The 72089-nt window shown below is 38.9% G+C and overlaps 4 protein-coding genes and 1 long non-coding RNA gene across 8 annotated transcripts; 2 read left to right on the top strand and 3 right to left on the bottom strand.

Moving 5' to 3' along the window:
* Window positions 1–1017: 1017 nt before the first annotated feature.
* On the bottom strand, window positions 1018–4104 carry LOC120110504. Its single transcript, XR_005511542.1, has 2 exons — window positions 3997–4104; window positions 1018–1183 (listed from the first exon to the last, which is right to left on the bottom strand). It is a non-coding gene; the product is annotated as an uncharacterized LOC120110504 (long non-coding RNA).
* On the top strand, window positions 3283–4743 carry LOC120110503. Of its 2 annotated transcripts, none has more exons than XR_005511541.1 (2): window positions 3283–3898; window positions 3975–4743. XR_005511541.1 is itself a non-coding variant. In XM_039125626.1 (2 exons), the coding sequence occupies exons 1-2, from the start codon at window positions 3842–3844 to the stop codon at window positions 4341–4343; spliced, it is 417 nt and encodes a 138-aa protein (XP_038981554.1). In that variant the 5' UTR covers window positions 3283–3841; the 3' UTR covers window positions 4344–4743. The 2 variants fall into 2 exon arrangements, 1 of the variants encoding a protein (XP_038981554.1); XM_039125626.1 differs by having other exon boundaries at window positions 3984–4743.
* A 21556-nt stretch (window positions 4744–26299) lies between these two features.
* LOC103715283 (putative UDP-rhamnose:rhamnosyltransferase 1) lies at window positions 26300–28180 on the bottom strand. Its single transcript, XM_039125625.1, has one exon. It carries the CDS (start codon window positions 27881–27883, stop codon window positions 26498–26500), a length of 1386 nt encoding a protein of 461 aa, XP_038981553.1. The 5' UTR covers window positions 27884–28180; the 3' UTR covers window positions 26300–26497.
* Window positions 28181–33129: 4949 nt separating this feature from the next.
* On the top strand, window positions 33130–52791 carry LOC103715282 (protein farnesyltransferase subunit beta). The gene is made up of 14 exons (XM_008802862.4): window positions 33130–33402; window positions 34144–34230; window positions 34361–34466; window positions 39624–39659; window positions 40991–41073; window positions 41162–41215; window positions 43055–43106; window positions 44668–44732; window positions 46484–46540; window positions 46665–46737; window positions 48301–48387; window positions 48460–48595; window positions 50864–50967; window positions 52147–52791. Exons 1-14 carry the CDS (start codon window positions 33215–33217, stop codon window positions 52381–52383), a joined length of 1365 nt encoding a protein of 454 aa, XP_008801084.1. The 5' UTR covers window positions 33130–33214; the 3' UTR covers window positions 52384–52791.
* A 1170-nt stretch (window positions 52792–53961) lies between these two features.
* On the bottom strand, window positions 53962–66930 carry LOC103715281 (T-complex protein 1 subunit gamma). Of its 3 annotated transcripts, none has more exons than XR_605363.4 (15): window positions 66733–66930; window positions 65566–65627; window positions 61969–62041; window positions 61622–61689; window positions 60379–60448; window positions 59929–59997; window positions 59776–59847; window positions 59493–59566; window positions 57857–58134; window positions 55862–56246; window positions 55662–55787; window positions 55428–55532; window positions 54754–54828; window positions 54338–54673; window positions 53962–54244 (listed from the first exon to the last, which is right to left on the bottom strand). XR_605363.4 is itself a non-coding variant. In XM_008802859.4 (14 exons), the coding sequence occupies exons 1-14, from the start codon at window positions 66755–66757 to the stop codon at window positions 54482–54484; spliced, it is 1674 nt and encodes a 557-aa protein (XP_008801081.1). In that variant the 5' UTR covers window positions 66758–66930; the 3' UTR covers window positions 53962–54481. The 3 variants fall into 3 exon arrangements, 1 of the variants encoding a protein (XP_008801081.1); XR_605364.4 differs by having other exon boundaries at window positions 54370–54673; XM_008802859.4 differs by having other exon boundaries at window positions 53962–54673.
* Window positions 66931–72089: the final 5159 nt, after the last annotated feature.

Genomic DNA, 72089 nt, shown 5'->3' with positions numbered 1-72089 from the left:
CTGTTTTGTTTTCCTCCCAAAACGTGTCTGCAGGATTTGGCGACACCCGCCTCATATGTCCAGGCTCTGAAACGAGTCTTTCCGATGTGAGATTATTGGACCTCAGAGCTAGCGAGCGTAAAATGTTTCTCCAACAATTTTTGACATCGTCTTTGGACTAAGATCCCCATCCAGCTTATCAGTGTAATAATTGGTGTAGCTGAATTGTAAATGCAAGCTGGACTCTGTTTATTGAGAGTACATCCAGAATAACAATTACAACAACATTCGAGCGAGGAAAATCCTTTGGATGAGTTCATTTAGATGCAGGGAGTGCAGTTCTTTGAACCTCACATGCTCAAGGAAGAGCTAGAACTATCGAAAAATCTGGGATCAGAAAGTCGGATCAAGAAGCCTCCTTTTCATGCCCTTTAACTTTCGTCATGTGATTGTATCTTGATTTAAATGAATGAGAGCTAGACTACCAGTAGTCTTCCTCTAGTCATTTAAATTAATGATGGTATATCAGCTGAATGTCATAATCCAGAAAGCCACTTGACGTGTCACCACTATAGCTTCATAAACATCATTTACAGTATAAGAACGATAAATATTTGCATCACATAAATGTCCACAATGACTTATGCCCATCAACAATTTTCAATTTCTTTAAATTATTCTCATCTCTTTCCACCAGACCACCACTTCTATTAAATTTCAAAATTTTTGTGGATGAAATCACCAACAAGAGTTATTCTCTTGCAAAAGAAGGCTGTTGTTGTCACCTTTTCATTTCCTTTCAAAATTAACTAAATTTTTTGACCATCTGTTTGTCGCTCAAATTCAAGGGTCCTCCTGCGTTCCCCACCCAAATATTTAGTACAGTCAGAACCTCATCGCAAACTCTCTCAAAAGTAGGGTGCATAATGAGGAGGTCCTCGTCAAAAAAGGTTTGGAGGATGGTAATTGTCACGCCCCGAATTCGGATCATGACACGGCCGTGCTATTGCCAAGTTAAGCATACAATAACACGCAGCCTCTTTAAAACTTCAATTACTAAACAACTATATTCATGAAAGTCATTAAATGTTCAGGTATTAAAATCCATACATAGCTTCTAAAAACAATATCATCATTTAATATTTTATTATTCCCATAACCCTGAGGCTTGTCACGCTCCTTGTTCCTAGCATCTCCTATTCATCTGTAAGAACATAAATACATGGGTGTGAGCTATAAAGCTCAGTAAGTAACAATGCATAATCTTATCAGATCAAGCATAATATTTTTATATGCTAATGCACTATTTGAAGAACAAACAGTTGTAATAAAGAAAGCATTTTCCAAATCAAACCAGACGTAAACCTTTTGTCTTTATTCCCTGCTTTAAAATCCGTACTCATCATTATTCTTGCTTTGAAATCCATACTTATCATTAATGTCATGCTTTGAAATATGTACTATTATTATTCATGCTTTGAAATCTGTACTTATAATAAAGTAAACATTTCATATAATCAAATCTTTGCCATAATCAAACTAGTTATAAAACTATGTCTGTCCATTCATGCAACTTCATAAATATGATTATGCATCATAAAACTTTTGCCATTTATGCAACATAAAACTTTTGCCATTTATGCAACATAAAACTTTTGCCATTTATGCATCATAAAACTTTTGCCATTTATGCATCATAAAACTTTTGCCATTTATGCATCATAAAACTTTTGCCATTTATGCATCATAAAACTTTTGCCATTTATTCCATACTTTGAAATTCATACTCTTAGATGGTAGTGTAGCTATGGCCGCTCTTATTCCCAAGGCAAGGCCTTTACCACTGCAAGGTCATCTTCCAGTTACTATTACCCACTGGCGGGGGTCGTAAAGCCAAGTTACTTTTACCCACTGGCGGGGGTCATATGCCTAGTTACTGTTACCCACTGGCGGGGGTCATATGCCTAGTTACTGTTACCCACTGGCGGGGGTCATACATAGCGATCTGAGAGTTCTTAAAACATATCATGCTTTTCATAAATCTTTTCTCATAGATACCTTAGAAAGTGAATAATGGCATCAGAGTTCTTAAAACATATCATGCTTTTCATAAATCTTTTCTCATAGATACCTTAGAAAGTGAATAATGGCATCATGCTAAATCAAACTCATGATCATGCTGAAAACTTTATTTTTTTCCATGCATCTTTCTACATCATCATAATCATGTGTACATAATATAATAATAATAATAATGATGGAATGCTATGTATCCAAAATCATGTAATCATTTGCTAACACATGCTTGATCTTAATTTTGTGAAAACATAACTAATCATATATAATTTCATAATCAAGTAATCACAAGTATTTGATAAAACATAAGATTATATCAGGTACTTTTTCCACAATTCTTATACATAATTCCAATTGCATAAATAATACTTTTTCATCTTATAAAACGTGATACATGATCCATAATAAGATTAAGACAGGTTACTTACCTTAATTTGCTCGCCAAATGCTAATTCTCCAATACCTAACAAGATTATTAAATTACATGTCACTGGCACATTTAATTTCTATTTATTTATAATCTTAAAGTCATTTACAGCCCATCCATAGGACTCAATTTCATTTTCGGGTCCATAGCCTAGTTCAATTTCTGGTTCAGGCCCATGGCCCAATTCAATTTCTGGTTCTGGTCTAATTTACTTCCTAGTTCGGATTTGATTTAATTTCTGGCTCAGGTCTGATTCAGCTTCTGGTTCAGATCTGATTCAACCTCTGATTCAGGTCTGAGCCAATTCCACTTCAGGTTTAGACCAAATTGCCCTCTGGTTCAGGTCTGGGCCCATTTGCATTCAGGCCTGATGTTTAATTGGGTTCTAAATAAGGCCCTTGGCCTGATTTAATTACTGGGCCCACTTGTATTCAGGCCCAAAAATACTATTGATTAATTTATAATTATATATTATCAGTTCTAATTAATTTAAAGAGAACCTAGCCTCAAACTATATTCAATATAGTCCCTATATTAAAATTTGGGCTCTTCAGGCCCAGTTAGTTTTGGTTTTAAGAACACTGGGCTCGGACCAGGGCCCAGCCCGGCTTCAGGCTTCTAAATCCAAATCTACTTGAAGCCCACCCCGGAATTAGGCCCATTGCGGCCCACAACATTTATTTTATTTTATTTTATTTTATTTTTTCTTCTTTTCTTTTCCTTCTTTTCTTCTTCTTTTTTTTTTCTTTTTTTTCTTTTCTTTCCTCTTCTTCCTTCCCGAACCTTCCTTTCCCTGCTTTTCTTTCTTCCTTTTCTTTTCTTTCTTCTCCTCCCTTCTTCTTTCTTTCCCGACCTCCTCCGCCTCCTCTTCTCCCATAAACTAAGAGGCGAGCTCGGAAGGGGCGCTCGGGAGGAGCCGGGTCCGAGGTCGACGGTGCCGGCGGCCGGCCAACGCTGCTCGCGACTCAGCCTGCAGCGGCCGACCTCCCTTCCTCTTCGTCTTCCATTTCTTATCCCTCTCTAGTGAAGGGGGGGTTTCCCTTCCCCATGGACAAGGAGAAGCCGGTGGTGCACGCCGGTCTGCGGCCAAGCTAGCGGCGCCCGCATGGCGCACGGCTGGCCTCGCGGCCGATGCCTGTGGTCGACCCGACGACGCTCGCAGTGCCCCGAACCGGCGACGTCCACGGCCGGAGGATAGAGATCCTCTCCGATCTCCTCCGGCTGAGATCAAGCCGGTTCCCACGGATGGGAACTGGGTTTCACTCGAGCTGAGGACCCTTCCATGAATAGGATTTTTAGATCTAAGGTTTTGATGGAAGGGAAAGCCAAAATCGAGTTGAAGAGAAAGGGCTCTTCGGCATGGCCGACCATGGCCTTCGATCGACCGAGCCAATGTGGGATCACGGCCGCTCACAGGTGAGATCTTTCCCCTCCCTCCACTACATCTTTGTCCTACCCTTCTTCCCTTATTTCCATTTTGATTATTTCATAGCTGCACTAGTTTATGGGCTTACCTAGCTCCGAGGCTGTGCGGCCTTTCCGGCAAATACTGTATCTCCTCCGGCGGCTCAATTGCGGTGACGAGCTGGGTTGTCTCCTCCTCCGTCGCTCCCGATCCAGCTCCTTTGGACAAAAGGAGAAGGCAATGAGAGGTAGTGAGAGGGTGAGGGATGAAGCATCTCTAAGAAGACTCCTAGGTTCTTATAGCCCTGGTGTGGGGGAGAAGAATGGTGGTGATCATGGCTGTCAGGCGGTTGTAACCGCCTCAGCTGGCGATCACCACCTCTGGGTCTCCAGATGGGCCGGCCATGTTGGGCTTGGCCCATTAGCTCACTATCTTATGGGCTGGTTTTCACAGTAATTAGTTCTGTTTGTTTGGAGCTCGTTTAGAACCGGCTTCTCATCTTTTCATCTCATGTCCTTTTCACTAGAGGTATCTGGTTCTGCTTTCATGTCGTTTCTTAATTTGGAAGGCTGACCCTCAAACTTCCATAAAACTTTGGACCTCATGGAGACGAAGAAAGATTCAGACTTCGATGAGAAAAGCTTGGAATCAGCTCCTTCAATGGCTTCATGTCGGCACATTTGGTACGAGCAGAAAGCGAGAATCTTCCTTAGGAGAAACTCTATGTCACCACTGATGACAGTTGGGTCTGAATGATTTGTTTTTGCTCCCTTGTGGCCTCCATCTTCTCGTATTTGTAAATTCTTCAAAACTTCTGTAAATATTGTTCTATGCATGCATCTTCCTTGTTGATTAATAACGGGGGGAATTGTTGAATTAAATTAAATATTTTAAAATTTTGAAAACTAAATTAGTCAACGGCCAAGTGGCAAACATCCGTGCACAAGTAAGGGAGCAAACATGAAAAAATTCCCAAAGAAAGCAAACCATAACAAGTGCCATGCATCCGACGCAAGAGCAAGAATAAAAAGGCCCCTCGAAGAAGGAAGAAAGCATGAACGGCCAAGATGCAATAAGCCGAAGAATCAAAGAAGCACAAGAAGACACGTCATCAATCCGCGGAAGGAGAATTTTCTTCTTTTGACATGCCTGAGCCTATATAAAGGGCTCTAGGGATCATTTCAAAGACAATCAAAAATTTTCTCTTCTTCCTATTCGAAGAATCTAGATAAAAAGGGCTCTAGGGATAATTGGGGAGAAAAGAAATAAAAAAATTTTTTCTTCTCCTCATAATTTTTCTAAATTTCTTTTGAGGTATCTGCAAGCGTGAACGTGCTCTTCTTTCTTCCCTGGAGGCGCACTGACGGGGAAGACGTGGTTTTGTATTGGATCGTCGTATCTCTAGGAGATCTGTGCCAGCAGACCCGTGCGTGGGGGGCATAAACTTTCCTGGGACAACGCATCAGCGTGCTTCGATCCACAGGCCATCTTCTCTATCTTTCTTCATTTTATTATTATATTATCAAGTTAATTTTTTGCTAGTTTATTTTTTTTATTTACTGTTTTTGAATATTAGAAATATTTCATTTATCAATTATATTTGAGCATCTAGGCTAACAATCCAGGAAAGTTTATGTACTGTTAGCACTAGATTTTAAATTGCTACATTTATTATATATTTTGCTGCATAATTTTAAATTGTTATATTTTAGCTGCTACACATTTATGCTAGCTTTACTTTAATACTTAATTTTTTAAGCAAAATATTAGATTGCCTAACCTCCAAGAGGTTTATTAATACCTCCATTTGGACTCCTTACGGAGTAATTTCCAGATTCCATTCAAACGGAAATTCGGAAATTGGTTAATTCATAGGAGCTAGTTTAATATTGTACTTAGGATAAAATTGAACGATATCTAGTAAAATTATCTATTGAATAATGGTGCCTAAGAAAAACTTGTCAAAAAGGCATACGTGCCTAAGAAAGGCTGATACTTAAGTGAACCAAGTGCTTCACCACCGATCTAGAGCTGATCTAGCTGTTATTCTTTGGATTTTTCAACTAGACATCTAAAGTTTAAATTAAATATCAGTGCAATAATTTGACATAAACCTTCTCATTTCCACAGATGTCAAAACTGTGTTAAGCTACAAATTAATGGCTTCCTACACATCTGAAAATTTTAGTATTAAACCTGAAAAGTTTAATGGTCAAAACTTTAGAAGGTGGCAGAATCAAATGCGGTTCTGGCTCACCATCCTAGGCTTGATCTCCGCCATTGGTGGGTCTAACCCATCTACTTCACAACCTTCCACTCGCAACAACCCAAACCTTGCTCCTTTTGATGCTGCCTGCTCCAGTAAGACTTCAGAAAAAACCAACTACCACTGTCTTCATAGAATCCTAGGAGCTCTTTCTGATAGGCTTTATGATATTTATTATATAGCTAAGAGTGCCAAGGATCTCTGGGATACCCTTAAAAAAAAATATAGACTTGATGATGCCGGGGTAAAGAGATTCAAAGCTTCTGACTTTAGCAAGTTTAAATTTGTTGCTTTCAAACCTATGAATGATCAAATTCATAAATATGAAACATTGATTCTTCTACTCCAGACAAATGGAACCCACTTAGATAAGTCTTTCCAAATTGCCTGTATTGTAGACAAACTTCCCTCTATCTGGTCAGACTTTGCCAAGACTTTGAGCCACATCCAAGGTGATCTATCTCTAACCCAAGTCCTAAATTCTATTAGGATTGAAGAACAACATCGCCTTAGAGAAAAATTCCACTCCTTCAATCATTTGCCCAAAGTCAACAATGTTGAATCCAAGCCCAAATCCAAAAATCAAAATCGTTCGTTCCGACCCCACCACAACAAGTCCTTCAAGAAGAAATCATTCAACCATAGGAACTCCTTTCAGCCCAACAACAGAAAACCCAACTTCTCTCAGAACCAGAAGAAAGAGAAAGAAGGAGAATCTGTTCGTTGCTGTTTTGTCTGTGGTTGAACCAACCATATGGCCCACCAATGCTTCTACAAGATCACTACTCCTCGTCAACCTAGAAGTAAGGGTCCTGCCACTTCTGGCGCCCAGGCCAACATGGTGACCTGTGGGGCTGACTCCTCTAAGACTGCTATCAGGTCTGTTTCCTTCATACCTGAAGTTAACATGACACAATTAGCACTTGACTGGTGGATTGATACCGGAGCTAGTATACATGTTTGTTCTGATCGCTCGTGGTTTTCATCTTATCAGATCTCATGTAGAGGAACTGTGACCATGGGTAATAATGTTTTAGCGCGTGTGCTTAGAGTGGGACGAGTGGATCTGACACTTACCTCTGGAAAGATCCTTACTTTGCAAGGCGTGCACCACGTTCCAGACATCCGTAGAAATCTAGTTAGTGGATCCTTGCTTGTCCAGCAAGGATACCGAATTGTTTTTGAATCAAATAAAGTTGTAGTAACCCATGGTGTCTCTTTCATCAGAAAAGGTTTTCTTTGTGATGGATTGTTTAAACTCAATGTAATTATTTCATCTATGAATGAAAATTCTATTATTCTTCATATTGACTCTTCTATTGTCTAGCATAGTAGGCTGAGACATGTAAACTATAGTTCAATTAAAAAATTAATGCACTTGAATTTAATCCCAAAATCAGAACTCAAGAATAATGATAAATGTGAGATATGTGTAGAGGCCAAATTACCTAAAAGACCCTTTCACGCTGTAAGTAGAGATTCTGATCTCCTTGAACTCATATATAGTGATGTATGCGACTCAGGGAGAACCTCACAGGGTGGAAACAAATAATTTGTAACTTTCATAGATGTCCTTTCTAGATATTGTCACCTCTATCTTATCAAAGCTAAAAATGAGGTCTTAAATAAATTCAAAGTCTATAAAGCAGAGGCTGAAAACCAACTAGATAAAAAGATTAAAATCTTAAGGTCTGATAGAGGAGGTGAATATACCTCATTTGAGCTGACCCAGTTCTGTGAAGAACATGGGATAATTCATGAATTGACAACTCCTTATTCACCCCAATCTTATGGAGTAGCTGAGAGAAAGAATAAAACCTTAATGGATATGGTTAACTTTATGTTAATTAGTTCAGGAGCACCAAAAAATCTTTGGAAGGAAGCACTAGTAACTATATCTTATATCTTGAATAGAATTTCATTCAAACATAATGATAAAACTCCATATAAAATCATGAAACATAGAAAACCTAACTTAAAATACTTAAAAGCGTGGGGGTGCTTAGCTAAAGTAAAAATTCTAGAAAATAAAAGAAACAAAATTAGACCCAAAACAGTAGATGCAATATTTATAAGAAATGCAATTGAGAGTAATGCTAATAGATTTTTAGTGTTTAACTCTCAAATAAATGAAATTAATAACAACACCATAATGGAAGCATGAGATGCAATCTACTTTGAAAGTATATTTCCTTTTAAAACAAGGATAAATGATCAAATAAATACCAATAATAATTTATGGACTAGCTCTAGCAGAACCAGATTTAGAGAAGAAGAAGAAGAAACTGAACCTAGAAGAAGTAAAAGAACTAGAGTTGAAAAGAACTTTGGAGAAGACTACTACACATTCCTAATAGAAGACTCTCCTACTTCTTTAGAGGATGCCTTGAAATCTCTATATGCCTCCTTCTGGAAAGAAGCAATAGATAATGAAATGCAATCCATAATCCAAAACCACACTTGAGAATTGGCGGACCTACCCCCAGGAAGTAAACCTATAGGGTGTAAATGGATCTTTAAGAAGAAACTTAGGCCAGATAGAACTGTAGACAAATATCAGGCTAGGTTAGTAGCCAAAAGTTTTACTCAAAAATCTGGGATTGACTTCTTTGATGTTTATGCCCCTGTAGCTAGAATCACTACCATTAGGATTCTTGTTGCATTGGCTTCCATTCATAAGCTGGTTATACATCAAATGGATGTTAAACCCGCTTTCTTGAATGGGGACCTAGATGAAGAGATCTACATGAACCAACCGGAAGGTTTTATTGTCCCAGGTCAAGAGAAAAAGGTATGTATGTTGATTAGATCTATTTATGTAGGTTTTATTGTCCCAAATAATGGCACGTTAAATTTGATGAAATAATTCTAACAAATGGATTTAAAATTAATAACACAGATGAATATGTATATTATAAAAAGAAGAATAACAAAATTATAATCTTATGTCTATATGTAGATGATATCCTAATTTTTGGAACAGACTTAGAAATTATTAATGAAGTAAAATAATTTTTATCTCTAAAATTTGACATGAAAGATTTAGGAGAAGCAGACATAATCCTTAATACTAAAATCATGAGGAATGAAGATGGAATAACTTTGTCCCAAAGCCACTATGTGGAGAAGATTCTTAAAAAGTTTCACTACTCTGATTGTCATTCTGTATCTACTCCCTATAATCCATCTCTTCATCTAAATAAGAACTTAGGTGATCCAGTCAATCAAAGCTTGTATGCCCAGATCATAGGTTCTTTAGGATTTTTTGCAAATTATACCAGACCTAATATAGCATACTCTGTGAACCGACTGAGTAGATATACTCACAATCCTAATAATGATCATTGGACTGCTCTAGAAAGAATTCTTAGATACCTTAAGGGTACCATACCTCTGGGATTACACTATTATGGTTATCCTGCTGTTTACAAGGCTATAGTGATGCCAACTGGATCAGTGATACAGTTGACACCAAATCCACCACTGGTTTTGTCTTCATTTTAGGAGGTGCAACTGTATCATGGAAGTCTACCAAACAAACTATAGTGGCTAGAAGTACCATGAAATCTGAAATGATTGCTTTATATACCACTAGCATTGAGGCCGAGTGGCTTAGAGATCTACTGATAGATTTGCCTCTTGAGACTTCACCATTACCTTCTATATCTATTCATTGTGACTGCAGATCTGCTATAGATAAATGCAATCAAGAAAATGCAAATGTGAAAATGAATAGGCACTTGAAAGCGCGTCACAAATCATTGAGATACAAATTAAAGAATAACTTGATTGCACTAAATTTTGTAAGATCCGAAAGGAATCTAGCTAATCAGCTTACCAAAGGATTGTCTAGAACAGTGGTTCTAGAGTTGTCGAGGGGGATGGGGCTAAGCCCATAAGTAAAGTTACCACGGTGATAACCCAACCTGAAAAGGTTCAATGGGTACAAACAAGCTAGATAGGTGACTAATGAGAAGCACTATTTGTTTTTCCCATCCCTAGGGCAACAGTGCTCGTAAAAAGCTAGGGTTAGGTTGAGTTTTTACTCTTAATGAATCCGAGACTCATGAGGCAGGGTACCTACTTGCTCGTACCCTTTTTTAGGATTCACATATATGCGTGTAGTCGTGAGGCCGCGACTGTGGAAAGTGGGTTGAATTCGCTTCGAGCATGTTCGCGCTATATTATATGTGCTCTTGATGAAATCTGAGCCATGAACCAAGATTCAAGGCATAGTCCACCTTAGCTCCACAGAGGTAATCAATTGTCACTAAGTGAAGGTTCAAACCGAAAGGTACCTACACCTATTACATAATATAAGATACTCAGCACTTTATTTTGATTTTTTTAATTTTATTTTGATTTTAAATTTTTTAAATATTTAATTTATGTGGAGGATTGTTGAATTAAATTAAATATTTTAAAATTTTGAAAATTAAATTAGTCAACGGCCAAGTGGCAAGCATCCGTGCACAAGCAAGGGAGCAAACATGAAAAAATTTCCAAAGAAAACAAACCATGACAAGTGTCATGCATCCAGCGCAAGAGCAAGAATGGAAAGGCCCCTCGAAGAAGGAAGGAAGCATGAACGGCCAAGATGCAATAAGCCGAAGAATCAAAGAAACACAAGAAGACATGTCATCAATCCACAGGAGGGGAATCTTCTTCTTTTGACATGCCTGAGCCTATATAAAGGGCTCTAGGGATCATTTCAAAGACAATCAAAAATTTTCTCTTCTTCATATTCAAAGAGTCTAGATAAAAAGGACTCTAGGGATCATTGGGAAGAAAAAAAATAAAGAAAATTTTTTTTCTCCTTATAATTTTTCTAAGTTTCTTTTGAGGTATCTGCAAGCGTTAACGTGTTATTCTTTCTTTCCTAGAGGCGCACTGACGGGGAAGACGTGGTTCTGTATTGGGTCGTCGTATCTCTAAGAAATCTGTGCCAGCAGACCCGTGCGTGGGGGCATAAACTTTTCTGGGACAACGCATCAGCGTGCTTCGATCCACAGGCCATCTTCTCTCTCTTTCTTCATTTTATTATTATATTGTCAAGTTAATTATTTGCTAGTTTATTCTTTTTATTTACTATTTTTAAATATTAGAAATATTTCATTTATCAATTATATTTGTGCATCTAGGCTAACAGGAACTGCCTTATTTCCTCCACCATTACTCAAAAAAAAAAAGGAAGAGATGTGCCATCTCCGTTGTTCTTTCACCACATATTAGTTTAAGAAACATTCCAAATCATTGTAGTGCATGTTCTCATCTCCCTTGCACTTATCTAACATGCTTTCATCCACTTTCTATAGCCTACTGTTCAAATTTAAACAACGTTCGCTGAATGGTTCTCCTATAAAATCCCCTTAGATCATATGCACTTGCTGCTGCCGCTTGCTACATTTGTGAAGCACATATTGTCATGACCCGAGTCCGGACATAATTTGTCGCACCACAAATCCAGCCCATGACACAACCGTGCTACTTTAAGGTGTTGCCCACAATAACACGAAGTCCGTGATAACAACAATTCTTATAAGTAGTAAGATAAAATTTCATCAATTTTATTTCAATATGATGTTGGGAACCCGCCCATGCCGCTGATATTTCAAAAAAAATCAGATGGCAGCGGAATCGGCATGTGCGGGATCGACGTTCATCTCATGAACGTTGTTTCACGAACCGTTCGTAGATGGGTAAGGATTAAATACTTTTAATCTAATTAGAAGATCAGATCTTCACCTTGTGCGGGTAGATGATCACCGCAAACTGATGATCGTGGTTTTTGGATGAAGGTTCGCTTGAAGCCGTTCAAATGCCCGGCCTCTACGGGTATCCACACGAAGCAGGATCCGATCCAAGCTCTCTATCTCACCGGGGTGCTAGCTCCCTTGCAGAGATAACTTTTGATGGCTGATCTCCTCTCTTTCTTTCAACTCTTGAATGTGCTTGAGAGGAGGAAGAAGAAGGATGAAGAAGAGGAAGAGGAACGAAGCCCCTGCAGCCTTTCTTTTCTTCCCTGCGTTGGAAGAAGGAAGGGAAGAGGATGAGGCCGCCAACACCTTGGACTCCCTCTCCCTTGCTTGCGGTTGAAGACCAAGAGGAGGAAGGGGCCACGGCACAAGGAGGAGGAAAAGAGGAATCCCACCTAGGGTTTGGCCTTTTGGTCCTTATAAAGTCATATGAAGCTCCTACCTTTTAGGAGCTTCATTATATTCCCTTTTAAGAACCAAGAGGAGGGGCGCACGCCCCTCTTCTTTTCTCTTGGATTTCGGCCAAGCCCTCTTCCTAACCCCTCATCACGCACGCCCCCACTTGATCTAATCAAGTGGGGCATGGGTCCTAACTCAAGGTGATTCAATCCTCTTCCAAAGAGGATTGGGTGCACTTGTTTTCCTTCAAATCCTAATCCAATTAGGATTCGTTTGAATCATGACTTAATTGAACCATTCAATCCCAATCAAATTAGGAGTCATCATTATTCATTAGATTAATAATTAATTAGGACTTAAGAAGTCCTAATCCAATTAGGACTTATTTAATTTTAGTCCTAATCCAATTAGGACTCTAATTTGAATCCAAAGTCCTAATCTGATTAGGACTCTAGGAATCCTACTCCAAGTAGGAATCCAATTTTAATTCAAAAATCCTAATCTCATTAGGATTGTAGGAATCCCAGTCCTACTCCAACTAGGATTCCCAGTCCTAATCCAATTAGGACTCTAGGAATCCTACTCGAAGTAGGACTCTTGTTTCAAGTCCAATTATTTAATTCCCTTTGTTCCTTCTTCAACTGAATATCAATCGAATTGATTACTTGTGATTCCTAATCACGATTCAACCATCGGATCGGTCAATACTTCTAGTGTGTGTGACCCCATAGGTTCTACTCTGACTGGTAGTGAGATATATTATGATCTCTATCATAATATCATTGAAAACTCCTTTCAATGGATTGGAACGATTCCAACTCTACTCATTAGGGTTTATCGATCATCGAGATAATCCCTGTGAGTCCCACCATCCACCAGTGACACCTAGCAGCATGTAGTGGCTATCCATCAGAATGGAATGATGAACCTCTAGGTGCAGTTATCATGTGATACAGTCCTATTATCGTAGATCCCTACAGGACGGAGGTCATGGACAACTTGTCAAACCCCATCATCTGTCATATGTGAAGATTTATTCGACTTAAGTTCGAGAGTGGAAAACTCTTTCTCCACTGTGCATACTGCCCCGGCCGAGGTCTTACGAACTCAGTCTTATAAATCACATAGGATCTCTCCTTATCTATCAAGGTCGATAGATTCCTTATAGGTGCATACCCTACTCCCACAGTGAACTTACTGCAGCCAATCTACACTGCATGGACCCATATGGCTAGAGACCATGTATGTGTGCAGTCAAACTACAATAACCTCACTGTGAGTAGCCGAAGCACCGCAGGTCAAAGGACCAGTCACACTACTGCAACATCAAGCAAGTCACTGACGAGTGGATAGACATCCAAGTGACTTCTTGTATTGGTCACGCTCAGTACCCTTGTTCTCTAACAAGCACCTGCACTATCACTTCAGTGTCCCTACACTGTGGACTCAAGTCTCGTCCATCCAGAAGGAAAGTGATCTGTGCACTGATCGGATCGATCACCGTCCTCGTGATGATTCATTGATCAGGAGCATTTAGAAATTAATCACCAATGATACATGGCTCAAATTCTCAACTCTTGAGAATATGCATCATCATCTTATTAATTTCTTGGACGATTCATAGACACATAAATAATATGAATGAAAAGATGCCTTTTATTTATTCAATAATAAATAGTTAAGTACAAAATTATGTCCCTAGAATTAATAATGTGTCAGCCAGATTGGCTTCTAGGGCATACATCTAACAATCTCCCACTTGCACTAAAGCCAATCAGTCATATATCTAAGCCCCATCTTCTCAAGGTGGGCTTCAGTCTTTTGCTGACTTAGCTGCTTAGTGAACGGGTCTGCCACGTTATCCGCGGAGTCTACTCTCTGCACCTCTACATATTTCTTCTCAACATAGTCGCGTATGAGATGGAAGCGCCGCTCTATATGCTTGGACTTCTGATGAGACCTTGGCTCCTTAGCAAGAGCTATGGCGCCATTATTATCGCAGTAGAGTGTTATGGCATCTGATGTCATCACGTCCAACTCTGCAATGAATTTCTTGAACCAGAAGCCTTCCTTAGAAGCTTCAGAGGCGGCGATGTATTCAGCTTCCATAATAGAATCAGCAATGATCGGTTGTTTAGAACTCTTCCAATTCACCGTACTATCATTGCACAAGAACACATATCCAGATGTTGACTTCCTATCATCGACATCAGTCATGAAGTCTGAATCTGTGTACCCTTCTACCTTTAACTCTGATGATCCTCCAAAAACCAAGAATAAATCTTTAGTTCTTCTCAAGTACTTAAGAATATTCTTCACAGCTGTCCAGTGTTCTTCACTTGGATTCGACTGATATCTGCTTGTGACACTCACAGCAAGAGCTATATCAGGTCGTGTACATAGCATGGCATACATGAGGCTTCCTATTGCTGATGCATAGGGAATCTTGCTCATGCGTTGAATCTCTTCAGATGTGTTGGGGCACATCTTCTTGGAGAGATGAATTCCATGTCTTAGGGGTAAGAGACCCCTCTTGGAGTTTTCCATGCTGAACCTCTTCAGCACCTCCTCTATGTACATCTTCTGTGATAGGCCAAGCATCCTTTTAGATCTATCTCTATAGACCTTTATTCCCAAAATATAGGATGCTTCCCCAAGGTCTTTCATGGAGAATTCTTTTGACAACCAGACCTTGACCGAGGTTAGCATGGGAATATCATTCCCAATCAGGAGAATGTCATCTACGTACAGTGAGAAAAACGACAGCACTCCCACTAACCTTTTTGTAAACACACGGTTCCTCTTCGTTTTTGATGAAATCAAACGTTTTGATTGCGTCATCGAAACGAGTGTTCCAACTCTGAGATGCTTGCTTTAGTCCATAGATGGACCTTTGCAGCTTGCAGACCTTGTGATCTCCATCATTGGAAGTGAAACCCAAAGGCTGCTCCATATAGATATCTTCATCAAGATATCCATTCAGGAAAGCAGTTTTCACATCCATCTGCCAGATTTCATAATCATGAAATGCTGCAATGGCAAGCAATATTCGGATGAATTTTAGCATGGCTACAGGTGAAAAGGTCTCCTGATAGTCAATGCCTTCGCGCTGACTATACCCTTTCGCCACAAGCCTTGCCTTATAGGTCTCTACCTCTCCATCCGAACCTATTTTTCTTTTGTAGATCCATTTGCATCCAATAGGTACAATACCTTCTGGTGGATCTACTAAGGTCCAGACTTGGTTGGAATGCATGGAATCTAACTCTGACTTCATGGCTTCCAGCCATTTCTCGGAATCGATATCAGATATCGCCTCGTTGTAGGTTTTGGGATCCTGTATGTGATCCCTATCTCCCACTAGGAACATTTCCTCGGTATCCTCTTCTAGTATACCTAAGTATCTATCGGGAGGATGGGAGACCCTACTAGATCTACGAGTTGGTCGAGGGATATCGTGTAATGGCTCTGTACGAATGGGTTCAATAGGATCCATGACTCGTCGCTTTTTAGAGACTTTCTCTTCAAGCTCAATTTTCCTCCCACTGCCTTTATCAAGGATAAACTGTTTTTCCAAGAAGATGGCGTGACGGCTCACAAACACATTGTGATCCTCTGAGATGTAAAAATTGTATCCTAATGACTCTTTAGGATATCCTATAAAACGAGCACTTATGGTCCTAGCCTCTAACTTGTCCGCCTGTAGTCTTTTGACGTGGGCCGGACATCCCAAATCTTGAGATGACCAAGACTTGGTTTCTTACCATGCCATATCTCATACGGTGTGGTAGGAACTGATTTAGAGGGAACTCTATTCAATAAATAAATCGCTGTGAGTAAGGCATCTCCCCAAAGGAACATAGGTAAATCAGTGAAGCTCATCATGGACCTGACCATATCCAATAGGGTCCGATTCCTCCTCTCTGACACCCCATTGAGTTGAGGTGTACCCGGAGGTGTCCACTGTGAGACTATGCCATTTTTCTTGAGATAGTCCCGGAATTCTCCACTAAGGTATTCTCCTCCTCGATCTGATCGAAGAGCCTTAAGGGGTTTTCCAGTTTGTTTCTCTACTTCATTTCTGAACTCTTTGAACTTTTCAAAAGATTCAGACTTGTGTCTCATAAGATACACATACCCATACCATGAATAATCATCGATAAAGGTAATGAAGTATGAATAACGTTCCCTGGCTAGCACATCGAATGGGCCACATACATCTGTATGTACTAGGGTAAGTATTTCAGTGGTCCTCTCCCCATGTCCTACAAAGGGCAATCTAGCCATTTTTTCTTGAAGACAGGACTCGCAAACTGGATATGACTCGGAAGTCAATGAGCCTAAAAGCCCATCTTTATCCATTTTGTTCATTCTGTCCTCTCCAATATGGCCAAGCCTGAGGTGCCACAAATATCTTTGGTTTATCTCATCCCTGGATCTCTTGGATCCTTTGGCATTCACTTTCTGCTCGGTAACATTCACAGATACATCCATATGTAAATGATAGAGACTGTCGATCATAAAACCACGTGCAACTATTTTATTTTTGAAATAAATAGAACAGCAGTCTTTGTCAAAAGTAAAAACATGACCTTCTTGTGCTAGACATGAAACAGAAATCAAATTTCTGCTAGCAACAGGTACATAATAGCAGTCTCTAAGTAATAAACTAAAACCAGACGGTAGTCGCAGATGGTAGGTGCCCACAGCCACAGCAGCAACTTTTGCCCCGTTGCCAACCTGAAGGGTTACTGCACCTTCCGCCAGCCTTCTACTTTTCTTTAGACCCTACATGGTAGTGCATAGATGAGCACTAGAACCAAAATCTATAACCCAACTAGAAGTAGAAGAAACCGTTAGATTAGTTTCAATTCTGAGCAAGTCTATACCTTCTGAAGGTGTGTCACCTTTCTTGTTCTTCAGGCTCTCGAGGTATGAAGGACAGTTTCTCTTCCAGTGGCCGTCGACATTGCAGTGGAAACATTTTTCTTTGTCATTAGCCTTTTTCTTTTGAACTTCCCTCTTTGGCTTCTTGTCTTTCTTCTGCTTCTTAGCAGGCTTCTTTTTCTTCCAAGTAGACTTTCTTTTGGAACTAGAAGTCAACTCAGCAGTAAGGACATTGCCCCTTGAACCTTTCAAGGCTCCCTCAGCAGTTACCAACATGTTTATCAGTTCAGTCTTAGTGCATTCAATTTTATTCATGTGGTAGTTTACTATAAACTGACCAAATGAATCAGGAAGTGACTGTAGGATCAAATCCACTTGTAATTCCTTGTGCATGTTCATTCCGAGCTTCTCAAGCTCCTCTAGGTCCTTGATCATAGTCAGACCGTGATCATGGACAGACTGCCCTTCGCGCATCTTTGTCTTGAAGAGCCTCTTGGACACTTCAAAACGAGCTGTGCGACTCTGCTCACCATACAACTCTTGCAGGTGTGCCAGTATGTCCCTAGCAGTCTTCATATTTTCATGCTGGCATTGGAGTTCATTTGACATGGATGCCATCATATAGCATTTAACTCTAATGTCATCATCCATCTACTTTTGATGCATCTGACGTTGAACATCAGTAGGACGTGTTGGTAGTGCGGGGCTATCTGAATCGAGTATGTAGCCTATTTTCTCACAGTCCAAAATAATTTTGAGGTTTCTAAGCCAGTCCTTGTAATTGGTTCCGGTCAGTCGGTTGTTCTCAAGAATACGGGTCAAAGGGTTTGAAGCTGACATTGTATCTGCAGAGAGTAAAGATTCTAATTAGACTTTTGTACTTGATCATTAATCTGTTCTAAGGTCTTTTAGAACAAATGTAACTCCCACTATTTTCTCAAATTCCTCACACTTCTCTGGTAGGAAAACGGAAATCCTACACGACTAGGGTTTCTAGTGGGTACTGCGATTCCACCGATTTACATGCCACCTCACCTAACAGTTATTGGTGACACATAGATTGATGAATGTACAACTCTTGCACAATGCTTCTCAAGCATGTTGCAGTGCAACTTGGTCTCTAAGCCATGAAAACCTCACCTAATAGTTATTGGTCCCATTTCTTAGTTAAGTCAGACCCACCGTATAACCGTAGGAATAAAGTCGTCATTGGGTCCTCACCTAACAGTTATTGGTGCCCAACCCCACCTTTACCCTACAACATCTCATGTCTATAGAGAGGTCCAGCCCCCCGATGCAACTTGCCCACTGTGTCCAGCCGAGACAAATCAACATCAGAAAGACCTTAGCAGCTCTACTACAGTGGAAGACCTATTGACTTAATATTGGTTAATCAGGTCTTAGTGTTTGCAACTTGAGCTCTTCATAAGAGGTAATCGAACAATTGGCCAGGTAAGCAGGTGGGAGGCTCCCCTTACTCAGAGAGTAAGGTCCTAATTAAGTAACCACCTTTCATGCTTTCCTAGACACCAATTAGATCAATTAATCTAATATGACTTGCTCATGTCGGTTCACTCTCGACTTGATTGAGGAGGTTTTAGTTTAGGTCTCAATTGGGTTTGCTACATCACATGTAAACCTATCTACCCGACTCTCATTCACATCACATGCAAACGGCACATTGCAGGCAGTTATAATCGCAGCAATAATTAAAGCTAAACTTTAAATAGGTGATGATCATGGATTTTAGTTAGGTCGTATTACAAGCACATGCACGTCAATCGATCAACTGGTCTTCAACTCTTGAATTGGTTCCAAGCCTCCTTGATTCGATCCTTGACCAACTCTTGATCCAATCGCCATCAACCGCTTAGACCCCTGCTCATCTCATGCATCATCTTTGACTTGATCGTTGACGTACATCACATCACAGAAATACAACCAAATATAAAATAAAATAAAAATAAATTACATCTCTCTTTTAGGAGGCACGCAGGCCTCTCAAAACATCAAATAAGATGCATGCAAGCATCTGAAAAATTACATGACATCACAGATCACATCGCAGGTCATTATATTTGATACCAAAAAGGTTTGAATCCTATGATCATCACCATATGCAACAATTATAATTTTCAGATCTGAAAACTAACTGATTATATCATGACATAGGTTGCTGATCATGCTAATCATGATTCTAAACTTTGTAATCTCATTAACAATGCAATTAGAATCATCATCTTATCACATAAAAAGCAGCATGCAAAAATCAGCACCCCTGAAAAATCTGCATGCAGAAATTTTCAGCATGCATGATCATTTAATTTTCAGATCTAATAAGCCTTTAGATAATTAATTCTTATCTTAATCTACGAAGCCTAGGCTCTGATACCACTGTTGGGAACCCGCCCATGCCGCTGATATTTCAAAAAAATTCAGATGGCAGCGGAATCGGCATGTGCGGGATCGACGTTCATCTCATGAACGTTGTTTCACGAACAGTTCGTAGATGGGTAAGGATTAAAAACTTTTAATCTAATTAGAAGATCAGATCTTCACCTTGTGCGGGTAGATGATCACCGCAAACTGATGATCGTGGTTTTTGGATGAAGGTTCGCTTGAAGCCGTTCAAATGCCCGGCCTCTACGGGTATCCACACGAAGCAGGATCCGATCCAAGCTCTCTATCTCACCGGGGTGCTAGCTCCCTTGCAGAGATAACTTTTGATGGCTGATCTCCTCTCTTTCTTTCAACTCTTAAATATGCTTGAGAGGAGGAAGAAGAAGGATGAAGAAGAGGAAGAGGAACGAAGCCCCTGCAGCCTTTCTTTTCTTCCCTGCGTTGGAAGAAGGAAGGGAAGAGGATGAGGCCGCCAACACCTTGGACTCCCTCTCCCTTGCTTGCGGCTGAAGACCAAGAGGAGGAAGGGGCCACGGCACAAGGAGGAGGAAAAGAGGAATCCCACCTAGGGTTTGGCCTTTTGGTCCTTATAAAGTCATATGAAGCTCCTACCTTTTAGGAGCTTCATTATATTCCCTTTTAAGAACCAAGAGGAGGGGCGCACGCCCCTCTTCTTTTCTCTTAGATTTCGGCCAAGCCCTCTTCCTAACCCCTCATCACGCACGCCCCCACTTGATCTAATCAAGTGGGGCGTGGGTCCTAACTCAAGGTGATTCAATCCTCTTCCAAAGAGGATTGGGTGCACTTGTTTCCCTTCAAATTCTAATCCAATTAGGATTCGTTTGAATCATGACTTAATTGAACCATTCAATCCCAATCAAATTAGGAGTCATCATTATTCATTAGATTAATAATTAATTAGGACTTAAGAAGTCCTAATCCAATTAGGACTTATTTAATTTTAGTCCTAATCCAATTAGGACTCTAATTTGAATCCAAAGTCCTAATCTGATTAGGACTCTAGGAATCCTACTCCAAGTAGGAATCCAATTTTAATTCAAAAATCCTAATCTCATTAGGATTGTAGGAATCCCAGTCCTACTCCAACTAGGATTCCCAGTCCTAATCCAATTAGGACTCTAGGAATCCTACTCGAAGTAGGACTCTTGTTTCAAGTCCAATTAATTAATTTCCTTTGTTCCTTCTTCAACTGAATATCAATCGAATTGATTACTTGTGATTCCTAATCACGATTCAACCATCGGATCGGTCAATACTTCTAGTGTGTGTGACCCCATAGGTTCTACTCTGACTGGTAGTGAGATATATTATGATCTCTATCATAATATCATTGAAAACTCTTTTCAATGGATTGGAACGATTCCAACTCTACTCATTAGGGTTTATCGATCATCGAGATAATCCCTGTGAGTCCCACCATCCACCAGTGACATCTAGCAGCATGTAGTGGCTACCCAGCAGAATGGAATGATGAACCTCTAGGTGCAGTTATCATGTGATACAGTCCTACTATCGTGGATCCCTACAGGACGGAGGTCATGGACAACTCGTCAAACCCCATCGTCTGTCATATGTGAAGATTTATTCGACTTAAGTTCGAGAGCGGAAAACTCTTTCTCCACTGTGCATACTGCCCCGGCCGAGGTCTTACGAACTCAGTCTTATAAATCACATAGGATCTCTCCTTATCTATCAAGGTCGATAGATTCCTTATAGGTGCATACCCTACTCCTACAGTGAACTTACTGCAGCCAATCTACACTGCATGGACCCATATGGCTAGAGACCATGTATGTGTGCAGTCAAACTACAATAACCTCACTGTGAGTAGCCGAAGCACCGCAGGTCAAAGGACCAGTCACACTACTGCAACATCAAGCAAGTCACTGACGAGTGGATAGACATCCAAGTGACTTCTTGTATTGGTCACGCTCAGTACCCTTGTTCTCTAACAAGCACCTGCACTATCACTTCAGTGTCCCTACACTGTGGACTCAAGTCTCGTCCATCCAGAAGGAAAGTGATCTGTGCACTGATCGGATCGATCACCGTCCTCGTGATGATCCATTGATCAGGAGCATTTAGAAATTAATCACCAATGATACATGGCTCAAATTCTCAACTCTTGAGAATATGCATTATCATCTTATTAATTTTTTGGACGATTCATAGACACATAAATAATATGAATGAAAAGATGCCTTTTATTTATTCAATAATAAATAGTTAAGTATAAAATTATGTCCCTAGAATTAATAATATGTCAGCCAGATTGGCTTCTAGGGCATACATCTAACATATGAAGCAGGTACAGAGTATCTAAATTAAATATTTGAGTTTGCAAGATTACAACCCAAACTTATTCATATAGCTACACCTATAAAATCTTGTATAGTTGTATCTATGCTTCAAACCTCTTTTTCGCTCCTGCCAACCTTACTTATTTGAAATTAAAAAAAACAAAAAACAAAAAGAGGCATAGAAGCTTTGCGGCTCAGTAAGTAACCATGCACCATCTTATCGGATCAAGCATAATATTTTACATGCCAATGCATTACTTTAAGCAAAATAACAGATATTTCTAAATAAGCATTTCATAACTCATATACTAAAACAGGTCATAAAGCTATGCATGCTTTGTCATTATTCCATGTTTTAAAAATCATACTCTCAGATGGTAGTGCAGCTATGGGTGATTATAACTCGTGACAGGGCTGTAATCTTTGCCAACTATTATACCCATTGGCAGGGCCATATATCGAGCTATTATACCCGCGGGCAAGGGTCGTATGTCGAGCTATTATACCTGCTGGCAAGGGCCATATGCTGAGTTATTATACCCGCTAGCGAGGGCCATACATAGGGGTGCAAATGGGTCGGGTCGGATCGGGGTCACTCAGGACTGACCCCGACCCGACTTTTTGTTCGGGTCCTAATTTTGGACCCAGATTCAACCGGATCGGGTCTGAGTCGGGTTCGGGTTGGGTTGGATTCGGATCCAATTTTTTTTGGGCTTTTGGGAAAGTATTTGGGCAAATCTAATTTGGTCATATCATAATTATGAGGTGCTGGGTGACCCATGACTTGGAAGACTTGCAATTGGCCTCCAGTCAGAGCAGATGACACGTGACTTACTAACTAAGCCGGTCTACAAGCCAAATTTCATATCACACTATTTTTTATCTATATGACTGTTTGGACGGAACTTGGTGTCTCCCAGCTCCCCTCTCACGAGGGCAAAAAAAATCCCAGGCCTTGTTCCAAAATCCAATTCCATTGCAGAAAACTGGCACATGACCCATATTCAGTTCAGTGTTCCCTCACTTTCTCCCTTCAAAAGTTAAAAGAAACAAAAACCAAAAACAGAAGGAAAAAGAAAAAAAGCCAGCCACCGAGACACCAGAGGTATCAACAGTGTAATAGATCGCCAGAGAAATGAGAATCCTGACGGGCTGGGGTTCCTTTGGATTCTGCGAACCTAGTATCCTCTCTCTCTCTCTCTCTCTCTCTCTCTCTCTCTCTCTCTCGGGATCCATTCGGGTTGGATCAGGTCCGTTCGGTAAATCCAGACCCGATCCAAAAAATAATTCGGATCCAATTTTCGGACCCGACTCGGACCCGTGGGTCCTAAAATTTGAGTCGGGTCTACGCGGGTCGCGGGTCGGGGGGGTGGGGTCGATCCGACCCATTTGTAGCCTTAACCGTACATAGCGACTGAAAGTTCATAAATCATTTCATACTTTTTATAAACTATACATCATAAATAGGTTGGAAAATAAATAATGACATCGTTATGCATAATCATGATACAAACATCAGCTTTATGCAATTTTCAACATCATCATAATTCATATGTACACAGGATGTCATTTATTTAAAATCATGAAGCATTTACTACCTTATGCTTAATCATAATTTATCAGAAAATGCATAATCAATCATACAATTTATAATTTTATGTCTAAAATAATTTCAATAATTCAAAATCAATAAGATTTGTGGCAGGTTACTTACCTTGGTTCGCTCACAGAATCTTAATCTCATCCGATAAATTTTTTGTACCTATCAAACAATGTATTATTTATTATTTATTAAATTAAAACTCTGAAATGGTCTTGAATAGATCTCAAGTTCCGATTAGGTAATTCAGACTAAAACCTACTTATTAAGTAGAGAGAGAAGAGATACTACTACAACGTGATCTCTCTTGTAATTATTATTTTATTCACTTATCCTATTTTATATATATATATATATATATTATTTTTATTTATTTATTTTTCTTTTCTTTTCTTCTTTTCCTTTTTTTTTTTACTCCTTTCTTCTTCTCCTTTCTCTTCTTTTTCTTCTTCTCCCCTTCTTCTTTTCTTTTTCTTCTTCTTTTCTTTTTTTTTCTTTTTTTTTTGCTTATTCTCTTCTTCTTTTCCTTTCTTCTTCTCTTCTTCCTCTCTTCTTCCCGAAGCTTCTTCTTTTTTTTTTTTAATTCTTTCTTCTCCTCATTTCCTCTTCTCCTCCCGCTAGCCCAAGGAAGGGGGAAGATCCCCCTGTCGGATCGCGTGGGAGGGGCCGACTGAGGCCGGCGGCTCCCGTAGGACGCCCGTGGCCGAGCCGAGTCCGGCGGCTACCGCGACGGCGGCGGCCGCTCCCCGTGATGCCGGCGAAGCTCACGGCCGGGCTGCCCGCGGCGGGGGCCAGCGGCGCCGGCGACGCTCGCGGCCGCACATGGGTGAGTCCCCACTCTTTCTTTTCTTTCTTTCTTCTTTTTTTCTTCTTCGTCTTCTTCTTGTTTTTCATCCGTCTGCCTTCTTCTCTTCACCGAAGGGAAGAGGCGAGAGCCGCCCCTCTGTCCCACCGGAGAGAGAAAAGGGGACGAGACTCCGGCCGACTGCATCCATTACATTGTATTTATTTTGGAACAACTAACTTTTTTCCAGGAAAAAATTTTGGAAGGATGAAACCATATTTGTTTCCGACTATTTATCAAAAGGAAATGTCTCCATTATTTTGTATCATCGATGATATAGCTCTCTGTTTTCGAGAGCAAGGGATTATAATTACCTGTGCAAATACTTTGGGTTGCACCACCCAAGTTAAGCCTTTTGTTCTTAGACCAAGGAACGTGGCGCAAGATATAAAACATAATTATATCTACTCGCCAGCAACTTCATGGAACCTCCTGAGTGGCTGAAGGGTCATCAGAATATAAAGCCTCCTGAGTTCCTGCTCTTGGTTATTCTGCGACAATGGTGGAGAGGACAGTAAGGCCTGGAGGCCCTCCACTTCAAGTAAATCCATCAACCAAATGATCTCTTGCAAGTCTTTATCAGATTATTTAAGTTGATGAAAAGATTTTTAGGTTTCTCTTCTTTCAATTTCATTTATCATATTTTTAAGCAGCGAACGGAGAACTATGATTGCTGGAAACCTCTGTTGTATAGCAAAATTGGTTTCCAGGGATCCTTCTCGATCAACACAATCTGTATTTTATCATCCCTACTTCATGGATTTAAGCATCATACTTAGATCAATATTTACGTAAATTTGTCAGAGAAGAGCCATTTAGATAATTGGTGGCCAAGGAAAGGATTGTCAAAGCCAAGGATTGAGGCATGAAAACTCTGTGATATCAGGTCATGCATGTTGGCCAAAGCCAATCAATTTAAACTTCTGACTAGCATTCAAGAAAGGCTCTTTGATCAAGCCTATGGAGACCCAAATCACCAATATTTTGGTGAGGCATCCCTGTTCGAGGAAAGTAATGCGGGATTATATAAGCAGAGCAAAGAAACTTTCTTGACATCAGCTGCCACATTCATATGGCAGCTCTGACTACTGGTTGCCAGCTGTTCCAAGGGCCTGCCACAATGAGACTAAATGATTTCCATCTGGCCTAGATGGCCAGCTATCAGCTTCTGGCTTTATCAATGCACCGATACGTTCATATATATATATATATATATATATAACCTTGCAAAATATTCTTCATTTGTTTTGCATGGATACATTGCAGATATAGCTTGTTATATATTCTCTAAAAATTATTATCTATATATCTGTCAAACTATCTTTTTTTTGCCGAAATACTTGTCATGTTAAATTTTTGGCCGATGTCGAATGAATAACCATTTTAGTAAAATCACTTCATTGCCTTCTTGTATTATATCTTAGAAATTATATGTGAGAATATGATTATTTTCAATACAAACTTAGGATGTATTTGGATGATTGAGCTGAAAATTCTATAGGATTCATAAGTTGAGCCAGTACAACCAGCTAGGCCTATACTTATAAATATCGAGACATAGCTTTGGAGTGGGCCGGTTTGAATTTCATAGCAAGAAAAAAAAAAGACCTCAGCAGATTTTTTTCATAAATATCCATAATTTTTTTTTATATAGAATTCGAGCCAACTTACTCTATAGCTACTTTTAGATATTTATGAATATAGGCCCGGCCTATAATCTGAGGATTTTGCTATCTGTATTGATCCTATCTATGAATGGCATAAGATTTTCAGCCCAATCATCTAATCGTGCCCTCAATTTTAATTTTCTCCAAGAGTATAAATGTAAGGGAATGTATAATGTCAATTCATACTCAAAATGATTATTCGTCAACGCGATCAGTCAAAAATCTAGCAAGAAGAGAGACATTCATGCAAAAATAGAATGATTTGAAGGATATATAAAAGATAAAAAAGGGAAATATATATAATAAAATGCAAGTGACAGAGACAGACATAGCTAGCTGGTTCTAAATATGAACCATTACCTTGATCACCAACAATCTAGAAATGTATACGACCAACAATCTAGAAATGTATACGACCACACGTGAGGTCAAAAACTATAGTTCAAACACTTGATCTAAAATCGTGTATATTACAAGGATTCCAATCTATAATCAGCTAGGCACTTCACAAAGCCATCTACATACCTCTCCTGCCGTTTCTTGTCGCTAAAAATGCCTCTCATCTCTTTAGCCTTGGCCCTTATCACCTCTCCCTCCTCCCCCACCATCACCACCTTCACAGCCCTGGCCACTGCCTCCCTGCCAAAGAAGCCATTTCGTTCGTCTCGTTCTACCTCCAACCCCAGCTTCTTCTCCCCCATGGCTCGAGCATTCAGCCCCTGGTCGGAGAAAACCGGCAGCATCACTAGCGGCCGCCCGAATTGCAGCCCCTCTATAAGCGAGCTCCACCCGCAGTGCGTCAAGAAGCCGCCGACGGCCTCGTGGGCCAGGACCTCCACCTGAGGCGCCCATCCCACAGCCACCAGCCCTCGGCCTTCGGTCCGACCCTCGAACCCCTCAGGCAGCAAGTCAACAGCGTCGCCAGTCTCGACAGTCGTCGACTTCCTCAGAGCCCATAGGAACGGCAGCCCAGATATCTCTAGTCCTAAGGCTAGCTCATGCATTTGTTCCCTGCTAATGGTGGCTTCGCTACCCAAAGCCACATATATGACGGAACCAGGAGTCTGGGTGTCGAGAAAATTAAAGACCTGTCCGTGCCTTCTCTCACTGCTTTCCGGCAGGGGTGGTAGTAGGCCGACCGGCACGACCGGCTTGTCGTGGAGGCCGATTAATACCTGAAACCAATCGGCTTCAAAGTCCGTGCAGCTCCTCTGGGCTACAAGCTTGGAGTTCTCGAGAGAGAGCTTTGTGCGCAGCCAGTCGGGTACCCCAGAGGCATTGGGCTGCAGCGAGTCGAGGGCAAGCCTGATGGCCTCGTGGTAGCGATAGGCCACCGTGGTCGGGAAGGGCACTCGTTTGGGCGGTATCGTCAGGTCCTTCAACGATCCTCCGCCCGTCCCGATATCTGATGGACGGCCAAAGAAGGCCAAGGTGGAAGCTGGGAAGGTGCTATAGAAGATGCACGGAACGCCGGCTTTCGACGCCCAGTAGGCCGCGAAGTCATGGATGATCCAATCAGCCCTGGGGGAGGATTGGTGGATGAATTGGACGAAGGGTTGTTCGAGGCCATCGAAGGCCTTCTTGAGATCCTGGGTGCTGCTTTGAGGGAGGTCGCAGGTGGCCTCGGCGCCGGCGGGGAGGCCGTCGACGTGGGGGAGGGGAAGGGGGACGAAGCGGATGAGAGGGGAGAGGTGGGGAGGGACGTCGGGGAGGCGGCGGAGGTTTCGCAGGGTGGAGATGAAGGAAATTTTGTGGCCGCGCTTGGCCAAGGATTTGGAGAGCTCGAGGAAGGGGTGGAGGTGGCCGAAGGCGAGCCATGGAAGCATAACGATATGAAAGGTGGTGGCATCCTCCATGAAAGAAAATTATGCAAGGATTTGGGAAGTATTTGATCGCTTCCTCTGACACTCAGAAAAAAAGAAAGAAAGAAAAGAATGCAAGAATGGCACAGAACAGAACGAAGGAGGAGAAGAAGAGTCGTAGATGCAGATATAGGAGGAGAAATTGGTAGCCGTGTGATTGGAGTTTCTTAATCAGGAAGACACATTGATTGATATGTATTTAGTAGTTCATTGAGAATTTTGGACTTGCACGCTACGCTGGATTTCTTGGCTGGTTAAAACGTCAAAGCGTCGGTGTTGACTCAGATGAGAGATTTCTTTAGTCCATTTGGTTGTAGGTAAACCGGTACCAATTTTATATCGAACTACCATATTTGGTATAAAAAATAGCCCAAACAAATGGTAAAACAAATAATGGATCCATATCTATTTTTTTAAAAAAAAAGAAAGTGAAACAAATATCATCAAAGAAAGTTATTTATTTTTCTATGCTGGATTTCCAAATAGAAGTAATCCAAAAAAAATATCACTTCATGATAAAAATACCTTCACTTATATTATATTAGTAGTATATTAATTCTATTAATATTATATTAAAATATTTATGATTAATAATTTTTGTAACTAATAATACATTTAATATATTAATATATTTAGTAATAAATATTAATTATTAATAAAATAATTAATTCATTAATTATCGTGAAATCTGACATACGATTTATTAGTAATTGATATATTTATTTGTATACCAAAACACACTAAAATTATTTATAATAATATAATATATTTTCTAATATATAATTAACTTAAAAATATTTATTAAATCATATAAATACTTAAAAATTTTAAAAAATATTATTTGAATTGTTTAAATAAAAGTATTTTTGGACAGTTGGAGATATTTCTATATAAAATTACTTCAAACAGATTAGTAGTATTTTTCGATACTATTTTTAATTTTTTTCACCAATAAAATATGATAAAATTTATTTTTTTTCTTAATTATTTTTTTCAATAAAATATTTTTAGAAATCGTCTTTACCAAACGAGCCCAGTAGCATTTGTTTTTTTATTTCAAGAATCAGCAGTGCACACCACCTAAATTGGCACCTAACCGCATCCTCTGATCGGCTCACGGGCCCACAAGTTACACACCCCCCGCTACTTCGGTGAGGGGATATTAGTAGAAATTGAGCGAGGTGCGATTTTTCCACCATAAAAATCGATTTGATCCCGGTCATACTCTATATTGAATTTTTAAATTTATTAATAAAAGGCCAAACATCATGAATAGAAGAATTACATATGAATGCACGGTTCCATCCTGGATCGCATTAATAATATCGCATCATTTTTTTATTACAGTGGATATTATCTTCTCGCTGGCCACGTTATGCAGTGGTTGGAAGGATATGAGTTATGACATGACGCGAGGAGGAAAGTATTTGATGAGATGAGAGCGATGCAACGTCAAAGCTCCAGATTTGTCGATTGTCATGCAAATCAGATCAAAACTAAGGGCGGCTAGTTCTCCCTTGATGGAATTTTTCTTTCTTGTTGAAAATGATGGAATTCTTAAAGGGTAAGAAGGGAACAAGTATCTCAAATTGGATAGACATAGCAGACTACTTCAAATTGGATCTCTCCTGGGAGGAGAGCAGGAATTTGGATTCCATTTTCCTATAACATGCATCACCACCACCTTTTTTTTCCAACAAAAAATTCCTTGTAGGTGTTGCTGCTGTATCCCACAGTAAGCAATTTAATTTGTTACTGATCGTTTCTGTCAAACCAGAGAGAACAAAATTCACCAGTCTCCTGCTTCACAAACTGCAGATTAAATGAACCTTGAAAATAAGAATTACATGTGGTCGTCAGCAGGAGTTATTTATAAGGTTCTAAGAGAAAGAGATGGAATTTTTCAATTAACCAGCCAATGGAATAATTTCCCAGTGGAGTCATATTAAGTTGGTGAGATATTATGAGTGCAATATGTTATGGTTGTATTTGGTTGCGGAATAAATTTGAAGGAAATAAGAAAAACTCTCTTGCTGTAGAAGGAATGGGCTTATTCTTTGAGATAAGGGTCCTTCGGCGTGTGTCTGGACGCCGAAGTTGGGAGGGGATAAGGAGATGGAACAGGATGTATTTAATTTAACGCATGCTGCATTTCGAGATAATTTGGATTTTATTCAAAGACAAGATTGCGTCCTCACTTTTTAATATGTTCCAGTGAATGGGTAATGCGGTAATGAGGCTATATTATGAGAAAGAATAATCCTATTCCACCCTTTCACATATAATCGACTTGTGATGCAAGCAATGGGGATGTACCTTGGGCATGATAAGGATAGAATAATCCTATTCCTTCAGTTCGAAAGGCCGTTGAGCAGAATAAGGGAAGGAATAGTGGGCTATCCACCATTTTTTTGCCGCTCATACACAGCTTACACAGTTACACATGCTGGTGCTAGTGATCGGGTTTCAGTTCACTATGTTCAAGCATGAGTTTAAATGATCACAGATGACTTATCAATTGATGAGCTATAAATGATCTCGATGGCTTCTCAAATAATCCTCTTTTTTTAGCTTTAAATGATTATTCTAGGAGAAGTTCTACTCATGCTTAAACATAGTTTTTCAATCCAAACAGACTTGATTGTATTCCTGGATGGCTTATCCGTCTAGTAATACTTTCACAGCTTCAAAACAGGGAGTTGACAGGAACTAATACAACAAAGAGGAAATGTTCTACCATTAGGAGGGACTTCGACTCTAAACAAGAATAAGAAAATGATCTTCTGAAATGGATGATTTATCCCTATTTTTCTGGACTGCCAAGCTCAGTGGAAGCTTCTCCTTTTCTTCTGAGAATAAGATGTGCTTGTTAGTTTCTCCTTCCATCGGTCCATGGCTATGGGCATCCAAAAACTGTGAAAACATTTAAGCACAATCATGTAGATATATAATAGAGATAAAGGTTCGAGTGTTGTAATCTGAACTTGGTCTTGTTGTTCCTTTGCTGCCTCTTTGGTGGCAACTCTTGTATCCAGTTCACCTTCTCAATGAATTGGTTGGCTTTGCCTCCCCTTAAAAGAAGAAAAAAAGGTAAAAGAGATAAAGGCTTTCACAAGTTGATCAAAAGCATTGGCATATAATTATATTGCCAAAAGTTTTCCAAAAGCCAGAAAGGCATTGCTCATATTGGGCATCCAATGACAAAGTTAAAGAATAACACAATCAAAGCTCGACAAAATAGTAGCCAAGGGTTGCATCATGTGTCTGCAAGACTTGATCAACTCCTGCTGTTAAAATTCCCTTGATGATGCCTAACATTCCACCTTTGGTCCTAATCCATGTTGATCTTCGCATTCCTAAAGAATTAGGATTTAGGGTGCTGTCCAACTTCAACAAGACCGCTGGACTCGGGAAAAATCATAGTCCAAAATATATCAAGAAATAGTCTTAAGAACCAATTGGTTATGACATAATAATAAAAAGATACCTAGCTACAGTGGTTATGCAGATGCAAATTCATGCAGTGGAGAGGTCCAACCAACAACATGATTTGTAGGAACAATGAAAATATAGAGCTTTTTGCTGAAACCTGTTAAAATCTAAACGTGTCCTAGAAACTTGACAAATTCATTAATAAGATTGGTATGTGATTCAGAACGTAGTTAAATAGGGCACATACTTACCCAATTTCTGAAGCTAATATTTATGCTTGAGGAAGTACATAGGTTTCATAGGATATGCATGCCTAAGCATGTGTGCATGTGCGTGTGAGAGAGAGAGAAGGGAGGGAGGGTGGATTAAGGCTGACTTATATTTCTTGGAAAATAGTACTAAGATAAAGAAAAATGAAAAGTTCAGAAGACATGGTATTCAGATATTTGTGCTTGTAACAGTGAAATATGAGCTAATATAAGTAGCCTTAGTATTGTCTTTTCTTTTTATGACATAATAGCCTTAGTATTGATGTGCAACAAGGAGAAACTAATCAAGAGAATGATACACATAGATCTATGAAACATCAATATATAAAACTATATAAACTCATCGTGCAACCTATTATATTAATTTGCAGCGTTAGCTATTTTCTCTTCTATATGCTAACTGTTGTGGTTCAAATCTAGCCCGAGGGTAACCACACCGGTGGAGCCGAGGGAACCGCCGGTATGGAAAAGGGATGATGGGAACCACCTCCTGCGCGACGGCCACGGACCTGCACAAAGCCTCACCGGTGTTTCCGGTGAGGGCCCTCTAAGAATCAAGTTAGAGTGAGTAAATTTGGTCCAGCCAAAGGTCCCTTAGAAATTACCTGATCGAGCTATTTATAGCCTCGGTGGCGTAGCTCATGTGACAAAGATACTGTCAGTCCCCATCATGAGGGGGCATGGCTCTGAGCCGGATGGCGCGCAGCTCAGGTTGGCTAGTAACGTGCGGTACAATCCGTTCTTGAGAATGGTAGGATGTTGACAGTCATAGCAGGGCATGGCCGGAGTAGGCAGGGTGCCGTCTGACTGCTGTTGGCCGGTTATGAAGACATGACACGGTAGTGTGGTGGAGTACGACCATATAGGTAGGCATAGGCCCGTGCACGGATGCTGTCACTGTCGAGGCCGAGTTCGTTAAGTAGTCGTATCATGTGTTTGACGAGGTCAGTTTGGTGGATACTGGGAGTAGCTCGGTTTCGTGGGTTCTGAGGTGTGCTCGGAGGCGCACCCCGAACTCGAGGATCGGAGCGTGTTGCTGGGGGTTTGGCGTCCCGAACTTGGTCGAGACGGGTCGGCGTTTGTCTGGAGGCATCCCAAACTTGGTCGGAGGAGTCGGCGAATGTCCGGAGTTGGTGAAGCTTTCGGCGAAGTTTCGAGAACGAGCTAGCCTTGAGTCGAGGTGAAGATTCATCCGATTATTGTTAATGTTTATTGGGCCGAAACTGGGCAGCTTTTCAGTTGTGGGCTGGATGACCCATTTTTCCCTCTATCACTAACAATAAAAGAACGATGCACAAAAAATGTAGTGAATTTTACATCCCACGTTTATAGCTAAATCACCCAATAAGGAGGTAGGGAAGCAGTGCATCAAAGCCAGATGTTGGACCTCTTCGGAAGTTAAAATCCAAAATATAGAGAGAGAAGCTTGAACCGTTCATCCAAACGGTTCAACCACGGTCAAACCGTCCCACCGACCGACTCGCTTCTTTTTGGCTCATCAGATGTACGGCGGTCCAGGGACGACGCAGCACGGACCCAGGCAAGCAAGAAACCGAGCAAAAAAAAGGAAAAGGCGGCGATAAATAAGAGGAAAGTGGCCCGGTCGCCACTCCAGTCCGTAGCCATGGAGTCCTCCCCTTCCTTCTCTACTTCTTTTTCTTCTCCTCCCAGCACCAATCCCATTCCCAATCCCAATCTCGACTCGCAACCGAGGCTCACCGTCACGCAGCTGGAGCAGCTCAAGGTGGAGGAGAAGGTGGCCGAGATCTACCGCCTCCTCAATGGCGTCTCCGCCCACGCTCGGTCCCTCATGTTAGCCCTCCTCGAACTCGGCCGTAAATTTTACTCCTTTTTATTGCCTACAAATCGTTTGTTGTTTTGCCAGGCAAATAAACACTCCCTCGGTGTTGGCTGATTACCATGGCCACCTCCATCGGGAGCCGGAATCACTTTTAATGTTTCTTTGAACCGACCCTAGAGTTCATAGGAGAAAAAATAAGTTTTTTTTTCCGAATTCTAAACAATATAGAAATTTGAGTTTTTTTATAGTGTTTAAAAGCCCAAATTTTGATATATTTGTAATCCTCCTCCATATAGTAACAAAACGATCTTTCTGAACTCAAGTCCGTCAGATTTCGTTGAGACTAGTTAAATTAAACGAGTAGCAGCACAAAGAACAAGCTTAATTCAAGATTAATTGAACTCCAAACATAGCAAGGTTCAAACTTTGACCCAAATAAGTGAAAAGATGATGACATCTCTACCACTCACTAGAAAAGAGTTATCTTTGGATTGCTGGTTGCTTCATTCTAGATGGTAAGATCCTAATGTCAGAAAATCCTTAGTTTTGCAAATTTTTGGAATGGAGTTCTGAATCGCATACAAAAAGGTGATCTCTCAAGTTCAAAAGTTTGAATGTATAATTCAAATTTATTCTTTTATTTGTTTTAGAATGTTATTTATTTTATTTTAATATGCTCAACTTGTAGATCATCAACTTGCCAAATAAATTGTCTCAACATTTTGAAATAAATCAGAGGAGGATTTTTGTAGGTCAGAGCTATGGTGTGATAAGCATGTGGAGTTTCTCACAAGAGGACTGAAACAACTTGGACCGAGCTATCACGTGCTAGATGCCAAGTAAGACTGTATTTCAATGGTGCTCTCTTCGTTAAACAAATCATGTTTCATATTCATTTTACCGTTTGAATTACATTTATAGTTTTCTGAGTCTTTTATTGCTTATTGTGGATTGATTTCCCGAGTGCAGCCGACCTTGGCTATGCTACTGGATTCTTCACTCAATTGCTTTATTAGGAGAGCCACTCGACACTGAACTGGAGAACGATGTGGTGGATTTTTTATCCCGTTGTGAGGTCTATAGTTCTGCTCAAACTTTCCTTATTGATATATATAACTGTGTTAGGTTGGTAATATTTTATTGACTGATTTATATCTGATGTTTTCATTGATCATCATGTTATTGAAGATTTTATTAGCAAAATAGGCACTTTGACTTCTTTAGTTAAACTGAGGATGAAATATAAGCTTTATTGCCATTCTATTTAGAGATTACAATAAAATATATATCATGTTTTTGAAGGAGGAAAGGCTAATTACAGTAGCCTGTATTTTTCAAATTGCTTATTGTTGAGAGCGTAATCACAGTTTTGTTGTTTGGGAATAATTCGTAGAGGCTAAGAAGTTCGGAATTCAGAAAAAATCTGGAAAATTGGGAAAACATTCAGCATATATTATTATACTTAGAGTAAATTACAAAAATCTTCTTGAGGTTTATGTTTATTATACTTATACCCACTAGTTTGTAAAACCTACACTTACACCTAGTTAAATTAACGGCGTTAGTGTATTCATTTACCTCATATGAAAAGTCAAAATTGCCCCTATGTGATGAGTAAATTACAAAAAGACCCTAAGATTAGGGGTAAATTATACTTGCATCCAATAGTTTGAAAAATCTACGCCTATCTTCTTGAGGTTTATTTTTATCCAACACTTTAACCCATAAATTAATAGAATGTTAGCCAAACTATTAACTTAAATGGGGCTAAATGACACGTCAGAAAAAATTTTAAAAATGACCAAACTAGCCTTAAGTGATATAACATCCACCTAAGAAAGAGAACATCTATGAGACGCCATGGGTCTGAGCATGATCTTGATAAATGAATTATCAGAAAAGAGCCATTTGCCAAGGAAAAGCAATCTAGATCTCTTAAGCGGGTGGATGCCTCTAAAATTTTTTGCTATAGGAAACTAACATCAAGAGTTTTATCGCCTGAGCCAGTCTATCCATGGTCCAAGCCAGGCTATCGAACTACAACTGAAACACCCTCCGGAAAGAAGGGTTCTCACGCATGTACTGATTTGAATCTTTTAATGATAGGCTACTAGAGCTATTATAGCTTCATATGTAAAAATAGGAATCCTCATTCATAGCGACAATGTTAAGAAATCATGTCTACAATATTGGACAAGTAAAACTCAAAATCAGCAAACAATACTCCGGTATTCCCAATCTATGATGTGATGGGCGGAAAAGCGAGAACAAAACTTGATTAGGAAGGATGGAGGCTGTTCGAGAAGGATAATCGTCGTCGGATGTCGGTTGGAAATGAAGCTTGTTGTTGGTCGCTCATTGGAAAGGGACGCTCGTGGTGGGGTGGTGAAGCGGGAAAGAATCCTAGCTACTTAATCTTGAAGAAAAGAAGACTCTTGAAGATGTAATATTTTGAACAGTTCCAAGAGTTGTAAAAGTGAAAGAGGAGCCTTATTTTCTTATAGAGATAATTTTGACTTTTTACAATAGATAAATGGTTTTACTAATGTTTTCAATTTAAAATGGATGTAAGTGTAGATTTTTACAAAATATTGGGGGTAAGTGTAATAAACATAAATCTTAGGGAGGTTTTTGGAAGGTTATTTCGGTCATTTTTTTAAATTTTTTTTCCTAATGTGGCATTTGAGTCCCATTAAAAGTTAATGGTTTGACTAATATTCGGTTAAGTTATGGGTTGAAATATTGAATAAAAATAAACCTCAGGAGGGTAAGTGTAGGTTTTTTATACTTTTGGATGTAAGTATAATTTACCCCTAATCTCATGGTGGTTTTTGTAATTTACTCTTATACTTATATGTATATACATATATAACTAAATTGACGTCTAGGAGAGAAGAAGAGGAGAGTGAATGACCGTATGAGAGGATGTGAAGAGGAGAACGGATATGTGAGAAGAGAACTAAGAGAACGAGAGGGATGGAATTTGCTCGAGTCCCAACCCTTAAGATTTTTCCAAAGAAAGAACCTTTATTGGTTTCCCCCTGAGGGGGAAAAACTACTATTTTGGGGAAAAAACAACATTTTTTATGCAAGGGAAAGTCAACCCACGAACCACAATGCTTTCAACCCTCTCACGAGTAAAAATTTGAGCCGGATCTAGTGCTTCTGGTCTTTATAAGTTACCATCAAATAATTCATAATTCATGAATGAATCTCAAATTCCATGGATCATTCAAAGTAGATACAGAATTTATGAATTAGTTGCAGAATGGTTCGGAAGATCAGAAATTATGAATTTTCAAATAATTGACAGAATTTTGTTGTTAGGGTTGAGAAGACTGTATCATTACTTCAAGCATTACTTATATTCTTTTATATAAATCATTTCTACACAAGATGCTCAACAAGTGCATTTTGTTTTGATTATCAGGACCAAGATGCTAGCAAGAGTTTACTAATGTTTAGTAAAAGATTTTGTTTTATCTTCATAATATGGTACCTTGCTATGAATTATCACCAAAATCACTACCTTCTTAGAGACCTCCACATGGTCCTCAAAAAGTGTGCTATTCCTATTCTTCCTCAAAATGTGGTTTAAAGTGGAGCAAGCTGATCTTGTTATGAAGAGAAAAGTGGAGGTCTTTCTTGATTGAATGTTGTTACAGTTTCTTCACTAGCCATTAACTATGTGAAAGGATGTTTAACCTGCATGTATGAAAGTAGAAAACTGATGGAATATGCAGACTAGGATAATTAGCCTCCTTGGAGGGCATCGATGATGGACATTTTCTTTCTATAGACTATCCATGGTTAACATTTATGATAGTTCTATTAACAACACCAAGGGATATAAGTTTTTTGAGCTTTATATTAATCTGAAGGTGTTCTTGCAGCAAGGTCATGGATGATTTGAAAGTTTCCATGGAAGATAAGTGTGGCTATTTCATGTTATTGCCATAGGGATCAACTTATCTGGCTGCTATACTAATTGGCAAGTTTTAGAGTTGCTCTACCTTATGAAAGTACTGCAAGAAACAGCTAAGTTCAGTCTAAACCACATTAATGACGAACAAGATTTGTTAGTGAATGTGTTTTCGGTTGAATGAGAAGCAAAAGTGTAGACTCAAATGGTTTTGATGTAGGGAAGCTTGAGATTTCGCTAGCACTACTCCCACACAACAAGCAGCAACTATTGTGATTGATACAGTTAGAGGATTAGTAGATGGTTGAGAAAGAATTTGAGCAGGTAGCTGAGACATGATAGTAGAGGTTGAGCTTTGGAGCCATGGCAAGATTGCTCCATTTTGACCTGGGTGTCATGGGTTAGAAACACAATAATAGGCTTCGACACATGGGTAAGGCTGCGTACATTTGACTCTCTCTAGACTTTGCAATGACAGGAACCTTGTTCACTAGCTGCCCTTTTTTTTAACAAAGAGGTGATAGTGAATTGGAAGCTTCATTTGTCAAGTGCATCAAATTAGGCAACAAAGGATTATGATTGGAAGCACAATGAAGTATTCCCATTAGAGTAGTCTGTAATATTGGCACTAGCTTGATACATCAACTCAGGGAGCAATGAAAACCTTGTTTTCAGTGAATTGGTGAAGAGGAGATATCCTCTTTGTGAACATGCTAACTAAACTAAAATCTGTATTATTGTTGGAAGAGGACAAGATTCATTGAAGATCTTTTTGGTCCATAGTAAGTAATTTTATTAAGAAATGAATGTTAATAGCCTCAATGAATAATGTAGTGCTTGCCTTGAATATTTCTTCTTGAATGGATTGGAAGAAGCATTAGAGATACTTGAAGCTGATGGATGGAAGAGTTTGAAAAGAACAAAATCTTAATGCAGTGGCCTATTGTCTTCTGGAAACACTAGCTTGCTACTCATCAGCAGGAGTGCTCCCTTTATCTTTCCACTTGTTCGAAGCCCAGCCTAAGTGCCTCGCCTAGCCCAAGCACAAGAAAAACACGTCTTTTCATCTACTAATCTCAGTCACGGGCTCTTTTAACCATTTGATGGTGACAATCAGCCAAAAAGGGGAGGGGAGAGTGGATTAGGGATCTGAAGGCCCGATTGGGAGAGGAACCAGCAACCCTTCTTCCCCTCCCGTGCATCTAGGGCTTTGACTTCTGCTCCAACTGATTTCTTCACTCTACTCCTTCTCCTCCTCCTCCTCTTGTTCGCTGCCAGTGCTGCTGCTGGTGCTCCAGCTCGTCGTCTTCTTTGCTGCCAGCTTCTTCTTCTTCTTTTATTATTTATCTTCTGATTTTCTCTTCTTCTTCTTCTTCTTCTCTGCCGACAGTCCTCTTCTTATGCTCCTCTGACCTATCTTCTTCTTATTCTCAGCAACAGCTGCTGATTTGTGATGGCAAACTGTGGCAAACAGGGGACTTATATTCCCTTATTTTGCTTCTTTACTGGTGCCAAACAGGGGACTGAGTGCCTTTTTTTCCCTCCAAACAGGGGACTCAGTTCCTTTTTTCCTTTATTTTTTCTTCTTTGCTGCTGCCAAAACATGGGACTCAGTCCTTTTTTTCTTCTCTGAAGCTGCCAAACAGCGGACTGCTTCAGTCCGTCTTTATTGTTGCTCATTATCTTATTATATTCAAATTTTTGATATTTTACGTGCCACGTCCTTAGTGCATGTGTATGAATCTTAATTCTAATGTTTCTTCTATTTGTATTTATGTTTATAAATTAATAATTTCTTGTTAAATATGCTTTAAATCATTTTTTCATTATTATTTAAATCTATGTTGATATTTTTGCACCTACTTTATCAAGGCAAGTGCATTGCATTGTGCCTTGTGCCTAGGCTCCAAGAGATCTTGGTGCCTTTAGCGTGCTTTGGGCCTTTGACAACTTTGGTTCCCTACACCTTGGAAAGTGGTCTTTCCCTTGTTATTCTACTCCATATCATCTAATTGCTGCCACCATGCTGGTGAGGATGTCAATTATTTGCTTTGTTATTAATATCTACTAGATATGGATTCGTGATGATGAATTTTATTCAGGAGCTGAATCAATTTAAATTAGTTCTGATGCAATTGTTAAGTACAATGCTTCAAGTTTTAAAAAGCATATTATAACTTTGTCCAAAAAGCTAAGATCTCTTCAGATTATTACTTTCTATTTCTGCTTATGATCTCTTGCTGCCAATCCTTTATTGTGTATGACTTACTGGTACTAATGACGGAAATTGTTGCCTTTGTAAATTTACAGGATGAAGATGGTGGATACGGTGGTGGACCAGGGCAGGTAAATTTTTTCAAGTAATTGCTGTGTTTTAACAAGAATTTTTTATGTTTTTTGTAAATTTAAGCCTTCACTCAAGATGTTGACAAACTTAATTCTAAACAATCGCTCATCATCTTCTAGATAGACAACAAATTCTTTGTGCTGGAGAGAAGAATTTGTTAGTTACTACTTCATACCAAATTGTATAAAGTTAAAACATCGTTTGATCCATCATATCTACGCAGAAATCTTTAATAATTTAAAGGTTTTGCCATGTGAGATGTGGAAAGTTGAGAAGATTTTGAGGATTCATCTGATCATGATGAAGCGTCTAATGAGGAGGTGAAAGGTGTTTAAAATGTCATTGAGCAGAAAAGCATTGATGAGAACAGGCAAACTGTTGGACACTATGACAATATGTTTGATCTTGTTACCATTAAGTTTAGTTACCATTACAAATATCAATCCATTGCTTTTATGCTTCTTTGACATAAATGGCTTGATTGGCAGTCTATATATCCTATAGAATTAGGCACTGAACAGTTGAACATAATATTTCATATTGCCTTGATGTATCATGAAAATAAGACATATGCTACATGTCATATTGATTTGTATTCAATTGGACTTCCTTATGGTCTGCAAGGAAGCACAACATAGAGTATTGTTGGCATCAAAGATGTGCAAGGAAGCTAAGCAAGGTTTGGGACCCAGCACCAGAGTAGCTCCATGTGACATTTATCAAGTATTGGATGAGTGTATGGTAAAAATCATGATTGAAATGGACCGAATAACAAATATGGTAGCTTATAATCAAATTCTTTGTAAGGGAGAAGGGAGTCAGGAGGATGGCCTCTTGAAGTGTAAAGGAAAATCTATGAGAAGCATCTACCATTCAGGACCTTTGGTGGCATCTAGTTTTGTCAAAGCTTTAATTTTTTTGCAATCGTAAAAAGAGATATTGGGCTACCCTTGGATGGAAATTAGTTAGTTCTCATGAAAAACCTTATTATATGTTAACCATGAGTATGGGCAATTTTGGAAGGAAAATCCTGTTGTAAAGATAATACCCGGTTGCTTAACTACCTCTGTAATATTTTTTTCTAACCGATCGTATCTCTTCCCAAATATCTCTCTCTCCAAACCCTTTTGATTTGTTTATATTGATAAATCTCCTTTTTTTTTTTCTAAACATGCATTTACATGTGTCCATATAGTATTATGTGTATGCAATCACATATGTATCTGATGGTATACATATTCAAAGGTGTGCATTGGTCTATTTCTTTCCTGTCTTCTCCCCTCCTTTTCAATCTTTTCCGATCATTGACTGACATGCATTCCTCTTGTAGCTGCCTCATCTTGCAACAACTTATGCTGCAGTAAACACACTTGTTACATTGGGAAGCGAGAACGCCCTATCATCAATAAATAGGTCATAATTTCCTTTTCTATCAACATCTCATTGTTGCTAGTGTATCACATGCTATTTGGATAACATCTAATTATTCTTCAATTTGCAGAGATAATATATACAAGTTTTTGCTGCGGATGAAAGACTCTTCAGGTGCCTTTAGGTATGGTCTGCTCTTATGCTAATAATTTTGCATTTTGAACTATATCTGGACGTATCTTAATATTTCATTAATGAGATTTTAGTGAGTTTAGTAATTTGACGTTGCAAAATGTATTTGGTTTGTTGGAAATTTGACATAGCAAAATGTATTTGGTTTGTTGGAAATTACAGTTTCGCTGAGTGGTTTAGGCATCCGTTTCATATAAAAAAGTTGCAGGCAGATTAGTACAGGAAGATCATTATTAAGGATGAATGAACCTCCACCGTGGGGTGTCACATTTCCCATGTGCCGTAATTTACTTATTATTAGGAACCACATCAGTGTATCGGGCATGCCAATATTTTGCTATCATTCTGTTGCATTGACCTGCTACATGAGAAGGAGATGTATCTAGTTGCTTTGATTTTTTATTTTGAATATCTTTGACATTCCAATACTATACCATAGGTGTCATGGTTTCATGGTTCTACAGATCACTTTCTAGGGCTTGTCATGATTTATTTTGAGCTTTACCACATTGGCTTGTCCATTGCTGATATGCACTTTGCTATGCTATCATTGTACTATTTAGAGTTTGGACTGCCAAGTATTTAAGCTTGTTGGAGCCCCTGAAAATTAGTTATGTGACAGGGCTTTGGCTATCTTTGTGAAGGGCACCAGAGATTACAAATTATGTTGCCACTCCTGTCTTTCTGCACTGAAAATAGCCAATCTTATTTTTAATCTTTAGATTTAGGGTTACTGCTGCTATCTTTTCTACCTACAAACAGTGGCTGGAATGTCTATTCAAGGAACAATCACCATTAAACTCGAGCTCAACTAATTTTTTGTGCTGACATAGTTTTTCATTTTGAAGTTGAGTTTTGAGTATTTTGACTTTCAAGGTTCTTGATTATTTTTCAACAGTCCATCATTTTTACTCACCCAGCACTGTTCACTGTACAATTATGCCTTGAATTCGATGGAAAGTGAATTAAAGATATTTTTTTATCAAATCACCTTGAAATACATTCTCTTTACAATTTGGGATTATTTTGATAAAAGATTAAGAAGCTATTATTGTTGTTTATAGGAAATGGTGGCCTCACATAATAGGGTTTGAAATTATTGATCTGGTGTAAGATGACATTCTTTTGCTTTGATGACATAAAACAGAGTAGGGGAATTTGATTTCTCATTAGGATATTAACCCATAATATTTTTGTCACGAGGAAGTTACACCTTTGAGAGGCTGCACTAAAGGTAGCATGTGTTATGGCACACATATAAGCTCCATAATAAAAAGTTATTGACAGTCTTAAGCAGCACATAAGAATGCTAATTTTTTAATGAGAAACATCATGAACTTTTGTTCATTATTCTATTTACTAATACAGGATATTGTACTTCCTTGCATCAATTTATTTTCCCGGCTAGAGCAGTGTTAAAGAGTACCTCTCTCTCTGATTACTTTTAAATGATGAATCAAGTTACCAAATGAGAAACATCATGAACTTTTGTTCATTATTCTATTTACTAATACAGGATATTGTACTTCCTTGCATCAATTTATTTTCCCGGCTAGAGCAGTGTTAAAGAGTACCTCTCTCTCTGATTACTTTTAAATGAATGAATCAAGTTACCAAAATGTTAGGCTTGGTGATTTTTTTTTTGAATGGTTTCATTTTTTTATCTTTTGTCTCCTCTGTTCACCATTACAAAGTTTATTCTTTATGTAACTTTATAATTGTTGGTTAATAGACACTTCCATTAATGACCCTTTACCACATAATGTGTAACGACTTTTTATACTATGTATCCAACTTTTCATGTAATACACATTCATCTTCTTTTCATTAGAATGCATGATGCAGGCGAAATTGATGTCCGTGCTTGCTACACTGCAATATCAGTAAGTTGATTGTAACCCCCTTCCCATTTGTTTTTTTTCCATGTCAGATTTATCGGTTTTATCTTTGGCAATTTTAGAAACAATAAAAGGAATCTTAAGGATGTGACTATTTGTGAATTGAACAAGATTTAAGAACTGTGATGTCTGCATATAGATTTCAATATCTTGTTATGGGTGCTTGCATGCATGTATCCATGTAAAGTAAAAATTTTATTGCTTTCAGCTACAAACGATTGCTTATTAGCCAAAATGAAGTCAGAGAACACCTACATTTTATTTAAATTCAATACTAACATGGTGCATAGACTTAATTAAGGGGAAGTGACCAACTTGCTAGTATTTTAACTTCTATAACACAACTAATAAAATTGCATGGTTTTTTAAATTAACCATTGGGATTAATTATATATTTGCTGATTTCCCAGCACCATAAAGGGCATTTTTCAGTGCCCACATAAAAAGTCCTTTGTGGGTTTTAAGTTAACCAATGAATTTTCTTTGTTTTTTATGAATTATATCAATTTACGATGCAGATAAAAGAAGTGTTGCTGTTTGGTAGTCTAGTAGTAATTTAATAGAAAGCCAAATAATGGAATGAATCCTAACTACTATAGTTAGGTTAGAATGGGCAAGGATTTATGATGGCATTCCTAAGATACATGCACTGAAGTGGCAAATAAGCACAGGTTCATGCACCAAATAACTTGACAGCCCTAGCATGAGTTTCTTAAATAAGTTTTCTTGCCACTTGGAATAGAAAGAATAAGTAATGAGCTGTACACCACATTTTATCATTATATATGATGCTCTGACAGCTGTCACTGCATTAGTAACTTAATGTCCACTTCGAGATACTGCAATGTGTATGAAGTGACAAGTGCATGTAAAATGGACACAGGTTTAAGAATTATGACAATCAATAAGAAGAGACATTATGAATGAGCTTGATGATAAGAGATATAGCTTGAAACTTAACAGAGTGAGCTTGTTCTCTTTTGAATGTTATTTTGATTCTTTTGCCATTTTCTAATTCTTGGTGTTCTTTGACTTGATTGCAAAAATTATTTAGCAGTTTATTAATGCTGCTTGTTTACAGTTAAATTTGTAAATTCTAACAAGAGTTCAGCATGTGTGGAAGAAATGTAGGTGGAGATGCAACTCATTAAAGGGTTTATTCACAATTATTAGATGTTAAGGGTTTCTGTTGTTAAAATCTTGTTTGAACATTGATACTTGAGATTGACTCTGATCTGAGGTTTATGAGAATAATATTAATATCCTCTTTTACACTAAAACATGAGGATTTTTTAAAGGAATTTCTTGGAATGCATGAAAGGTGAAAATCATTAAACATGTCAAACAAGCAATGAATGATGTAGGGAACCACGGGTTATAGGAATGAATAGATATTCAGGCTACATCTTTTCATGGTTCCAATTGAGCACAAGTATGTTATATTAAACAAAAAAAAAGTGTTTCAGTTCATGGATATTTAAGTGTCTTTCCTTCTGATAACTTACTCCTATATATGAAGTTAAAACTCTCGTTTCGTGTGAAACAGGTTGCAAGTATTTTGAACATTTTGGATTATGAGCTTGTAAAAGATGTTGGAAATTACATCTTGAGGTTGGTTCTTCTGAATGTCCTGTTCATTACACTTGTATGTCTTTGCAGTGAACATTTCTTCTTCGTTTGCCACTCCATGTCAACAGCTAGCTCTGGTGGCACTGTTTTATCAGAAAATGAAAGAAAGTACTTTTTAAAAAAATTCTTTTAGAAAAAACTCTCTCCTGTTCATGAGTAGCATTTTTCACGTCTATTGAGCTGTTAATATTTCTGACTGAAATTAACTGCAGGACAGGAACCATAAGTTCTGATTCTCCAGTGTATACATTGGTTGAATACATGAATTTGGTTTTTGGATCTCAAGTTCTGCTTTCAAATTGAGGTCCATACGCATTTCTTTTCTGAGCTTCCAGCACTGATGCATGATAGGTTTTGAGTGCTATCTGGGTTTCAAGGACAGTTTTTCCCTTTAAATTAAAGTTGCCCATATGAAAGAAAATTTGAGTTTGGGTGCTGGAATGTCGTTTGAGAAAAGCTTGAGTGAAGGGACACTTTGAAGTTTGAAGTGTGAGGTTGTATATATCACATGTGCACCACATAGAGTACTTGGATTGGAAGCCTTGAATGCATGAATGTGTTTGTCCTGGACCCTATCCCTGTTATTCTGTTTAGAGGCAGCATGTTCTAAATTCAAGAATGTGCTAACAATGATACGTGAAAAGATATTGCTGCTTTTATGAGCCTTACGTTGCCAAAACCAAATGTAATACTGAGTCCATCTTTTGGACTTGCTCTCTGCTCTATGGTATAAAGTATCACTACATAAGAATGGACATGTAAAACCCTATAGGAAAGTATAAAGTAAATTAATTTGGATGATATCTGGTAATTTGTACCCACCTGCACAGCAAATGCTCGTAAATGGCTATTGGTTAGAACAGCCATGAGGTTACTTGAATAAGATGGCAGGGGTTTAGTTATAACCCTTTTTGAATATCCCAAGAACAACAAACAAGTTGGACTGGTTTGGTAAGCCTTGACAATCCAGTGGGATTGCCTGGAAATTCATGAAATGGAAGGTTGATATCCCTAAAGCACTACTGGTGTAGAGGTTTGTTTTTTGTTTAAGAGTGTCTTGATGGGTATGATTGATCGGTGTATGGACAGGGGCTAGAAATGTAATATCAGTCATTCACTAATAAGAAGAGGAATAAGTGAGAGAAGACTTCCACCTCATATGGATCTACACCCCATGATTCAGCTTCCCCTCGTATGGTAAATCCACCACACCAACATGTGGTTCACCCGAACACATGGATGATGGATCTGTAAATTGTGAGCAGTGTATCCTACTACAAGGAAGGCATGATCTAGGGCATCACTTACGGTATAATGTGTATACTGTATAGACTGATAAGCAGCACAGGCTCAGCTCAACTGTCTTGTTTACGGTGACCTTTGTTTTGACTGTTTTTTGAAGTATAATGCTTTAGTTTGTTAGTTTGGACATGCCATTAGCATTCAGGGATCTAGCATTTTACATCTCAGCAAGCGAAAAAACTGGATGTTATTTTCTTAAGAGCAGCTTTCTGTCAGATTAAATAATATCCTTGGTTATTTGATGCATAAAAGTGATGGAATGTGCAATGAAGATATTTACACATTCGTTATAAATGTGATCGACTCTATAAGTCGAGGTTTTTCCTGAAGTCATTGTCTATATTTTCGTTTCAAATAACTCAGGTGCTTTTCAGATTAAATAATATGACTTCTTTCACGAAATATATGGAACTGATTATTTGGGTTTGCAGATGTCAAACCTATGAAGGTGGTATTTCTGGAGAACCTGGTTCAGAAGCTCATGGTGGGTATGTTTCATTGAAAACTTTCTTGTACCATCTCTATGTGACATTATTGGCTACACAATTGTGCTTTAGAAAGATGCCTATCTTTCTTCTCAGAGTCCTTAATGAATCCATTTGTTTTTTGAAGGTACACATTTTGTGGGCTGGCCACTATGATTTTGATTAACGAGGCTGATAGGCTGGACTTGTCAAGTTTGCTTGTAAGAAATGTCCTAAGTTGCACATGATGCATTTTTCTGCCTTTTAAAAATGGATTGCCTAACTCTGTTACCTGGACATTTCAAGTTCCTAGAATCCATTCTAATTTTCCTACTTGCAGTTTCTGAAAATCGGTAGAGATTTTCTCTTCTAAAAATGATTTTAACTTGCTATTTTAGTGTTAGAAGTGAGGTTTTATTCTTCTTATTAGATTGGTCAATGATGCATGTTGACACTTTAGTATCAAAATAACTTTAAAAAATGTGAAATTTCTATAATCCTTAAGCAAATTGGGAATTTTGGACGAGAAACTGAATTTTAGGTGACCTTAGCAAATAATATGTTTTAATGTTCAACATATATATATACATATGTGTACATATATGTGTGTACATGCATATATATATATATATATATATATATATATATATATATATATATATATATATATATATATATATGTTCATGTCTATGCAACACTGCTGCCTAATTCGCTAGGCAGTTTGTCAGGGATCCCTGCTGACTAGGACTGCCCAAAAGCGCTGACAATCTTGGCAGCAGTCAAAAATTCTACATGTCACTTTTAAGAGATGTTTTTTTATTCAAATTCTAAAAGTGCATCGATTATTTTGTTCTGGATTTTCATTGTTTATGCTCATTATTAATACCTAGGCATATCATGTAAGGAAAAAATGTTTTTAAGTATAACTACAAATGAGTACTAATTTTATAATTTCTTTCCATCTTTTATTATGAAATAGAAAATATAGCCCTAAACTAAGCGGAATGAAAGAAAAGAATTCATGTAACCAACCTCAACTAGTTTGGAATTAAGGCTTGGTTGAGTTGAGTTTTGTTATGAATAGAAGACTTGTGGTATATTTATTCCATGAATGGCAACCTTATGATTGGGATCATGGTCTGTCTTCTTGCCCTGTATCGCTTGGTCCTGGGTGTATTGTACTGTACTAAGAGGAAACCGGTATGAAACTCAACCTCGAGTTGATACAAGCTCCATACCGCTTCGTATCGAGCTGTGCCTCTCTATACCGTAGTGTACCAACTTGTACGGAGCCATATCGAGGTGTACCGAAATGTGTATTGACTTGTACCAAAGCATACCGACCTATATTGAGACGTATCAAGATAAAAATTAAGAAAAATAGTTAGAGAGCTATTTTGTATAGAATGTATAGCATATCGTACAGACCGTATCGTACCAAACTGATAAGGTACTAATACGATATCCAATGTCGAGATTGCAGACCTTGATTGGGATACATGAAATTGTATATTGAATTATATGCTTCTATACTAATTAGCTAGCTTTTATGTATTCTTTATTAATTATTGAAATTTTTAGCTAACTCATACAAAGCAATCTTTAATCAAGCTAGTTCTAATATTGTTCTCCTATTTTCACTTACACCTTCCTCAGCTCTGATTAAGTCCTTTGACGTTTACTAAGAGATGCTTCTAGCCTCTTTTTTACATTGCAAAAAAACTTACCATCTTGGGAACTTGTATGGTTCTAAATTTCTAATGATATGTATCATTATGATTAGGACTGGGTGGCATTTCGTCAGGGAGTAGAGTGTGGATTTCAGGGCCGAACAAATAAGTTGGTTGATGGTTGCTACTCCTTTTGGCAAGTAATTATTTTTCCCATCCCATTAGTTTGTATATTGACCAATCTATATACTAAAATTTCAAGATATCTCTAGGGAGGTGTGCTTGCTTTGATGCAAAGGTTATTGCCAATTGTTGCCAAACAATTGACACCATCATCTGTCAGTGGAGAGTCATCTCTTGGAAGTACATGCAATATTAAATCTTCTGATTTGGCTGGACAGGGAAGTGGTATGAAAGAGAATGTATTTAAAGTTGTTTAGATTTATTATTTTGAATTTGAAGATGCTTTTCCTAATTCTGTAGAAAAGAAAGGCACTCTTATATAGTGTCTTTTTTTTTCTTCTGCAGTTAGTATTGTTTTAGTAGATTCTTTATGACACCCTATTTTTCGATTAAGGAAAATTGCATGTTTCATCTTTTTGTCGTGCTATGTAGCAAAAATAGACAATGTTATGTGCTAAACACAATACCACATTATAACCATCAAAACTTATCCCCCATTATTTTCAATCACAAAGTTGTTTATGCTGAGCTGATCCAAGGATTTGATTACTAGTACATATTGGTCTGGAATGACTATTGCACCAATAAGGTACTGGCACCGATATGCCCCTTAGTACCAATCCATACTGGCACGACACATCACCTTCTGCGCTGTGCAGGCACCAAGAGGTATACCATGCATCTGTAGGTACATTACTGTACCAGTCCATACTGTAGCCATAAGTTACCGAGACTAGTACTGGTACAGTACTTCAAACCTTGACCAGTTCTGGATGGAAAAGGTGGAGAGTGACATTCACAATCAATTTTAAAAAAGAAGCTGACTATGAAACTAATGCCTGTTGGGTTTCTGGTCATGTATCCATAAAATGTTAGAACTTTCTATTCCAGATCTGTATGTTAGGCAGGAGACATTTGAAGGGAAAAAAGTTGATAATTTAAAGACAAAACGGGTTGATAATTTAGGTTTATAAGTACCGGGATCAAGAGGCTTAATGCATTTAGATGGAAGGGATGATGAAAATTAGAGAAAAGTGGGATAAAAGTCTCAAATCGGTTGATGCTGAAGCAGAAATGCCAGATATTTTCCAATCTCAATATTGTAGCTGATCATACACACACTATTAAGAGTACGTCCCTGACAGGTTGGACAAATACTAAAATCTCCTTTTGTTTTCTTTCTGAATTTTTACAAAAAGAGAAACAAAGGTATTGGGCACATGAAGGCATGAGAGCATGCTTTTAAGCTAATTTGAGCGCGGCAAGTCAGCAGTCTAAAGGGTGGTTGGGTATGTGAGTAGCCAGGTGCTCACATAGCACTAACATGAATACCCAGGTGATTTGGGGCAGAAAGTCTTTAAAAGTCAACTCAAACTCATAACTCTATAAAAATAACTAGAAGATTAGAAATAATCATAAAAAAAAAGGGAAAACAGTAAATTAGAGAAAACAACTTTACGGTTATTAGAGGATCTTTCTCGTTAGGTAGTAAGATTATGAGTACTATAGATCACTCATTAAAATGTTTATTTGTTATAATAATTATTGGAAAATTAGAATAGATTTAAGCAAAAAAATGAAGAATTAATTAAATTTGCAAATCTTATGTGTTTAAGGCATTTTAGATTGTTTCCTAAAATATTTTCAACATGATCTTCCGTGCAAGACATGGTTGGTTAATAGAGGAGTCTTATTCCATTAGATCAAACCAATCAAAATCAGATACCTGCTTAAACAGAGTAAAAATGGAATAAAGAATAAGGTTTTCGTCTTGGTTGAGATTTTGGTTTGATTTGGTATCGAGCACCCCCTGATATTGATACATGACAAATCTTGGCCCCTAATATCTTGGTGCATATAAATTGATAGATCCCAAGAAATTGGCCAATACAATATATACATATTGGCCAATATTGTTCGATCACCTTTTTACCTCCATAAACAAATTTGTAATTAATAAACTTCAAAATCAATGCGTGAATCCCTAGCTCAAATCTGATCACTGCACAATCTGGAACAGTGAATCCCTAGGACTAGAAACTTATCCATCTTTGTTCCAAAGTGTTGTAACCCAACCCTGGGTCACATCAAATATGTAAACTAGATTATGTTTATAAGACAACTCTAATAATTATGGCTTTGTTACTAGATGGCACAAGGTTTGATAATCGTTTAATTTGTTAAAGGTCATGCATCTTGATTATAGGAAATCCTGATGACTGAGTTATAAATAATGGCCTCTTAAGTTGTAAGGCTTCCAAGTTGATGCATATTTGTCTGGAGGTCCTACTGAGCCCATGGCCTTCTGTATCGGGTGCATTGCTTGTATTTATCAATGACTGAAATCTACATATAAGCTGTACTGTAAAATAGATGCTAACTCTGTCTTGATCTGTACTTCATGCTTTTGTGGCATAATAGATTATCAATAACAATTATATTATCAGTTGTGTTGAGCTGAATGCACTCAGTTATGGTATATTTTTGAAACAGGAAAACTTTCAGATGTCAGTTTCTCTTTCATAAAAAGACATACCGAATCTGGCCCTCTATTCCATACCATTGCCTTGCAGCAATATATACTCCTTTGTTCCCAGGTAATGATGTAAGACAACTAAGAAAACTTCATTTCAAATGAATGTGAAAATGTGTTTCCAAAAAAATTATGCACAATATGATTTGGAGAGTTTATTTGGAAATTGCAGTATATCTTTGTTGGAGATATCAAAGTAACAGCTCTGTTGAACTTTTTTAGCAGACTGAGTTGATTCAGGATGAACAACCAGAGTAAAAATAATTAGAAAAAACTTACAGGATCATGGATTTAGGGGTTAGATTCAGGAATAAAATGTTTTAATCCAGTTTAAAAGGCTATAATAACAAACCATAGTTTAAATTTCAGCTGAACCCTGAAACTAAAACTGAAAGTTGTAACTCATTTGATGGGTTGGGTTCAAAACAATTTGTTATTTTTTTTATTTTTTGGTTGGAAGGCCATACTTTCATTTCCTTGGTCTCACAGAAGAATTTATCATAATTAAACTTGGATTTTGCTAGTTTAGCAAGATTTCGAAGCATTGTAGTATTTGGTGGAAAAATAGATCTTTAACATCGTTTTACTTAAATGAAAGGTCAAATCTCGTGGGCATTTAAAAAAATATTTCATGAGATATTCATCAAACTATAGCATGATATAGGTCTCTATAATAATTTGAAGCATAATCCTTTTAAAATTTTGGTCAATTTTTTTGCTGTTTCTTTATTTCGCTATGAAATCACCAAAATGATTCACTCGCATTTGTCAAACAAGTCAATATACTCTAGGCGATGCTTGCTTTTTCATTCTATTTTTCTTCTCATTCCTTTTTCTTTTTTCTTTAAGAAATTTATGAAGAAACAAAATTGCTGAAACGACTGAAATCTCTAGAAAAACTCATTTGATCTGAAAATTTATTGAGAATATATATTATCAAAGAGAAAACTTCAAAACTCTTGTGTTGGTTAGCATGGTTGTCATGGTGAAACGGCGGACCCAGAATTAAACAGATGGGTTCTGTCTCATGTTAACAATTATCCATATTAATTGGTTATGGCAGCAGAACATTTCTGAATATGCAATACTGTCCTGTTTAACACCAATACAATCTATATTGTAATGTTTATATTAAGATTTATGTAATTCAAGTTGCCCGGTGTGCATGCAATATTAAGAAATCTTTCTAGCTTTGTGATGTTCTTCCAATGATAGACTCTCATTAACATATTGGCAACTGTAGGTACTGGAAGGAGGGTTCAAGGACAAACCTGGGAAGCAGCGAGACTTTTATCACACGTGTTACTGTCTCAGTGGGCTCTCTGTTAGCCAGTATAGCTGGTCAAAGGATGCTGGTGCATGTCCATTGCCCACAGCAATTTTGGGTCCTTACTCTAACCTGTTGGAGCCCATCCATCCACTCCATAATGTTGTTTTGGATAAATACTATATATCACACGAGTTCTTCTCAAGGTCCTGAGCAGCAAGGTACCTCCATAAGCAGCCACTTGTTGAGAACACAGGAGTCCTTACGTTACTGCTTCTCAAATTAATCCCATGAAGACCTGACTTATAATGTGTGGCAAAAGATCTGGCTGTATCCATCTTACCCAAGGGATGATCATTTCAAGCTGATTCTTGTAGCAGGAATGGCAGCTCTTTCTTTTCCTTTTGCAAATTGAACTGAAACATCATTTAGATGTGGTAACTGCTGTTTGATTTGGTACACTCCTTTGGGCAATGGAAGTCTCATAAGTAAAATAGTCGACGCATCATTAAAAGGCATGTAGAAACCCAAGGCAAAGGGGGGAATGGGAGGAACAAGGACCAAAATGTAGGCTTAAATATTTTGTTTGTGTATGGTCGTTGAAGATATCATGCTAGGGTGCAGTGTTGTTTCTTAATATATCAAAAATATGTTCTCAAACATGCTCTACGACCTGCAGTGCAAATGCACAGTAGTGTTTGAGGTGCAACTCGGGAGTATTTCATGTGCTGTTGGAGCAGCCTCCCAGGTGATCAGTGGTGAATTGGTAATGGAATTATATCACTACAGATATCAGGTTCATTTTTTTCTCCGACATATTTGTTTTAACTAATGTGGAAGTTATTGTAGCCGGCGATAGAAATACATTTCATGGTGAGTATATACATGAACACCTAGCTTTTCCATTAGCTCCATTAGCAAACTAATTTACTAATCAAGAGTACAAACACCCAGTGGGTTAGCTTCTAACACTGCAGCTGAAGTGGCTTCAGAGAATGTTTCGAATTTACCTGCTGGAGGATCTGGTCTGAGATATAAGAGAGAATCCCTAGGCGCCTACGCCGCACTCGGTGTTGGATCATCATTAACAAATGAAGTTGGTTAATTTAGCTGGTCTCAAATCAGTGAGGCTTGCCATAAAATGTTTATGCACAATTAAAAAAAAAAATCGAGATGCTGTTGAGACCCCAGAATTTCTGCACTCCTCAGAAAACAAGTATAAGGTATAAGAGAGAGGCCATTCATCCTACAATCTCAAGAGTCGTGGAACAGAAACCCGTCTTTTATATGATTGTGGCGAATGGGAACCTATACAACGCTTGCGTGCAATCAACGGCAAATAAATCACACGGCATCCACAAAATAAGGCTTTCTGAATCCAGACTCCGCGACGCCTTCCCAACTCTCACTTCGATCAAGATATTCAAGTGCATAAAAAGGCAGACAGAGTCCAATGTGATTTATTGGTTGTTGTAGCCTACCATCTAAGTGAAGATGGTTAATTTTTGTTACTTTCATCCTTTCCAAACATAACCCTCCATTGAAATCGATAGAACAGCAGTGAATTCAGGTAAGCGTCTCTAGAGCTTCCAATGATGGTACCAAAACCTTCCTATCAACTTACTTTTCTCGTCACCTCAGCTTCGAATCTGCACCATCAATTTTGATCACATGATCCATCAGCTTCCTGGTGAATCTCTAATTTGCTTGGATGGTTCCTTGCTGGAGCAGGAGGCTATTTACTGAATCAACAAACACAACCCAGCATGCAGCAAACCAAAACCGAAATCATTTCTTTTATGAAAGACTTCCATTACCCATATGATTTCAACTAAATACCTGGCTCACACATACCTGCCAGAAACCAAAATGTTTCACACAATTTCAGGTAAGCATTGTTAAAACTAAAACACTTCCGCAACTAAAACTCAGTTGATGGCAGTTGAATAATTTTTGAAGTCTCATTCTACACAGGTGAATTGAAAACAAAACACAGAACCACATGTTCTTATGCTGCCCTCGCATCGCAACACGCTCCTTGCTGGGGTTTCCAACAGATGGGCGAACAAACCAGCTGTGGTAAACAAACCATGATGAGATGAACTGTCATTGGTTCCAAAATAACAACACATGACAATCTTGGTAGTCCTCAAGGAGTGAAACTGACCTAAGAAAACAAATTTGTCAACAAAATGGCACCTGACTGAATGCTCCATTGGATCCCTGATAAAACTTCTCTGCTGATGAGAGAACAAGCACGCACACCCAGGTATTCAAACACTCCAGTGAGCAAATAAACAAATTTCATATTCTACTCCGGAAGTATCTGCTCGTTGTCTGCATCTCCTTCTTCCTCTATCTTAGGTTTTGATGGGGTTGGGCCAGCTCCAGGAGCCTGCTTTTTCTTTATCCCACTCACAATATCATCAATCCTCAAAATCATGCAAGCAGCCTCAATAGCTGTCTTAAATGTTTGTGCCTTAACATTGTAAGAGTCCCATATCTGAGAAAGGAAAATAGGTGAGAGAGAGAGAGAGAGAGAGAGGTTAGGGAATGGTCCAAGGGGGAGCCTGAAGCCCATACCTTTGTCTCTTTCATATCAACAATGGCACCCGTGTTTCCATCAATGCCAACCCATGCATTTTCTTCATTAGCATGCTGCAGCAAAGAAACACATAAATGGTAATTAGGAACCCATTGTTTTGTTAAGCTTTAAACTATCAATAACTACCATAATCCTCTCATAATGGCATTCCTCCTTTGCATGAGTGGGTGACGCATTTCAAGTTCAGTCAGTCTGCCAAGGTTGGGTGATGTACCACTGCCCATACCTATGCCTGTCTGCTTACCTGCATGAACCCACTCACTCCTACACAGGAGCGTGCCTTGTACGATGTAGTAACAATGCAACTATTTTTAAATAAGGCTTTTGCTTAAGTAGTAGCGAGTCTTGTTGAAATGTAGGGTGTGGCACATGGGATAGAAGTAATTACGCATGAAAGGTGATCTTATAAACAAGAAACAAATCAGGGAATACATTATTCCAGCATAAGATAATCTACATGAAAGTGTAAGACCACTAGCATAAGATAATCTCTATGGTTAGTGCAGTTCATGCATATTAGGATACAGTTCAGGCTTTTGTGAGTGGCGTAGTCCAAGTGTGGTTTAGTACAGTCTGACCAAAAATCATAACTAGGTTTACTAAAAGGCAAATGCAAAATAAAAACAAAAGAGGGTCAGGTTCTGCCTTTCACCTTTCCTTGGAGAGCAGTCATTGTCCGAATAACATTCACCCCACAATTTTGAGCCAAGGTTCGTGGGATAGCCTCAAAAGCTACAGCAGCAGCTTCATAGGGCCACTGTTACACAATCAGACAAATGTAGAGCACATTATCACACAAAGGACTACAAGTGCATACAAGTAACAACATTCATTGAAGCTCAGCCTAGGATAACACATCAAGTAATAAGCAAGAAACAAATCTTACCTTTTCAATACCTTCAATTGATGAACTCTTCTGTTTCAATGCTGCAGATACTGTTAACTCCGTGGCACCACCTCCAGGAAGGAGTTTTGGGTTTTTCAATATGTTCCGTGCTACCGACATGGCATCCTATGAAAGCAAAGTTAGTCAAAGGTACATCAAGTCCCTAGTTTAGATGAACATGTACTGGCACAAACCAATACCTGCAAGTTTCTCTCAACCTCGTTTAAGAGATCCTTACTTGCACCTCTTAAAAGAACAGTACATGCTTTTGGATCTTTGCAGTCCACAACAAATGCAAAGAACTCATCACCAAATTTCTTGACCTCAAATAGCCCAGCTCCTGTTCCAACATCAGATTCTTGAAGCTCCTCTGGCCTATTTACAATCACTGCTCCACAAGCCTTAGCAATCCTATTGTTGTCTGTCTTCCTCAATCTTCGGATAGCACTGACACCAGCCTTGCTTAAATAATGGCATGCAAGATCGCTGAGCCCTTTTTCCGTTATAACCAAGTCAGGTTTGAACTTCAGTACCTGCATACAGAGATTCTCTATATATTCCTCTTCCATCTTCAGCAAAACTTCCCTGACAACAAGACACTTCTTAGCGCCAAACTTTTAGCAGAGCACTACAGATTAATTGTGCAAACCAATTTCTTCTAAGATGCTCGGATATCAATAAAGAATGTTCTTGATAATATGATGTCCTAAAGAATATTTTTGCCTTCATAACAATGTTAAGCTATCAATGGAATTATGGACAAGACAAATGAGAACCGATTAAGAACATTTGACATATGTTATCTACAAAATGAAAAAAAAAGTAAGTCCACCAAGGTGGCAAGTACAAAGTCGAGATTATCTTTAAGAAAGATACTAAAATTCCTGAATAATTACACCAAGTTATCTATATAATTTATTCAAAACTTTTGCAAACAAATTTGGACATTAAAATTCAGCTTATTGGGACTTTTAGATTCTCAAAGAGAACAGAACTTGTACATCTTGCAAAAGGTTCATCTACCAACTATATAATTTATTGACACTTACAATAGGCTGTATAGTTTTATTGAACAAATTCAATTTGAATCCAACTAAGCCTACCCAAATTACAACAACTAGATTGAGCATTATGGAACCAAATCTACCTAAGTCCTCAAGGAAAAACCTACGAATTGGTATTAGCTATGACAAGTTGATTGCGTTAATAAGGGCCTGTTTGGATGATTGGGCTGAAAATTCTATGGGATTCGTGGGTTGGGCCAGTACAACTAGCAAAATCATAGGATCACAAGCTGAGCTAGGCCTATATTCATAAATACCCAGGAATAGCTTTGGAGTGGGACGGCCCGAATCCCATAGGGAAGGGAAAAAAATGCCTGTAATCCTATGATTTTGGTGGTTGTCCTGGCCCAACCTGCAAATCCCATAGAATTTTCAGCCCCATCATCCAAATGGGCGCTAACTTAAATGAAGTTCCAAAATTGTTTAGACACATCTTAACAAAGCTTAAAGGCACTCTATTCTGAACAATATCAGGTAAATTAGCCAAAACTGAAGCCATCACTTGATGTTAACACATCCCAGTAACAGCAATTACATGCTAATATAACATAATATGATTTAGAAAAGTTCAACTAAATTTTCTTTGGATGCTTATTGTGTTTCTAATAAGGGAGAGTTATCTTGAATTTCCATCATCTTCCAGCAAATTACTTAAGTTTGTGCAAGCATATTGCTGTAGAAATGTGGATTATTATGCTTCAATTAATTAACTAATTATGCCATTTGAGTTCTTTTCAAAAGAAAATGCATTTCGTTTTCTTTTTGCAAAGATTGAAGCTCACCAAAGAGCTTCTTAGTCCTTCAGAGCTCACTTATTTAATCATCAAATAGCCTCAATGACAACATCACTACCGGTTCTACAAATATTTATAACATTTCCCAGCCAAAAGAATAAACTTAACTTCATGATTAGATTTTATGACAGCTGGATTTCCAAGATAAATCAGTTGTAGACTCAGAGAAAATTTTCCATCTTAAGTAAATGAGTAACAAAAAAGGAAAATATAATTATAACAAATGACTAAAGTTAAAACATGGTCTTTGCAGTTTGCATCTTCTACAAAAGCATGAATATGGATGCACTAGCTTGTTTGTGCAATAGATGACATAAAAGAACAAAAAAGTTCTTACCAATCTTCTTCTTTTACCAACTCAGCATTAGTTTGATTTTCTCCTTTCTTATACTCAAGGGGGCAGTCAAGGAGAATGATACGCGGGTTCAATATTTTCCTTCTCATTTTTCCAGGGGCAACAACATCTTTGTTAATCATAACTCCTTTAAGAACCTTAGAGTCCTCCAACTGGCCACCAGGAACCTTCTCAATTTTTATATACTTTTTGATGTCCACCTCACGCACACCTTGGCCAAGGTCCACACCAACTGTTGTGGTAGAATCAATGGCAAGATCCTAGATATGATACGATGCAAAACTATTAAACATCAATCTCAAAAGGGTTTAACAAACCATACATCACTTGGAAAATAATAATGGACAAATCAAAGAGAACGCTATAAGAGTTGTTCAGAAACTCAAATCAATCTGATAGTTTTATTGCGATATGGTCAACTTCAAATTTTATGAAATACAATTTAAGCAGTTACAAAAATCTGCAAAATGTAAAATTTTCCCTGCATTATCTTTGTTACCAATAAAAACCAGTTGATGTCCCTGGATAGATAAATACCTATAGAAAGAGACGTGCTATTTCAAACAAAATCCTTCATGTCATACAATATAAATAGAGTAAGCAGATAAATATGCAATAGATGCATTATTATACTAGACACTTCCTTTTGACTAACACTAATGCAAGGATTAAAACGAAAGGTTTTGAGATTAAAATTTATAAGTATCATTATGGATATGAATCAAACATGACCACTATCCATATTCAGTGTGAAAAAAAAAAATTTGGAACTCAGTGCCTTTTACAAATTACAGAAGGGTCTTATAAAGACAGTCAAACAAACAGGGAAGGTACAAACAGGTCAGGTTGAATATGAATCATGAATTATCTTAAGAGACCTTATGGTTCAAGAATGCCTGTAAATATTTGTACATATTTACATCCATAATTTATTCAAAAATGTAAAATAATCAGACAACTAATACAGCTGAAACCTTACAGCAAAGATGATAATTTTATAAGCTGGGTATGTGATAAGAAACTTTAATAGCTAGATATGAATTCTTCAGTTATCCGTATGAAAAAAGCCTGATCAAAAGAAAAAAATAAATAAAGAAAGAAAGAAAGAAAGAGATGATACGAGATTCCGATGTCCAAAATTTAGGGTGTGCAACAGATGACAAAGGAGACAACAAAAGCATTAAATATTTTTCGAGAACTGCAGCATTAAGCATTCTATATTACAAATTTTACCAAGATCATTAGGACCAATTAATATATAGCAAATTCAAATTACAGAAATTACTAGAAATTACTAGTAAGAAAGACAATAAGTTCCTCTCATAAAGCCTACAAAAAAGCAACATGAAACAACAAAAAAGATGGATTAGAAGCAATACATTGGGCATACCATACTTGCAACAAACCAATACAGGAACGTACAGAGTTTCAGTATGTTTAATTGAGCCCCATACAGGGTTACCGACACTACAATAACATGGTACCAATACGGGGTCTGGTACCAAGATTACGAACCTTGATTAGAAATATTGCTTGCATATGCTTGTTGTGCATATAAAGCGTATGAAGACATCTAGAAAGAAAAGCAAAAATTTGTAATTATGAGGAAAATACTCACAGCAATTAGGTCACCAAATTGTCCGGTAAATTTTGTACCTATACAACTTTTTACCAGACCCAGCGTTGTGGCACCTGCCAAAGGATATTCACAAGAAAGGAAGTTAATTGAAATACTAGTTCAATACACTACTACCCATCAGAAATGCAAAGAGTGTTTGAAAGAAAACAAAGGAACAAAGTTAGAGATAGAAGAAGAAGCTCGCATGATCATATTTTCATGAGCTCCAAGGTATCAAAACAACTACTGCACAATACTGAGATATAAGATGTGTAGAACTTACGATCATTCACATCAATGGGCATTGCAATCTTGTCAATAACTGATATTGCATCCTCGAGAGCTTTATTATAAGCTGTGAGGGGCATTTAATGGTGTTAAAGGAAGAATTTAAATGGCACAAATTAAGAGAAAGGTCTAGATGTACAGAAATTACCTCGACAGATAATTGTAGGATGATAGTTTTTTTCAATGAAAGCTTGCGCAACATGAAGCATTTCACCAGCTTCAAGAAATTTTCAATCAAACAATCAGTGAGATATCTTCTCGAGATTCAAAAGGAAGCATCCTTATTGTCACAAATCAAAGATAAGAAATAAAATTACAAAAAAAAAAACACATAAGTGTAAATACCAAAGGTATAGTTCGTATCCAATCCTGTAAATTAACAAGCACGACAGATAATCTAGATAGCAAAACTTCCTATATTGACAGAGTGGTTGCATTTATTGAAAATGAACTAAAAAAAATTGTATGATACATTGACTACAATAATTCTCTACTAAATCCAAATAATCTAATGATTAAGCTAGTCTGCTAATAGAGTGAGGTAAATGTGATCAAAGCACATCATTGAGGAGACATGAACAATATGCACAGAACATACCAAGAACAATGACAGATGTTGTGCCATCCCCCACTTCTTCATCTTGTGTGCGGCTTAGTTCAATCATTGACTGTCAAATTGCAAAGCACAGTTAAGAAGAAGTACATATTCTTTTTTAATATAGCACCTGTATAAAAGATCTCGCACACATAAAACACGATAAGAATTGTAAGAGGCAACAGATGAGAGTAGCTCCATGGCATGCTAGCTATCAATCAAAAGCGAATAAGCATATGCAAATGATAATTATTTTTTATGGCTACAGCGGCAGATGACTGATGGCAACACAGGACTGCCTCTTCTTTCCCTCCCTCTCAAGCTAACGGCCTCCCTCTCTCTAATCCTCACTCCTGGCTTCTCTCTGTAACCCCCACTCCTGCAACCCCATCCCGCCCAGAGTCAGTTTCTGCTGGGCAGCCAGTGGCAGGCAGCTGATCCCAACCACCTGCCACCACCCCCGCCCCCCTGTCTCCTCTCACTCTCCAATTCGGCCTGATGGCAGAGGTTAAGCCTCCATCCCAATGCCCCCCTCCTCCCCCACCCACCTTAAAAAAAAAAAAAAAAAAAACTACCAACCACCACCAAGTCTGCTGGATGTTTTCCCTCATCTGCCCCAACCTTCACTATCTCTCTCACTCACACGCGCACACACTTAATGCTGCCTGTTACAAAATTAATTTTGATGGAAATATAATCTGAATGGCTTTCCATTTAACTGTATTATTAAAAAATCAATACTGTGTTTTCTCAAAAACGAATGGGCCATAATTTGCATTTGGGAAAGTCATATATTTATTCATTGTCTCTCATTATCTACTCTTTGCTAAGAGCATGAGATTATTGAATTTAAGATGCTAAAGGTATTAGATCTTAGATGATAGCAGCAGGACAACTTGCCCTATACAAGATTGACATATAATGCGTTTTTATCCATGATTATTGTTTCTAATATAGTTACCATTACTTGTTAAAAATCAACATTATATATGAAAAAAATGATGCTATGCATTAGTATGATGTTAAAATGATAATAAGGAGAAGTAATAAATTCAGAATTTTTAACTAAGTTTACTAATTTATAGAAATTAAATAATGCTTAATATATCTATCTTGTCATTATGATGTCATAGTTCAACCTAGTTGATCCAATGGTCGACCCACTACCGATGACCAGTCATTTTTCAAGTTTGATCAATGGTCCGTGTTTTAAAACACTGCAACAAATTTGAATGATATAAGTTACCTTAGCAGCTGGATGGGCAAGATCCAACTCACGTAGGATAGCATTTCCATCATTAGTAACAACAATACCTGTTACCAACCAAAATTATTTGAAGAAAAAAGAAGGTGAGGTTAGATAAGTCAAGAATATCAAATGAAAGTATGAAAAAGAAAATCTATGGCACAAGAAAGTGTGACAAACACATGCTGGCCAAGGTGCTTTAATGCAACAAAGTATGAAATTTGCAAGGAGAAAAAACAACAAGGTCTTTGAACACACAAGATAGGTTCATTCTTGATAGTTTCACTTGACAGACAATTCTATACTAAAAATATGCAATATTAAAAGGTCAAGCATCCATGATGCACCTCCTCCAGCATCAAGAAGCATCTTCAACATAGATCGAGGACCCAAAGTAGTACGGATTATGTCAGCCACAGCCTGTGCAGTAAAATGCACAAAGATTAATTGAATGATACATCCTCAGAAAGAAGTCACAAGCCAAGTTTCAAGTTTAAATTTAGAAAAAAAGTTCTCGAAAGATAATTATCTAACACGATAACAAGCAAAAGAAAATCTGTTACAAGATTGATGCATTAAATTCCAAAGACACTGACATTACAAAAAAAATGATGATGAAGTCTTGAAATAGAGAATTATCATATTAAATTGTTCATAGGCCAACTAATATAGGTCCCAATCTAAACTGTAGGAACCACTGGATGATTACACACCATTTCCATTGCCAACAAACCTTACACCACCAGCTTTGTCTAATCATCCATTTCTATAAAAGAACGTAAACTCTGACTGGAAAGCAGTCCAAATCGTGCTCATCAAGTTTATTAAAAAAATTATGTAGTTATTTCAGCCTAGCTAACTCCTCACAAAGTTAACTTTTAGCTACAAATGCATGTCGCTCAGCCTCACTAAATGACCTCAAAATCTTTAACCAAGCCATATCATATGATCCCTCCTCATATACACCAAATTTTTTTCTAATGGTTCTGTATTCATTTTAGAATTAAGTCCATACTTACGAACATTTTTACAAACATATACATATAATATGCATACATAAGTATGTGGGATTTAATTTTCATCATTCTACCCACTTGTACAGTCATAAAGCTAATGTACACAGAATGGTTGAAGCAAAGATTCAATATACTAAATGGGATAAAGAGGCCACAGAATAGAAGAATGATGAGACCCTCTTCGGTATTTAAAGTTGCCCGTTAGACCTTTTTATTTGTTGCATTTACTTTATTAGTGGTGGTCATTGTTGGGAAGGGTGCTCTGGGCGCTTGCCTAGGCACTCAGGCGAGGCAAGGAAGCCCCTGAGCACCTCAAGTGTCCCCAGGCGAGGCAAGTTTACCAAGACAACACCAAGGCAAGCACTTGAGGCAAAGCAAGAGGTATTTGGGCAAACCCCTAACCAATATCTAGCAATACCGGTCCTATCACTTTTTTGCCTATTCTTTTAGAGCTTTATTAGCTTTACTTTGGGGGGTTATTTTGGTCCCTTGCAGTCCTTATAAATAAAAAGGCTACTCTAGGATGTTCAATAACTTAATTTTTTGCATTATATTTTGTTTAGAAACATCAAATATGTTTTGGGAATTGGTATTTTGCTATCATGTTTGAACTAAGAAGCTACTAAAGTATGTCCACTTTTTTTTGCTGATTTTTCTTTAAAAACATGTTATGGGAGGGGAAGTGGTATCTTTATGTGATGTTCTTAAAGATGTGAAAAATGATATCTAACATACAAGATATTTATGATTTTTTATTTTGAAAATTGGTATTTTTATGTGATGTTCTTAAAGATGTGAAACATGATATCTAACATACAAGATATTTATGATTTTTTATTTTGAAAATGGAATAGCCAATCATATAATGCTAGTATTGTTTTTAAATGCAGATAATATTTATTTCTAATACATTTATTTAACATTTTTTTAAGGTAGAACCTTGCTTTCTTGAGGCAAGCACCTTTTTGGCACCTAGCGCCTCAAGTGATACAGGTCCTATCGCCTTAAGGTCACCTTTTGCTTTTGACAACCTTGGTGATGGTAGTTAGCTTTCTTGAGGGTTTGTTTAACAAATCCCTACCGGAGAAGGTGGCTGAACCTAACAAAAAAAGACCATAGCAATAGATGAGGGAGATAAAAAGAGAAACAGAAATATGAAGGATGAATGAGTGAGACAAAAGAAAAAAGAAAGAGATGCCTCCCAGCCGGGGGGGCGGATCGAATCGGAGTTTCCTTAGGTAGCCACCGAGCTACAGCAAGGGAAGAAAAAGAAAAAGACAAGCAGTGCGATCCGGACATGTCGAAAACTAGGATTTTTGCTAAGTCCAAAAACCTAAACATTTCCTGACACTCCTTGACAATTCAAATCAGCAAATAATAATATCATTATGATTACATACCTTCTTTTAACACGTATACCTAAAAGCTTTCAGGTCTAATATAACATTAAGAAGGTTTTCTGAAATTCTATCAAATAACAAAGCAATTGGTTGAACAAATTATTCATTATGTAAGCAATTGGTTCGACAAATTATTCATTATGTATACGCATCTGTGCATATTCATAAAAATATCTAATATAATATGGATATTTCCCTATATCCAATTTTTGAAGAATCCCATGTCCAACTCTTTTAGACACTTGGACATTTGACACCTGTGCCCATGTCCAGGTAATATTGGACAAGAAGGGAAACTAGAGGAAAAGAGGGAACAATAAACAAAGAGAAGGAAGAAAACAAGAGCAATAGAAAGAGGATATTTTTTCAAAAGCCCAAGCACACACTTCATTCATAAAATTCACTAGAACGCAAATCCAATTTGTCGACCTCCTCCAATCACCCTTTCTACAACAACCCAAAATCCTCAGAGCTTGTTCTTATGATACCATTAAGAAGTGACATTTTAGAGATACGTAAGTAAATTGTTATTGAGCAATGATGACCGCAAGAAACCTACTTCTACATAACTCATAAAATCAAAAATAGGGTTGTTATGGCAGCTAGGCAGTTCTTAATCAGAAGGGGCACCTCAATTCCCAATTTTTCCTCGATGCATGGTCAAACTACCTAAAAACCTGCATGATAGGTTGCAGAAAATGGAAAAGAAGAAGATCCAAAGGATGAAAGCATAGAACTTAGAAAAAGCATGCATGCTACTGATTGGTAATTATGACAATGGAAAGATTGTATAGGTCCTACAAAAGAAGTAAACAGATGGTTAGCTGAGTGGATAGAGAAGGCACTTTCACCTCCATCTACAAACCCTTGTTTAGGAAAAGGAAGATGGAACAGAGATTACACTATGATAAAAGCTGACATCTTTCATTAATGCTACCCATAAGACAGAATGAGAGTAATGCTATAATAAGAAAGGTGAAGATAATAAATTTTACTTCATCATTAGTTATTAAAAAATCCATAATGGCATTATACTGGCTTAGTTATGTCAATATTATAAAAAAAACTTTAAATAAGCATATTAACTTAATTTATAGATGTCTTGAATCAAAACTAGCTGCTTATATTTGACGAGTCAACATTTTGCTTTAAAAAATAAATAATGAATTAATGACTAGACAAAATGATAATTTTTAATATAAATACATTTGCAAAAATGTCACGATTAGACAAAAAATGATTAGTTATTTCCAATAGTCAAAAATTTATACACCATCAAAGATAAAGCATGAAACATGTACTAGTCAACGGAATAAAGGTGATCCATGCAAAAAAGTGCTTTGAATGTAACAACTAATCAGAAAAGGTGGGATCTTGCACTATGCAAACTCGAAAATCAGCATAAGAGCACACAAATCATTAATTCCACAAATCTCCATTCCCAGATGTAATATCAAAGGCAAGCATCTAGCATCCCACAACAAGGCATCCCCAACCAGCAAACAAACAGAAGTTGTGAGATGCTCACCTTAGATGCTTGGATGTTGGCATGGTGCACCTTACTTCCAGATTCCCGTTTTAAAGAATCTTCTGCTCGACAGTGTTAGCACAAGTTATCAGAGACAATGCAATAAAGGAAACTGGAGGCTTCCAAACAACTTTACAAGAACAGCACCCAACAACTTTAGAAACAGAAGGAATGAAAGAAAAATCATAAAATGGGAGGTAGCTTAAGCCAACACTGAGTCAATTGTAAAACCAGGCCACTGGGGTAACAACAGAACATTCGTGCCAGATGTGACAACATAGATATCATGCATGGCTGACAAAGCAATCCAAGCTCAGTCATTTCATATTATTTCTTTAAGGAACTTGTTTAAGCAATGAGATTTATTTTCATATGAAAGGTAAAAGAAACCAAAAAAGAAGCATACTAGATGGAAATTTTGTTGCATTTCTTTATTGCCCCTAAGCCATGTGACTTGATGTTTTCAATTCTACCCCGTAAACCTTGAGAAACTATATTTTGGTTGAGCTTTCAGAATCATAGAATGCCATTGATGATTATTTCTTCCTGATGATTAGAATTAATGGGGGATGTAGGTCGGCATTTGTCACCGTGCACTTCTACGAATTTCCGAGAAAAATGAGGCTATAAAATATGAAAAAAAAAAATCTTGTTAATCTAAGTTAAAACCAAGATAAGAAATTTTTGCGTGACCAAACAGAGAGCTTTGCAACGCCTGACATCTCTCCCCGCCGGTGCATCCAAATATCTCCCAGGAAGTCAAGAAAAAGAATATGAAATCAAATTTAAAACCACATTATACGCCTTTTTAATCCCAGAAAAAGGTATATTTTTATGCAGCAAATCGGAGAGTTTCAAGCACCCTATGGCAAGAAAACCTAGACACCAGATTCCCCGATCAACCAGCACCCAAACACCGCTCGTCTTCGGCAAGAAACATGCGCATCAAAAACCCTAGCTTCCAAGCAGGCAAAAAAAGATCGTAGGGGAAGAGAGAGAGAAAGAAGCCATGGAGAGGAGCCTTACTCATTTAAAACTGTGATAAAAAGAAACCATTAGAAAGAAGCCGTGGAGAAAGAAAAATATTGCCATAAAATGTGAGAAAAAAGGCGTGTTTTCCCATTTAAAACCAAGACAAGAAATTTTGGGGGAGTGAGAGGGGCGTACTGAGGACGAGGACCGGGGCGTGCATGACTGGAGAGAAGAGAGATGGATTCCGAGAATGGCCTTTTGTCCTTCTGGAGGCGATGCCTAAAATGGCGGCGTTCGTTCTTGGGACAGCGACGCCCGGGTAGACTCGATGGTTCTTGGCGCTTCGGAGCGACAGAGAGCAAAACCCTTGCCCCCGCACCTTACTGTTGTCTTCTTTAGAAGGTGAGAAGATGGACCCGGTCTGGTGTTTTAGGAAGTGGGCACATTAGACCAGACCGGCTTCTGGTGGGCCGATAGAGTCTTCTTGCCCGGCGGCTCGAATTTCTAGAGCCAAGCTGCGACTGACCGGACGGACTGGTTCGTTCTTGTGATGGATCGCTTCCGGTTCATGTAACCTCGCCGGTGCCGAGGATGTTTGCTTGTTGGCCATAATGAGGTGGATGGATGAAGCAGGATACCCTCGGCTTCAAGATATTTGGGAGGTGATTAGAGATGAAGTGATCTTTTAGGGTCAGCATGTGTATTGAGAGGCTAACAAAACAGTGAATTGGGTGGTTGCATATATGCCTAGCCACTCAGAAGGCATCATGTGGGCCGGAAGAGAGAGAGTTGGCTAAAACACTTCGGAACTTATTGTTTATTGATTCCATTGAATGTATTTGTATTTGTAATGTATGAAATATCTATTTTTAGTATAAAAAAATGAATGGATGGATATGGATGGGAGTTTTTAGTAAAATACGAGGCCATTGTTGTAGAATGAGCATATCGATTTTCTTTTTAATAAATGGTTCTAGAGGGTTACATTATAAATATTCTATTGGTACAAGGATCAACATTGGATAAAAATAATGGCTATGAGGTTTCAAACAGCAAGTAGTTTTGTCATGTGAACAACTGTGTGTTAATCAAGCTCTTCTTTTTTTTTTAATGCTAAAATGGACATTTCATACATCACGGGTACGAATACATTCAATAGAATCAGAATACAAAAGGTCCTGAAGTGTTTCGGGCATCTCTCTCTCCCTAGCCCATAGGGTGCCTCCTAAGTGGCTCGCTATATATGCCGCCACCCAGTCGGCCGCCCTATTGGCCTCACGATATACATGCATAGCCTGACATGTAACACCCTCCCTCACCATCATCCAAAAGGCGCAGAGCAGGGGATGAGCACCTCCATAACTACTTAGGCCCCTACAGATTTAGCTAATCACTGTGGCCGAATCACCCTCCAGAAAAACAGAGCTCGCCCGAAGCACCCGTCGCGCGTAGGACAGGCCCATCCAGGCCGCCCGCAGCTCTGCCCCTAGAACCGAAGTATCAAAAATTTGACAGCCCCCTGCTACCACCGCATCGGAACTCAGGCCCATGATGACGAATCTGGCCCTTCCCCTCCTACCACCATCCAAGACAGAGCCATCAAAATTGACCTTGAGAAAACTCAGAGGTGGAGGCTCCCAGGTAAAGAATACCCTATGTGAAGCTGCCGAAGCAATGTGGGGGCTCCAGATGTCCCGAACTGTCAAAGGTCCATGAGCTGACTCTACATGGATAATCTCTGCAGCCTAAGCACGAGCCCGCTCCATCACCAACTGCAAGAATAGCCGGCGCTCACCAAACACTCGGGCATTCCTAGCCAATGATATCCGATATGCTATACAAGACACCCTAATAGCCAAACTCCGCATCTGAGGAATACCAACCCAATGCCGAACCTCCTCCAGGAAAATATCCCTCCCACTCCAAGCATCTCCCAGGATCCTATTCATACTCCAAACATCTCTCGCCCACACACACTAGAATAGTACATGATTCATAGGGGGGAAAGGCTCATACCTTGTCTACTCAACACTGAGCACGTCAGCAGATGCTCCCAAGCCACCTTCCAAAGGAAGAGAGCAACCCTCTGGTATAGCCCAAACCTCTACACCCAACCACAGTCTAAGCCTGGCTCTGAACCCAGAAAACCTCGCCAATCCCAACGTTGGCTCTACAGGTAGTACTCCAAACTCTGACATCTGGACCTGTGAATCCCGAAATGGAAAATGCCCGAACTCGCTCTGCTAGATGCTCTCCAAACAGCTTGGCCAGCCTATCGCCATTCCACTCTGCCTCCCCCAGCCTAAGCAGGTCAGAAACCCGGAGTCCCGCCACTGCCTCAGCACTAAGCATCGTCGGCCATAGTCTCAAAAGAAGTGCATCCACCCACGGGTCCTCCATCACATCAATGCTCCGTCCATTGCCGATCAGCCACCTGGAATGTGCCAGGGCCATAGGCAAATACCTCCCAATCTCTCGCCACATAGAGGATCACCTCCGGTGAGCTGTCGCCTGCTCCTCGAATCCCGCTCGACCATACCTGGCCGTCATGACCTGACTCCAGCGACCGTGCAGCTTCAGGACAAACTGTACCGCCCTCCAGCATGGTCTTTGGCACCGCTGTGTGAGCCATCAGATAAATGGGCATGGAATACCCAACTGATCTGATCAGCGTCAATCTCTCCATCATAGAAAGTGATGATGCCCTCCATCCCTCTAGTCTGCTCCACACCCTCTCCAATAAAGTAGAGCACTCTGGCACCCGTAACCTCCTGTGATGGGAATCCCAAGATAAACCAGGGCTTCTGTTTGCTCCTGCATCCCCATAAATGTCCTAATCTCCCGTCGCACCCTCCACTCAGTGCTAAGACTGAAATAGATGGTTGACTTTTGCAGATTGACCCTCTACCCGGACATCGCACAGTACTCTGTCAGCACGCCTTGAAGGGCTTTGGCATCCGTCGCCCTCGCCCTAGCGAGCAAGAGACAGTCATCTGCAAATAGCAAATGAGAAATGAGATGGGCACCCGAGGCTGGACTATAGGCTACCAGCTCTCGGTTCTTACAAGCAACATGCAAAGCACGAAAATGCACATCAGAGCAAATGATAAATAAATACGGAGATAGAGAACACCCATAGGAGCACGGAAGAAGGGCGATGGCGTGCCGTTAACCAAAATGGAAAAGCTAGGCCCCTACACACATCCTAGAATCCAGTCAATCCAAGTCCGGTGGAATTCGAAGCTCTCTAATGCTCGCCGTAGAAAGTCCCACCGAATCTGGTCATAGGCACGCTCCAGGTCCAGTTTCACTGCCATCAAATATCACCTCTTCAAGGCTCGCTGCAGATCCTCCATTATCTCCTGAGCCAGCAAGATGTTGTCTGAGATACTCCTCCCCCCACAAAGGCTCCTTGCTCCTGACTGATGATCCTCGGCATCAGGTTCTTCATCCTCCCTACCATAATCCTTGTCACCACCTTGTACAAGGTAGTACATAAGCTAATGGGTTTGTAGTGACTTGGCTCCGAAGTATCCAGATGCTTCGGTATCAATGTGATGAAAGTGGCCTTCCAATCGTCTGCCATCCTCGCCCGGCTGAAATAAAGCGGTATTGCCTCCACCACTGCCCTTCAAATAATGCAGCAATATCTACGAAAGAAGAATAGTGAAAAACCATCCAGTCCAGGGGCCTTATCCTCTGCAAGACTCCATACCGCCTCCTGCACCTTCATCTCCAACACTGGCCGAATCAAGGCTGCATTCTCTGTCTCATTAATTCTGACCTCCGACCAGGGTAGCTGACCTATCTCATATGTCCCGCCATCCTCCATCCACTTGACCTAAAGAACTTAAATAATACCTGTCTCATTGCCGAATCCTCCTCCACTCGGTGGCCCACCCCAACCTTCATGGAGCGGATCATGTTTCTCTGCCTTTTGATGACTATCGATCGGTGAAAAAAACTGGTGTTCCGGTCGCAATTCTTGACCCACTGGATCCTGAACTTCTATCTCCAAAAGATCTCCTGCTAGCACAATAGAGAATGGTGGGAGGCTAGGGATCGCCGTAGGTCCGCCATATCGGCCTCTGTAAGCTTCTCCCTCGATCCTCCCACCCCTGTGTGGAGTGATTGATTAAAACCCCATTTGATTTTGATGAGCTCAAAGCAATTGAGTATATCTTGTGATTACTAATGAATTCAATTGAGTGTTTCAGTGAAAATCCTGTCCAAGTGTTTCTAGACTTGGTTCATAGTATTTTGGATAAGTTAAGAAGTCTGCATGAACCAATGTCTGAGACTCGAGTCGACTCCCGAGTATCACGAGTCGACTCCAAGCGTATCAAGTTCACTGGCACGAGCTCGAGTCGACTCCAGATTAGTACGAGTCGACTCCGACTGAGAACAGAAAGAAGAACAGAAAGCTTCATCTCAGAACCTGTCAACGAGTCGACTCCTGAAGTGCGCGAGTCGACTCCAATGTTCACCGAGTCGACTCCAGGGAAGTAAGAGTCGACTCCAAGCAGTCACAGGCAGAAAAGTCAGAGAGCAGTTTTCGGGTCTGAGATTCGAGTCGACTCCAGTGGAACGCGAGTCGACTCCGATGGTTGGCAGGTCGACTCCAAAGAAGGTAAGAGTCGACTCTCAGAGGAACACAAGGAAAAAGTCAGAGAACGATTTTCGGACTCTGAGATTCGAGTCGACTCCCGCAGTACACGAGTCGACTCCGAGACTGAGTGACCATCAACAGACAGAAGACCATGTTACTGCCTCTGAGATTCGAGTCGACTCACAGACAGCTCGAGTCGACTCCAAGACAAGCTACACGTCAAAAGGCAGAAGACCAACTTTCGAAAACTGAGAGCCGAGTCGACTCCAAGGAGGTTCGAGTCGACTCCAAGACTGGATGAGCCAAACGACAGAGAATCGAGAGTTCGGGCTCTGAGATTCGAGTCGACTCCCAGGACAGTCGAGTCGACTCGAGTGGACAAAATTCAAATTTGGATCCACGGACTTCAGTGGATGAGCCGACTCCAAAAATTGCCAGGTCAACTCCAGAAGTTGGCGAGTCGACTCCAGGTCAAGACGAGTCGACTCCCAGTCAAGACGGCAACTTTAATTCAAATTTGGAACAGTTGCCGAGTCGACTCCGGAAAAGCGTGAGTCGACTCCTGCTACAGTCGAGTCGACTCCTGATCGCGCGAGTCGACTCCAACCCACCAACGGTCATATTGTCAGGCTGCGCAGAGTGTGCAGAACGGCCAGAAAAAGCAGAGTAACGGCTAGTTTCCGTGGGGGTTGGCTTAAATAGCCACAGAGGACTGTAGCAAGGTAGAGAACAGACATTCCACTCCAAGCATTCAAGTTTTCAAGCTCTCCAAGTGCTCTTAAACGAAAAAGGGGAGATCTGCATTTACTGCTCCAACAACTTCTTTCCAACAATCAAAGCTTCCTCCTCCTGCATTCAAGTCGACCACTCTTTCAAGAGGAGACCGGAGTTCCAGAAGCCATACCTCTTCACCAGCTTAAAAGCGTTTGAGGGCTTCTAACTC

Source organism: Phoenix dactylifera, chromosome 4 (assembly GCF_009389715.1).
Source record: "Phoenix dactylifera cultivar Barhee BC4 chromosome 4, palm_55x_up_171113_PBpolish2nd_filt_p, whole genome shotgun sequence".
Taxonomy (NCBI): domain Eukaryota; kingdom Viridiplantae; phylum Streptophyta; class Magnoliopsida; order Arecales; family Arecaceae; genus Phoenix; species Phoenix dactylifera.
This window is presented reverse-complemented; position numbering and strand designations above follow the sequence as displayed.

Coding starts and splice junctions, on each gene's coding strand:
- LOC120110503 (XM_039125626.1), top strand. CDS start 3,842: ATGGCCGACCATGGCCTTCGATCGACCGAGCCAATGTGGGATCACGGC. Junction 3,899..3,983: donor GGGATCACGGCCGCTCACAG/GTGAGATCTTTC, acceptor TAGCTGCACTAG/TTTATGGGCTTACCTAGCTC.
- LOC103715281 (XM_008802859.4), bottom strand. CDS start 66,757: ATGCACGCCCCGGTCCTCGTCCTCA. Junction 65,628..66,732: donor CGCCCCGGTCCTCGTCCTCA/GTACGCCCCTCT, acceptor ACTGTCGAGCAG/AAGATTCTTTAAAACGGGAA. Junction 62,042..65,565: donor CCAACATCCAAGCATCTAAG/GTGAGCATCTCA, acceptor TTTACTGCACAG/GCTGTGGCTGACATAATCCG.
- LOC103715283 (XM_039125625.1), bottom strand. CDS start 27,883: ATGGAGGATGCCACCACCTTTCATATCGTTATGCTTCCATGGCTCGCC.
- LOC103715282 (XM_008802862.4), top strand. CDS start 33,215: ATGGAGTCCTCCCCTTCCTTCTCTACTTCTTTTTCTTCTCCTCCCAGC. Junction 34,467..39,623: donor ATTTTTTATCCCGTTGTGAG/GTCTATAGTTCT, acceptor GTAAATTTACAG/GATGAAGATGGTGGATACGG. Junction 48,596..50,863: donor TTTGGCTGGACAGGGAAGTG/GTATGAAAGAGA, acceptor TTTTTGAAACAG/GAAAACTTTCAGATGTCAGT.